The sequence below is a fragment of the Ptychodera flava genome, chromosome 14 (assembly GCF_041260155.1).
Source record: "Ptychodera flava strain L36383 chromosome 14, AS_Pfla_20210202, whole genome shotgun sequence".
Taxonomy (NCBI): Eukaryota; Metazoa; Hemichordata; class Enteropneusta; family Ptychoderidae; genus Ptychodera; species Ptychodera flava.
Window position 1 is genome coordinate 18,537,908 of NC_091941.1, and position 72,089 is coordinate 18,609,996.

Consider the following 72,089-nt stretch of genomic DNA (forward strand, 5'->3'; position numbering starts at 1 on the left):
TATGGCAATCATCAGTTGGCAGAAATTTTGAATCGTTAGTTTCCAAATAGTTAGGAGACAGCCTGTTCTTGCATAAATATCATCGCAAACAATTACAGGCAATCAGAAAAATAAATGCCTGTATGCTAATTCGTTTTCAAATAGCTTGAACATTTCCTCATTAGCATATTTGGATGACGCATCAGGTCAAAAGTAATCTATACACACACTAAAATAGACCGAATTACATAACTGCCTTTCAAATTTATTCATATCCAAACAGAAAGATGTGCTCGGGAGATTTTTTACCTCTCCATGTCGTGTGTTTTTAACAAAAATTGAAATGCCGCCAGAACATCTACCAACGTTAGCTAGGTTTTTTGCTAGCAATATAGATGGAAGTGACATGCAGAAATAATACACACTGAGCAAACAAACAAAGCAGGGAGATTGGTAGCGAAACAAACAAACAAACAAGAGAGAAACAACTGCAAAATAACGACAAAACAAATCAACAACAACAACAACCAAACATAGGCAGAACGCCCTCACTGAAATTTACGCAAATATCAAACACCACGTAAGGGCACTCATACTTGTACCAGAGGTATTGGCTCTGTACGCGATCATCCTGCCTTGAACCGGCGGCTTTCATCGTTGCATGTGACATATCTGTGGCGTTTTCATTGTAGATGCCTTGTTTGCCACGTGTTTGTTGATTATGTTATTAATGCGATTATGTTATTAATGCCGTCTATTTTTAAGCGTGTGTTTTCATCGTTCCGTTGTACCTTTGCTTATCAATCGGTTTGATTGTACATTTCCTTAGCTGTTTCCTCTTTTCCCACGAAAACGAAATCGACTAGCTAAATTGAGCCCACTGTGATTATTATCCCCGTTGATTTTCGAATACACTCGAAAGCTGACAATTCTTACTACTCAAGATTATGAAAGGCTAACAAAGAAACAAATATATCAACATGCGAATGTGTTTCCCTCGCGGTGAAAGCACCATCAACGGCAGTTATAGATAGATTTTCAAAACAACTATGCCCTGTCTCTGAAAAACGGAAAATGTTGTGTTCTTCTCCTAAATCATGTTAGAAATGCCTTGTGTCCGGCCTGTATGTGCGTGTAATGTCAGATATCATATCACCGTTGAAAAGTGAATATTAGTCCATACTTGGTATATCAACACACTATATAAAGACGACGAGGAAATGTGTGTATTTTAGAGAACAAATATACTGAAAAGATTAATTTTTTATGGTTGTTGTCCCATTAATGATAAATGCTATCCATAAAATCGGTGCCGACCCACGACAGACACGATATCGAGGACTGGGCTCTTCCGTCAGCGAATTCACTTCTCCAATTCGCAAGTTTTTAGTGAGCATTTTGTTTATTGTGGCCGGGTAATGCAATGTTTGAACTGAACCGTGTTCTGTGTGGTTTTCAAGTATTGAATTTTTACGGAGTCTTGCCTAAGGCAAGTCCTCATCTGGCAGTGCATTGATTGCCGCTGGGAACTTCGCACAGGATAGGCAAGCTTAGTGACCTGGGCAGCACAACCGCGATTTTAATCATTTGCAGGAAGTTGACCTTGGAATGAACTGGGTAATAAGATGGATTATTGCTGTCTTCGGGAAGCCGATGCTCAGTATACAGCGTTGCAGAGTAAACAGAGTTTTGCGTACAAGTTCTGCGAATGGCGTCATACCTTCAGCATTGCTCAAATTGTTTTGACATTTCTGTGTGCTCTCGTAAAGGTATCGGCCCTTCTGTTTATCTAATCGCTGTTTTTTTATAACTATTTTATTACTTCCCCTCAACTTCAAACTTTTCAATCTGTTTCATTTGGCATTTAACAAGTTCTTTCTTATATGTGCAATTTTGGAGAGAGAGAGAGAGAGAGAGAGAGAGAGAGAGAGAGAGAGAGAGAGAGAGAGAGAGAGAGAGAGAGAGAGAGAGAGAGAGAGAGAGACTGTACCACAGACCACATTTTAAATCTACAACGATTAACAGTTACCGCGTGATTGATATTGTTGTGGATTATTACCGGGAAGTGCTATTGGACAACTGCTTGTTCCTACTCGGTGTATTTGGCGTGATAAATAATGAACATATCCACCTACAGACTACAGTGTACTTGTACAAGTTGAATACACAGCAAAAGAAAAACTGTAGGGTCATTTACACATGAGCTGGCCGAGGGCTGTGAGCCGCTGGAAGATCCACTGACCAGATAGGATTCTAAAACAGCAAATCTACACTCCCGGGGTTAAATAGTGGCAGGTGTAGGAGAACGAGACTTTGAACTAGCTATTTTAATAAAGCACCAAAGGGACTTGAAGACATATAGGGTTGAGTTTCCTAAACTGTCCCTTTGTTTTGCCTTTTTTTTTGTATTTTCCTGGCTTTTGGTTATCGTTCTTCTGCAACGGTTTGTGAACGTCCGGTCCCTGCAACATTTCCCAGCTTCGGCAGATTAGATGATCAAACCTTGAATGCCTGCAGGTCGAATATGTCAACTAATAGGGTACGGTTAACAAAGTGTATAATTTGCCAATTTCTGCCTACATGAAAGGGCCTGTATATATTACCCGTTTACCCTGCGTTTGCGTTGGAATAACAAAAAATTAAAAGAGTCAAACCGGGGTACATTTAAAGAAGATTATATTTCTCAGGCCTTCGTGGTAAGGGGTGGACCATTTGATATTCGGGGGGTATGGAAGATTGATGAGGTGGCATTATTTTTTACTGATCAATAGTACATTATTTAACATTTGCTGGGAATTTTGGGATTTTTTTTTTCGGAAATCTTACGGACTCCCCCAGGATATCAAATGGTCCACTCCTAAACAAGCAGCTATTGTATCTTTAAACAAGAGCCTCGTACCACAGATGCTTGAAGTTAGGTGCACGGCGAAGGCCCCCGTAAGCATTAGAAAGAGTTTGATCGTCTGAAAACTTCAGAATGATCACAGGGGCCTTCGTGTTGTATCGAACCACAGGCGACTGTGCCTCCTCGTACAAGCAAGAGGTATAGAAGCTGCGTGATACAGGCAGATAAAAAAGCTGCCACCACCCGCAGTTGTTCGCAGCGGAGCATCCCTTGCAACTACTGTCTGCACGCTCATTAAATTCTCGAGTAGGGGAAAGTTGAGGAGCAAGCGCGCAACGCACGCACCCATCGGTTTGGCGCCACTTCATCTTTACAACACCTACCGCTGGGAATATAAAGTGAAGCTAACCACCAATTTACGTTCGCACCCGTAATGCTCTAGACGCTATCAAGATTTTCGCAGCATTCCATATCTAAAATGCCCGCGGTCAGAAAACAGCAGTCTTACTTCTCTCACCGTTTTATTACGAGCGATGACGTCAGATTCAAAATGCCATTATTTTTATGAGCCGGGTTGGATCGCCCCTGAAGGCCTGCGATATTATACAGTGATTATGGTCATAAAATCGTCAACATACTATGCTGACAAGAAGGGCACGACCAAGAAAAAAAGGGGAAATAAACTGATATTGTGACTGTTTGGTGTGCAGTAAAGTGGGAAAAGCTGAAAACTGTGCTGTTGTCACTTAGAGTGCGGACTTGCCAATTTAATTTCCACTGTCTCAAAAGAAAGTCACTGAATTAAGTTTAAAAGGCCTCGGGGACAGATATTCAGACTTTCAAACTTTTACAATTCTTTTCTGATCTACCACTTGTGGGAGCTCATTTTAAAGCTCGTGGTGTAAAAAGGCTTTTTCATCGTCTTAGTTTTTCGAAAATAGAAAAGTTTATTTTTCCCCATAGCGCTAACACAGGGATGGCGGCCATTTTGAATTTCAAATATCGGTAAATCTTGGGTAATTTGTTTCTCTAGAACCAAAATTTTAACGGCAACCCCCGACTTGTTTTTATTCTTGATTTTGAAATAGAATGGTTGAAATATTCCTTGAGGAAAGTTTGAAAAGTTTAAGTCTTTCACTTTCGAGGCGCATACTACCTTAACCATGTTTAACCTTCGTGACTTGTACAGTCTTTCACGTCATTTTGGTATTCTTTTGTAAGATATGTCCGAAGTGTAAACAACAATTTTTTCTCAGGCACCATCTTGAACGATAGAATGCGCGCGCATTACCGGTGCAGCAGATGTGACGAGTTCGTAGATCAAGCAGTCGACAAGGAAATAATAATTGGTAGAAAGCGTACATGTTTCAGAATCTGAGGAAACGATATTTTGTCGAAGCTGTGCGTATCTCAAGCATGGAAATAATGCACCTATCGTGGATGCCGGTCCGCCCATAGAAAGATCTAAGCCTAAGGGTCTGTCCATACCATCTATCATTGCCCGACCTTCGTCTTGGTACGTCGGGCGGGTTAATAAGTTCAGACATTCGTCGGCAGTGCCGACGAAAAAAACCTGACAGAATCCTATTTTTCGGTGCTATTGCTCTAGAAAGTGAATTTGATGGAGCGTGTTTAGCAGCAGCTTGGAGTGATTGGAAACTGTAAATCAACAAAATGCAATTAGATTTCGAGATATTGCGCACCGAGTCGGATCATTTTTCGCCGTCCTTCTTTGTAATAATACGGGGATATGGGTTCTCCTGTACAATACAATACACGTTAAGTCAGACATGATGAACGTTCGACATTTCGGGTTGCGTGTTGTAATGTAACGCTATGCCATTTATGAGAGTCCGCGAACAGAAAAAGCCGGATCTTTCTTTCATTTAAATGGTTATTTATCACTCAGGTGAATGCATATTAACCCGAGCGGATATCGAAAGACACAATCCCCGGCAGGCAAATTCTGTAGATGACTCACCGAGACGAGACATTTTTTCAGTGAAATTGCTTTGATTTCATTTATCATTTCACTTGATGTGGCTCTGAGTATAGAACCCGATGTGAGTCCGAGACATTTGCCGATTGTGTCCTGAGGACTGTTTCCTGGCCGTCAGTTCGAGCACATAGTAGGCAGGAAATTTTCTCTTCATTGAAGCGTAGACCCTAATCAAGGTCTATAATTGAAGTGTTGGAAAGAAATGCCAGAGTGGTTTAGCGTTCATATTCCACTGTTTGCTGGCTTTTACGTACTACGCGTTTGTCTTCGTGTTTATGTGGCACTGCATTGGTGCTCGCGTGTGGACACACGTATATAATACACAAGAACGCACACACATACAAAACGAAACAGGAAAAAATGCACATACGTACGAAACAGAGTTCATTTTACGGTCTTATTATCTTGTTTAATTTTCCCTCCAAAATTGATTCCGATGACTTCAAGCCTGATCCGTTTGCCTTCCATAAACTTTGACAATCCACGACTCACGGTTCCGCTGGAGGTTCTTCGTATATAGGTTCTTCGGCAGTCTGTGCCGCCGGCTCGCTGCTCACTTTACCTTGCCCGCTCACTTTATCTTGCCCGCTCTCGACGTCGGTTTTCTTCGACTCCGTGTCCTTGAGTCCCTTATCCCTGACGCTTTTTGGTATCCGTCCACAGTTCAGCGGGCAATCTCCCATGAGCCAACCCGGAGTCGACATCGTCGGGTCGCCTGACACGCTTGCGTTATAGATGGAAGTCTGCAAGTAGCGAACCCCAATCAGCACGATCAACTGTTGAAAAAACAACATACAACAACATATATCAGTAAGGGCTATTGTAGTACCCTACGCCGAAGGGTAAGAAAACATGGTGCAGTTATGGGCCAAACCTGGAATCATCAAAAGTAAATTAGGCAGGACACTGCTTTCTTTATGAGACTTGCATCTAACTTCCACTTTCGATATTGAAAGTCGACGTTCTCAACAAAATGCATGTGTCAACCACACACCATGTACGGATCTCAAACTTATTTTGTAGGTGAAACCGAGTCCGTTACTTGCACATTTAAGAAGGAAACAGTGAGTGGTATTACTGACAAGTTGTCCCACTCACTGAACATCTCTCTCCATATACATAGATACATACATAGATACCTACATACATTTATACATGCATAGAGATAGATAGAGGGACATACATACATACATACATACATACATACATACATACATACATACATACATACATACATACATACATACATACATACATACATACATACATACATACATACATACATACATACATACATACATGCATACATACATACATACATGCATAAATACGTACATGCATACTACGTACATACATACATACGTACATACATACATACGTACATACATACATACATACATACATACATACATACATACATACATACATACATACATACATACATACATACATACATACATACATACATACATACATACATACATACATACATGCATACATACATACATACATGCATACATACGTACATACATACATACATACATACATACATACATACATACATACATACATACATACATACATACATACATACATACATACATACATACATACATACATACATACATACATACATACATACATACATACATACATACATACATACATACATACATACATACATACATACATACATACATAGGTATAAGGTAATCGGGATTCAAATTTGCCATTACAAGAGCAACAAGCTTTCCCTTTCATTATATGGTCAAGTGGTAAATTATCCAGGCTATCGACGAACTGGAGACCCAGGCAGACTCTTGACGAGGGGTATAATTGTAACATCACTTTAAAGGATGTGTACGTAACCATGGAAATATGCTATTTCTGCGTACTGATACACCGTTCTTCATATCCTGTCTTAAGTGCGCCCTTGGCCGCGCCATTAAACCTATTCGCGGACGCCTGCACTTAAATCAAATAGGTGAAATTGTCTGGGAAGTTAACTACCCGGTGATTTAACGACTTAACAGCTTTCTCCAGAGCGATGAGAATGCGAAGCAGACAGACCATAAAACAATCACTATCTGAGTTTAAATTATGGCGTGCTGTACTCACGCAGCAGTTCCTATCCATCAGGACTACTCAGGGGACTTCCAAATATAAACACGTTCACCGGTGTTGTGACGCAACGACTGCACTTTAAGGTCACGTGACACGTATTCATCATCGATTTTACAGAGATTGATAGATATGTGTATGTATGTATGTATGTATTGTATGTATGTATGTATGTATGTATGTATGTATGTATGTATGTATGTATGTATGTATGTATGTATGTATGTTTGTTTGTTTGTAAGTATATATGTTGTTTGTTGGACTGGTGGTTTTGGATTGAGCATACTCCGAAAGTCAGGTTTGTTCAAATTGAAAATGACATTTCAAATATCATGATCCCTATCATGATTCGATTAGCCGAGATGAAGCCATCGCTGATCATGTGTGTACAAAATGCTACCAGCCTCGCGTGTAAATGTGTACGATACTCGTGATACCTGCAGTCGCCACGAAGCATTCCACACGAAAGCGTTCTACAGCTATTAAGACCGAGTCCGTGACGTACGGGTTCTGCATCGTGAAAAGCTTTGATGTCATTGATTGAAAATCCCAGTGGCACTATTAAACATTAGTGGTCAAGTGAGCACATCGCTGGAATGTTATGATGAAAATCCAATAGTGAGAGATGAATCAGCATTATTAGTACTCGAAACGTCGTTGTAAAAACCGAATGCAAAATTAAAAAATTATGTGAAGAATAAAACAAAAAGTTCTGTTAAAAGCTGTCAGAAATTTGTTAAAAGATCATGAAGTAAATAGGTCACAGGTAATAAGACGGGTGTAAACAGGTGAGTTTTCAACTTCTCGTTAAAAGTGTCAAGAGATGAACATGCAGTTGTTGATATCAATCGAAGTTCGTTCCACAGCGTTGATGCGGTCTATATAGAGGAGCATGTTGACTTCGCCAGAAGAGACATGGACTGAGTACTCTCCGACGCTCGATTCTCGTACCGTCGGCACTGGGCCATTTTAGAACCCCACTACGCATGACCAGTTATCAAATGTCTTGAATAATTGCTTCAAATTATCACATTCTACAATTGACGGGGTAGTTGTCGGTACCAGGTGTTATGTTTTGTACATTTTCGTGACAGGGTAAATATCAAGGTGTAATAAAATAGATCATTGTACTTCGCAAAACTCGATTGGTGAATTTGCAATCGCTCGCGGAGTTTTTATTCACCATCAGTTGCACATTTTCTTCCTGGCTGGTTGTCTCACGAATGGAAGTGATGATTTTTACCCGAAGGACGCACTAAATCAGAGCAATCTCCATGTGTGATCCATTTTCGGTGGTAAAATGCAGTAAAGCTGAAACGCGTTTGGCGCCTACACATCCAACAAAATTGATGTCCGCATTTGCATCTATCAGAATCAGGAAAACGCGTTTCCAAGTTCTACACTTTTTGGCGCGAAATGACCTTCTTTACTAGCTTTGGCGACGATCAAAATTATTTTGCAGTTTAAAAATTGTGAAGCAAAAGTAAGCAGCATCTAAATGTGAGCCTTAAAGGTATACTGTCACCTGTTCCAATTTTGGCACAGTTACCATGGAAAGAGAAAATCTAACCAATCACAGATTTTAAGCGGGTGGCCGTTTAAAAACAGTGCCTCACATTGGGATTTTGAATACCAAGGAACGCCCATTTGACCATAAATGGGCATATTTAGATTACAGGTGACTGTATACCTTTAATAGTAAAAGCAGTGGGAACCATAAGTGCGTTTGGTAATCATTACATACCATATTTGGCACTGTACGCGTTCGTGTAGTGTATGCAATTTAAAAGTTGCTTCTGGTATTCGTACTTTAAGCAGTTTGGGCTGTATTTCTAATTCCGATAGAGTCAGTTATGTTTACTTTATAATGAACATCAAAAGCCCTACACGGTTTAAATGGCGCACTATTTTCTTGGTGGCATCCCAATTGAAAATCGATGATTGGCCATGGTGACCGAATTCCTTTAATGAAGGTTAATAAAAAGGTCTAATAACGATGCTGGTTCGAATAGTTGTATATTTTGAGGACATCACTAGAATTTGTAGTGTTCAAAAATGCCAACAGAATAATTAAAGTTAAAAATAAAAGTATATAGAAATGAAAACATATGAAATATGACAGTGGAAAATCCCTAAGGCTATGGTAAGTGCAGAAAACCACGCAGCGTACAGACAACGTCGGCCAATCATTACCTGCGCCACAAATATCAGCATAATTATACCGCCCATATTTTCCAATCTCACGCTGAAGTAGTCTGTCAGTGCCGCTTTACATCCACGTTGATAGATCGTCATGGCGACGTTGAAATCATAGTTGTAGTGTTGGTTGTTGTCCGTGATGTGGTGGTGAATGCACGGTCTCTTAGCCCGAGGGTCGCAGCAGCTGAACGGAACATCGTCGTTTAGGTAATGGCCGTTCTTCATCTTCCTGCAGCGTAAAGATGGCGAAAAACACTGCTATTACGCGAAAATCTAATGACCTCAGAACATATTTGTCGTGTGTAATTTGTTCGTACTGGCTATTTACTTGAAAATTACAGCCCTGCTATATCATTCGCTTTAGTACTTTCTCTCAAATTCAATTTACAATTCCATCATCAGTATCCCTGCACCGTGACTGCGATGTCGCAACTCTGACGATTTTTCCACAATATTTATGTTCTGCGTCTCGACCACAATTTTCTATGTCTACTCCCCACAGTATAAGAGTATGTGCGAAAAACAAGTATTCAATTCGTCGTCACAAAACAGTATGTGTCATTTCCGTCATCCGATGTCATTGTTGACGACTTGAAATTCTGTGCGGACCTAAAGTCAACTGTCATCGACAATGATTCGTTTGAAACAGATATGTAGTGGTGACAAACAGTATACTGCAGGCGTTCTGACGTGACATTTTCTCGGGAGTAAAATAAAAAATTCTGTTGATACACGATCCAGAAAAAAATTAAATATCAAAAGTCACAGTTATCGGGCATTTAAATGGACCCAATAGAACTTTTGTTGGCATCAGACCGCAAAAAACACATCAATATTTTAACAATAAAATCCTACATTTTCGCCATGTGTGCTATCAATCCTCGGGTAAGCATAACGGTGCCAAACTAATTCCACTGACGATTTTTTACACGAGTGATAAATAACCTCTTCGAACTTTCAAATCAATAAATAATCTCGCGGACAGCTAAGCTCATAAGTAATCACCGCGAGATTTATTGGTGAGCAATGATTACTCGATCTCAGTTCAATAATTCACATTCGATCTCTGGGCGAATTTTTTGTGCCATTTACTCGGTATAGCAGGATTCACACACGACACCATATGGTACCACGAAGTCTGAATGCATTACACGATGTTACCTGACCGAACGCTTTAGTTACAAAACATATTGTGTGTTCTAGTGATTGAAGACCGGGTTGGGCGGAACAAAAGAGCTGACGTCATAGCCAGCCCACGCTTTTCATCATTTGCTCGAAATATGCGTTGTGATGTTTGTTTCTCTCTTTAATCCTGGCCGCTATACAATACATAAATCTCTATCTATTTGAACTTGAATCAGCTCAGGGCGTCTGGGTTAGACTTTCCTCTTTATTTTTGAAACACTTGAACTCGATAAATCGATGCACATGCGGTGCAATTATCTTCTTATTGTCCGTTCTTTTAACGTAAAAGGGTAAATCAGGGATTGTTTACTTTTCTGCGAATAGAAATGTTCCACTCCACATTTGGATCAAGTAACTGGAAAGTTCTAGCCGTCTGAACAAAAAGCTCTATTTACAGCTAAAGCAAAAAGGCAAACTGCAAAAGGCTGAACTGAATGTGTGTGTTGCGTAAATTTATCCCTAGGAACCGCTGGGATAATGCTACCCTAAATCATCTTCCCAAAATTGGAAATGTTATATTTCGCTAAGTAGTTGAGCAGCTTAAAGGCTCCTGTTTATAAACCGCCGTTTGTTCCGTATTTCTTCGAACGCCACCTTTCAAATTCACCAGAAACCAATTTTCAAGGCGTAAATTAAAGTTCCTGATTTAATGGCCCTGCTGTGGGCTCGTCAATCAGTGTGCAAACGTAAAAAAAACCCTGTGTACTATATTACTGAACTAGAGTGTAAAATTGCACGAATGATTCAACCGACATATAGTGACCAATTTAGGGGCCCGTGGTTTCCTTCAAACTTAAACAAGGTATTTACAAAGTAAAATTTCTCGCCTCAATTTTCCCGTCATTCTCCCGGGAATTTGCGAACGATGCCTTGATTAAGGTAGAATGTGTACGAGACGGGTATTCTGACTCTAAAGCTTTTACAGAACTGTTTCTGTCTACCACCTATGAGGGCTCATTTTGAAGCTCATGAAGTAACTAGTTTTTTATTCACATGCTTAATATTTTTTTGAAAATCGAAAATTTAATTTTTAGACTTAACTCAGGGATAGCGCCACTTTTAATTTCAATCGTCGGTAGTAGATATTGGAAACTCTGTTTCTCTAGTACCCAACTTTATTTCGAAAGAGAATGGTTTAAAGTTCCCTCACGGAAAGTTTGAGCGAGTTTAAGTCTGTTAATGTCGAGGCGCGTCCTGCCTTGGACATTTTTTTGTATGGCATGCATGATATCCCCACCTAAATATTGCACACTTTTTAGGAGGTTACGTCCACATTAATATTTTTCCAAATTTCAGATTTTTTTCAGCAATTTATGTTCAACTGATTCGCCCCCATCCCATTTTCTACCAACCCTCCAATGATCTAAGGGTCGACCCCCGAAGTTAGTAACTTTTTAACATAAAGATTAATTAAAACGAGTGTTTTGAAATGCCAGTTCTGATTTCAGGCAGAGGACTGTGGAGGTATTTTACTCAGCTTACTCCTTGACGTCTTGGTTTTGCAAGTTCAGGTACGCGTTGCTGATCCACTGAATATCAAACCAGTCGCGATAGTCGTTGTTTCCACAGCAACGAAAGTCCATCTGCAGCTCATCGATCTCCGTCTTGAAGGTGGTGTTGTCCTTGTACCGCTCCATGGCAGACCGGATTCCTCTGTGGAACGAGTGGTGCAGATGGCGCCGGTGGTCGAAACACATGCTGCCCCCGGCGAGAATCAAAATCGCCAGGACGAGGGTTACGCAGATGTAAGGCTGCAGGAAACCTTTAAATTTGTCCCTGGAGTGGGTCTGTCCGCTACTGTGGCAGATCTTGCCTCCTGCTAGAAAGAGAACGACGCTGAGGCAGCCGACGATGGCAAGCATCAGGGGCAGCACGTTGGAGTTGTAGTGCTCGATGAGGGCCATCTTCGACTCTACACTGATTTTGAAGTAAATGCCCATTGCGGCGATGAAAACGCCACATCCCGCCGATATCCAGTTGAAAATCCACAAAACGGTTCCGAGTTTCCCTCTGTTAACCTCGCTGATTTCAATCGCTAGAAACGGCATATTTTTCCAGCTTCGGAAGGGGAAAGTTCAGAAGCTCTTGCATCAAACTGCATGATTTGGGGAGGGACGGACGTTCGGCGCGATTGGTTTCTATTCGAACAACTTGATTCATGAGCGAAGTTCTCGAATTTAGAATTCCATTCTTCATCCACACTTCACTTTTACTACGCACTGTGCGCGTCAAAATATGACAAGTGGACGCTTGCCCACCACTTTCGCATTCAAAAATATTTCATCGACATTTTCATATTCTTTGCCTACATAACTAAACGCAAAACTTGCGAAACCAAGTTGATAAGCGCTTTGACTGGATATTTGCATCCACGGAAGTTGAAATCGAAGATCGCTTTTCAGTCGGATGCTATCACGAAGACTTACCACTGATTATAATGGGTCGATAAACAAAAGTTTGCGTTGAGAAAGATGAGGAAACCAAGTCGGAGAGAAGATTCCACTTGAACTCGAGGAAGAAAATGGGTAACGCTGCCTCGCTAAGCAAACAGGTTGTCAAGGTAACCGAGCCAGATGAAAGCGAGAGGAGACTACGGAGCGTCGGGAGGAATCAAGGCGAATGTGACAACAATAAGTTCGGTGGCACCATAGAGGTAATCGTTCGAGACAAATCGGACTCACCGCCTTCCACGGCAAGGAATAACCCCAATTCATCGAGACATGGAGAAACCATAGTAACCACAATACGCGGGACGCAGAATGACGAGGAGGAGCGCAAAAACATGATTAAAATAGACTAACTTTGCATCGGACCCAATAGTCTTCCAGATTGAGAAAACCTTGGTATACCAAACAACTTAGAAATGAATAGACACTCTAACGTTCGAAATTCTCAACTAATCAGACGTTTTAAATTTTTTGAGTAATTTTGATGTTCGAGTATTAACATAAGACGACTCGATATGAGATCTCGAATTGTCTCGTATTTCGTATCGTAATAATAAGTTGTACACCTAGCAACGTTTATGATTGTACTTAATCACTTCATTTACCCATGTTATTTTGCACTTGAAGTAACTTATGTTATTATTATGTATAATGCTCTGCTTTAGCATCGAGCAGTATAATTTCCCACAAGGACATCTGCATACTTCGATTATATATATACACACACACACACACATATATATATATATATATATATATATATATATATATATATATATATATATATATATATATATATACATATATATAATCATATATATAATATATATATATATATATATATATATATATATATATATATATATATATATATATATATATATAATATTGATCAGGTCAGATATTACATGTTCAGTGTTGTTTTTTCAAACTTTGTCTCTTCAAAATTTTGTGAGGATTGTTGAAGTGTCATTTCTAGGAACAATGGTCAAGATGATTCAATAATATCTTCAAGAACGTAAAACAGCGCGCAGGCGAACATAGTCTGTATTTACCTTTTAATGTGTCGCCTTTTAATGTTTCACAAGTCTTCGGAAACGTGGATTTTACAGCTATAGTCAGATAGAAAACGAAGAAACACCTTTGACTGATATCCTTCGAGACTATCAAAACTTTTACGTCATATATTATACAACTACCAGTACAGCGAGCTGGTGCGTTCAAATATTGCCTTTCTGGACACACTAAGTGATATATGCCTGCTCAAATGTCAGGAGGCAGTGCATGCATCACATAATTTATGGGTTTTCTCTGTTTCAAAGGTAATCTAAAGTACGACGACGTTCTCTACAGTGGTATTTTTATTTCGCCCACTCTAAACGTCGCGTTAAATGTGTTAAAGACACGGTTTTTATCATGACCCCCAGCCCAACGTTTTTATTAAAAAAGTTCTTTAATGTGCGAAATAAACTTTAAAACATCAGTTTTGTACAGGCCTCCCGCTTGTCGTCTTGATTTTGTTGTAAAATTCTCTTAAATTGAATGCGACTTTATCTAGTTCAAAGCGGGCACACGCGCTGCAATGGTTGCTCAGCACCAAGTGTAACCTGTTCCCTTACAGAAATTATTTGTGTTTGAACGTGTGTATGTTTAGTTTATCAGTTTTTAAATTATATTTATCCATATACTGACACGTTAAAAGGGGCCTATAAATGGGACTTGCCGTTTTGTTGTATGAACAGATAGTTAAATATATGACCTGTGAGGGCGCTCTCTATAATCAAGAATTCTCCCATGCATGGAAACCAGGACGTTATTCATGTTAGGCTGTGGTTCTTGCCAAAAATAGAGAGGTCAGTGAACACAGTGAGGGGCATGAAATTTCAACAACTGAATTAAATGTAATTTTAATATTGATGAAGATGGGGTTCAGACTGTTCACATATTTTTAGTTATGTTTAATAGCACGGACTTGTGCACAGTTACAAGGAAAATTTATGATTGGTGATTTACAAAAATCTTTTCATTGCGGCACTATCAGTACTTTGCGGGTCATGAAAGCTGTGAAAAGGAGGTAGAACACAAAAGCAATATACAGTTCACGATGACATTCAGAGCTGTGCACGAATAAAGGGCGAGTCAGTTCAAGGGGCGATGACCTCAGTTCCTCTTTATAGAATGGTAGGGACGTGGGACATGAATACAGCTATACAGTCAGCACAATAAAATACAGCTAAAGGTATTACATTCTCTGCCCTTGCATGCACCAATACAAACATATCAATGACGTCTGAATTCTTTCTCAAGACATATTTTCCTGTTTCATAAAAAATTAACAAAAAGTGGGAGGTAGGAGAGGAAAGTTTTTTTTTTAGCAATGACCCATATGTATACGTGGGAATTGCACCTTAATGATGAAAATGTGCATTTTTTTATGTGGATAAGTTAAAATTTACGACTGACCCAAACCTGGTTCCGCATGAGGGTAAACTAGCCTTTGTCGCAAAAATAAAAACAGACACAAAAATACACCAGTTGCAGGTATTCACAAAGGATAACCTTAGGAGCAAAAAGTGTCGATCTCTTTCACAAAACATTTTTGAGGAAATCATACTGTTCTGAGTGGACAACATCCAAATTTCTTGATACTATTTTCACCATTTTTGTTCCATAAAGGAGACACATTTTTCAGACTTCCTAAATTGCAATTAATGCTGCCAGTATTCAGTATTGGCCTTGCTAACACAATGGACTGTGTACAATATGCAATACTGTAGTTGATAATGAATTTCTAGTCCGGAGTAAACATCGGTTATCAACATCAACATCAGACACTACTAGGCATGTTCAGGCTGTACTGACAGGCTGCACACAGGGCATGTTGAAATTGACACGATGTGACATGCTGTACTGACAGGCTGCACACAGGGCATGTTGATATTGACACGATGTGAGGGTAGAAGAATATTTTGCGATCAGAACAAAAAATATAAGATATTTCATACAAAGTTACAGTAATGAAGCTGTGGACGATGTAAATTACACTCTTGTGAAGTGAAGCAGAGATGAAGAGCACGGTGATCTGTAGGTCAATGTGAGAAGAAAACTGACTTTCAAGTAGGGTGAAGAGTAGACCAGCTGAATCACATTGTCAAATGCCATTAACTTACAGGGCTCATCGCAGGATTTCCATTACAGCAGTAACCCTAACCCTGAACTTCATCTCAGCCCCTCAAATTAATCCTTATCTAGTCATGAAATGGACCAGATAAATTAGTAGCATTAGGCAACTGTTCAATCTTTCCCTCAAGGCCATGGGTTTTCTTTGACTCAGAAATACTTTACATATTATATGTTGCTACCTAGAGCTCAAAGTAATACTTAATTCTTGAAATGTCTCTATCAGTTGAGAATTCTCCAAAGTCAAGTACATTGGCTTGGAGAAACAAGTGCTTATTCTTTTTCAAAATGTTCTGCCGATTATGTAGTAAGTATTTCAGTTTCACTAAACACACCTGTCAACAATCATTCAAAAACTTCTTTATTCTGCAAGCACTTCTCCACATGGTGTCATGCACCGGAGAACAACATGCTCAATTTGCCAAAGGAAATCAAGTCCGAATTTAAAATGCATCTCACACTGTTTAATTAACACCGTTGCTGTCACGGAAGACAAAAGTACAAATAAGGTTTTCAGTACTGTAATTCTATATACCAGTTATTAATTTCATTCCTCCATTCATTCAAGATTCACAAAGCAAAAAGCAACATTTCCAGATCAAAGTTTCTTACATACACATAGAATTACATCAGGCATCTATGATAAAATATAATGTAAAATCATTAACGTTTTCATAATTATGATATTAAAGCATTGAAACTTGAAAATCTGTCACCTCTTGTCATGGTTTTAGAAATTGTGACAATGCCAACTGAGGAATAAAGAACAATTTCTCAATTGGATGTCTTCCTATACCTTAAGACCCCAAAAATCTTACCGTTTTAATAACTTAAAAATTACAGAAGTGTTTTTAAAAGGGCATGTACAAAGAATACAGCTTTGACTTAAAAGCTTTTAGGATAACACCATCCAAACACATCCACAAACAACAAAATGTACAACAAAGGTCAAGCAGAGAAAGGAGGGAGTCGTGTCCTGTTACAAGAAATACATGAAGATAATGTAACAATATCTCTGAGTGTACTTCAAAATGCATATGTACATTCTTTAACAAAAAACTCAGTTTTTAAGATGAATCACTTCAGCTTTGCATAATACGATATCAATGATATCATCCATAGGAATACACCATTAAATCTGGATGGGGAAGGTCAGATTCTGATATCCCAATTTTTTCCTGCATATCCCTATTATTTGCAAATATTTCTAAATTTTAAATGGTGGGCATCCTCCCCTCCCCCCCCCACCAGAATTCAACTATTTCTTTGGTTGAAAGTCTTGTGTATATATACATGTTTTTTAATTGGAAGCAAGGCTGTAAAACATTCACTTCAGATTTTGTCCAATTATGACGGCCCCCCCTCCCACGATCTAATGGTCCATCCCTTGATAAATAACAATTCTCTATACCTTTGATGCCACTGAAATTAAGTAGTAGCATTGATTCACAGTGATTGTAAGGCATCAGTAAATGATAAAAATCTTTCATATATATTAAATTTAAAAAAAAAAGAGAAAAATTTACTTTTGACTACAAACACACTCAAATGATACAAATTCTGAGATTTCATGAATTTTATACAAAATCAGATTCCAAGTCAAAAGGCATACTGCCGATAATTCTTCTGCAAATGTATAATGTACAATCACTTTAACAACTTTCAAAATTTTCAATTGGTGAGGTAACTGTAAAGGCATAATACTTCTACATATTCCACTTCAATGGGTTGAAAGTTTCACAGGATCTATCATCAACATTACATTGGTACAGCTTAGGTGCAAGGCATTACAGCAAAACGACAGGAGAGTGGGCCCACATTGAACACTTTTATGAGTCAACATAATCCTGAGGGGCCCGGTTACTTCACAACAACATAATCCTATGGGGCCACATTACTTCATAAAGCACCATGAGAGCTCATATGAAAACCAAAATATTTTTGCAAGTGAGTTGGGCTCACACTGTTACATCATTTTTGTTGAAACATAATAGAACGCTAATTGTTATTTTCCTAACATTGGTTTTCACTGTATGGGTCTTTGACAGTGATCACATACATGTATGCATGCTTGTACGCACAGGCGTGCACACACACACACACACACACTGGTACTTGTCATTTTGTCAAAAGCATAAAACTAGGACAGTAATATGGGATGTCCTGTGTATATATCCTACTGAGTATTTCTAATACAACAAAAACACTTATACACTTGCTCCTCATCCTTGATCTCTTGCAAGATGAGCAAAAATGGAAACAATAGGTCTAGTGTAGCTACCGGTAGTCTAGATGAGCAGAAATGGAAACAATAAGTCTAGTGTAGCTACCAGTAGTCTAGATAAACCTGAGCAAGGATGAGAAACAAATACTTGTCTAATTTTGGCCTAATTAGTGAAACTGGTTTATGAAACTGTGACTGCCTACTTATATAAAAACAAATAACCAGGCTGGGGAGGGAGAAGAAGGATGAAGTTACTCATCTGTGCAAATATGTTTGTGGATGCTGCTAAAATATTTCTGATTTCAGCATACATGTACGTTGTTGAGAATGGTAACATAAGGTTTCTACGTATGATAAAGAATCATTGAAAATTCATTACCAAGGACAGCCTAGCCATTCCTCTTACTAGTATGTTTCAACACCATTCTAATTAGGCCGTCGATAATAAAAGCTGACGCACAAGAAACGTAATTCCTTCGTTTTACTTGAAACCCCCTCCCTACCCCCTCAAAACGAAAGTTCTTATGCAAAATTTATTTTGTATTATGATGCCGTTTCTGACAAACTCACATGTGCCTCTCCGATCTGCACGCCCATGAAAAAATACCGGAAAAGCACATTACTTAATAAACCTCCTTTTTACGCGTTTCACTTTTTAAGACAGAACATTTAATGTATTTCGCATGTAGGAAATATTTCATGTACATGTTTCACTTTGAAAAAAAATACAAATTTTTATTTCACATTTATGTCTTTTCGTCGTCTTTTCTGTCTCCTTCTTTTGTGATCATTCTGTTCTCGATGAACGCGAAGGTAGTTTTGCGTTCTCGCTGCAAAGTCACACTTCGAAAACAAGAGATGAAAATCCTTATGCGATTTTGACACCCACAAAACGAAATGAGATTTAACCCCCTCCCCCCTAAACGAAAGAATTACGTTTGTCGTGCGTCAGCTTTTATTATCGACGGCCCCATAATGTATGGAAATTACTCACAATTGATGTACTGAAGAATGCATTCCTGGGTAATTGGGGAGGAGCTTCTCTGCTCTACTTTTTGACTGTCCATGTTGAGACAAAACAACTCTGGTAAAGCATTGTAAAACTATTGAAATCATGTAGCCTGTCAGATTATGTAGACATTTGATGATACAGAAGACCATATATCTACATGTATAATTAACAGAATAACATGAGCAGCCTTTCCCCTTAAAAAGTAATCGAAACAATACTCAATGTCAGCACCATTATCATCAACAAAATATTTTGATTCCAATATTTCTCCCTAATATCCGCTACAATTTCGTCAATAGAAAACTCAAATATTACTCATCAAATTCAGAAATTATGAAAAACCTTAAAGTTGTAAGTAGCCGATCATGCAAAAATTATATCAAGCATGTAAATCAATGAAACCTGAAGTTCTTTATCTTTATAGAATACAATTTTATGCAAAATTTACAAGTTAACCAATATATTGATGTTTTCATCATTTCTGAGTATCAATTCAATTGGAAGGTCCAGTACATTAGAACAATTATGGTAGGCTTATTGACTACTGTGCCTTTCTCACACTGGTGTGTGTAGAGGGACTGTGATTTGACTCATTAAACAACATGCAGGTGTGAGCAGCGTGGCATTTTGCTCCCGCTATCCACAAAACGTCACAGTGCTCATAACCTTTGGATATACAGAACCATATATACTTAATTCTGTGTATATGTTACAGGTTATGTGTTTGTTAAATCACAGAAATAGAAAATTCATTTTCAGTTTGAAAAAAAAATAAGCTTCCTAAATTTGTTTTAGTATCACCTTCAACAAGGTGCCACAGCTGTCAAACAACTGTATACCAACTGTATAAAGTGTGAAATACCTATCTATTGTAACTCCATCATGGCCTTGGAAATGGAGGTAGGAGAGCCTTCCTGCCTCTGTCGTAGACAAGGATGACCATAACATTTACCTGGACTTTGAGTATGCCATGAAGTTAAATTAACATGTCACTGACTTTCTGATGCAAGAACGTTATCCATACACATATTATGATTTACTTGTACCGTTGCAAGGCTAATGCACAGAAACTGCAAGACATTTTTAATTTGACTCAAACATTCAGAAATGTGTACAGTTATGGGAGGGAAACTGTTGGCATTATCAGATGTACATTCTTACATAAGACTGAGTAAAATAACATAATTGATTGGATGTGATTTGGTCATTATTTCTTGCAATCCTTACTCCTACTTTTGAAGACTCAATTTTCCCGAAAATGCCTAAAATCAGCTGCACCTGCTTCAGTATTGCAGATTTGCTTACACTAAGTTACAGTTTATGCTATTTGGTTATGAAACGAATACCATTGTTGGACACAATGTTCAGGCTCCTCTTATTTCATGTACTTTCACTGACTTAGCACCTAAAGATTTATCACAGAAATGTGTTTGCTGCTTATGTCGCTTTGCCGATAAAATTTGGGGAAGAGTACAGTTTACAGTCTCAGACCTACAGTAGTTCTACATGCGTAGCAACTTGCAGAATGCTACTATGTGGGTCACTAATGCAACTCAAAAGAGTTATCTCTTCATGTTTTGAAGATGGCAGGAGCACTATGGAAGAAGACTTCATGATACTTCCAAATATTACGAACACAACAACATTAGGTACCCAATAAATACACAATCCTCTTTGCACTGTCTAGTTTCATCACAACTCCCATAGGTACCAATTGACATCTGACATTTGAGAACATTACAACAAGCTTTCGCACATTACACATCCCACTGTTGCACACGTTTGTCCTCGGGAATCAGTGTCCAATTGGGTGAATGTTTGTCACTTGCTAACCAATTAAAATCATCAACGTCATCCCAGTTGTTTCTGTTCCTGTCTAAACCCGTCGTCTTGTAGTGTTCTTCGATGCCGTCGTAGCTCCAGTTGTAAGGTGCAAACTCAACCCCGGTGGTGTCTTCGATGATGGCCTTGCTGGTGACGTGGAGATAAAACTTCGTATTCTTTGTCGTGTGTACGCGGAGCTGCTGGCAGGACAGCACCAATGTAGAGTCCACGCAATTCGTTGCGAATACCGATCCAGGAACTGGTCCGCAGAAGACGCGACAGTCCTTCAGATCGCTGACGTGCACAGCGCTAGGGGCACCTGTTATTTTCACTACGCAGCCGGTCAAACGAAACAGACCTACGTCCTTGTTGTTCGTCGTGTTTGCGTCCAAAGACACGGTCTCGTTCGTCTTGTCGGACACACTGCACTCCATCTTAGCGGTGTCCGATATGACCTGTGCCATATCTGATACCTTCTTGCCGCCGTCGACTTCAGCAGCCTTTTTAGGCGCACCACTGTTCTTTTTCCGCGCTTTGAACGCGAACTTCTTCTTCGGTAGGAGTTCCTCTCTCTTTGTTGAAATCAAACTTTGCAGCTTTTCTACATTTTCTTGTGCTGTCTTGATATCATAGGACGGCAAAAACATTGTAGAGTCATTTACAAACTTCTGTAAATTCTGAACAGCATGCGATATCTCGTCAAAATGATGATTCACCTTCGATTTGTCAACATCACCGTCATTCTCCATGAGATCCAGTTTCAGCTCGATCTTTAATTTTTCTTGCGCGAACATACTAGTAAAGTAATCGACCTTTTCATGCTTCAAAGAGGCATTCTCACGCTCAGTTCGTTTCCTCTCGATTTCCGCAAGTCTTTCTTCTTCCCTCTTCTGCAGTCGCCCTGTCATTTTCTCCCTCTTTTCGTCCATATTAGTGATGCATTGATCTCCACCGGCAAGTGCTGTACCTTCCGTTGCTCCGTGGGCTGCCATTTTGATAAAATATGTGGTCACTGCGCGCGCGCATTGGCTTTTCACCTATAGGTCACAATGGGTCACAGTTCACCGACACATGTGATTCAGATATTCACAGCGCCAAGGCATGCTGCAGGGTCGTGTCGTCTCTATTGATTGGGATAATTTATGATATAGTTATTTGACATGTTCTTCATGCTTCACATCAACAGGAGGAAGGAGATCAAGGATATACAACAGAGTATGACAATAACATGATATAAGTGAGTTTTATGCGTTATATTTGTAATTTTCAGTAACAGACACTTCGTGTTCGTGTCGGCTACATGGACGATCTGCCAGCTAGTGGCTGTTTCCTTGATTCACAACTTTACTATTTACGTGGCACAAGACAAGGGCAGAATTTCTCCATGCACCAAATACCCATGATTCGGACACTTGTCGAGGGTTGACAAGGCCATCAAACGTTCGACTTTAAAATGACCCACCCACATTCGTTGATTCCGTTGTTTGGCTCATTCATGGAAGTACCTCCGCTCCGTGACCCCACATATACGTGGCCCATTCCGCGACTTTGATCCAAATGACCTCACCCTTGAACCGTCTCGAGGGACCGCGCCACGCCCCCTCCCGGGATACATCATCCCGGCTGGTCACCAAACGTACAGTGTACGCTGGTATAGTCTTGGTTCTGTAATTGTACATACCTAGAATAGAGGATTATTCATGCCGATGTAGTTTGATGAAAATCTCATGTGGTAGAATAAAGAAACTGTCAATTGATTTACCTATTCTATCAATCATTTGATTAATAAAGAAACTGTCAATTGATTTACCTATTCTATCAATCATTTGATTAATCACATATTATAACGATTATTCCTCGATCATCCATGTTCGGAAAAAAGTTAATTCACTCTTCCAAATTGTTTCTGCTTGTATGTTTTACAAAGACGCAAGAGCTTTGCTCATTAAATATAGTAGAGAGTTGTCATGTTGAAAAGTGTATATCTCGCCTATTTTTGTATGTCTGAACATAATCGAATTGCCTAAAACGATATTCATTTTTTTGAAAAATCCATAACGTTGCAGTGGCAACTATTTTATAGTAGTGTATTTCATTGTTAAAGTTTTGAAAAATGATGTAAGAAGTGGCTAACAAGTGTTTGCAATACCCTGTTAGCAATAGTCTACACATTGGGTACCAACTTCAAGAAGATGTCAGGTAGTTCGCTATGATGAATAGATGCATGGTTTTGGGCTGCAACAACACAAACCTGGATGGTTTTAGTCTATATATGTGCCGTCAATTTGGTGTGGATCTAGAAATATTTGCATGAGAGCATGGCAGAGTAGTAGTAAGGCCTGATAAAAGTAATATTCTGCTAAAATTTTGCTAAAATTTTCTAGATTTCTTGTGAAGCTGCGGATTGTTTGTGTTAACCTTCTCGACTATATAGTAGCCAGCTGGTCTAGGGTCCAGGGAGACATTTCACGCTGAGTGAACTCAGAGGCACAAAATCTACGCTCACAGTATTTCTGATGGTATCATTTTCAACAGTAAACTCTTCATCACTGGCTACCCTCTAAATCAATCATTCCAAACAACATTCTATTTCAGTAGTGATTGTCACTTTCCAAATTATAGACAGAACTTGAGATAGATGCCATTCTGCAATTGTGTATACCATAGCTTTTCTGTTCTACACTCTCAAAGGCCACTTATGACGTCACAGAAATGGCCGCGTTCCTCGCGGAAGTTTTTCTGTCAAGCCATGAACATTTTTCATTCTCACAATTATTTATGAAGGGAAAAAGGAAAAAAACCACCACCATTTAGCTTAGAAATAGTATTATTATTTATTGACAAAAAATAAACGTTTTCTAGGTAAGATATAACCTTTAAAGTATGTACAGCCTCCTCAGGGTGCATGGAGGCCCATCTGTTATTTCCATGCTTGGTGCATTCACAGGCTTTTGTAATTGTTCCACATCGGAATAAAAAGGGCATGATGTGTTTTACAGATTCAGCATGCCAAAGAGAACATGTGATGGCGGTACAAACAAACCCACATGTACAAACGCTTGTCTAGAAATACAACTATTTCTGTGTGCGTTTGTGCACATAGTTTTGTTTGTATTGTGGTCCATTCAAATTCCAGGTTTAACCAAATAGCTATTTTAGCCACTATTATTTTGAAACAAATTTTTCTGTGTCACAGGGGCTGTTGGCCGTGTACCTAACCACAAGCTAATGTGCCTCTCGGTCTGTTGTACTGAGGGCTTTGTTTGCGCATGTGCTATTGATTTATTGCTCTGTATATATAGGTCGCACATTCATCATACATGGGAGAGATGACTGTTCCTAATATAGTCTTACTTATCTTCAGGAAGTATTTCAGAGGAAATGTACTCCAGTCCCACCAAATCTGATGTATCCTTTCTCATTTTAAATGTATGACCCATGTTGACATTTTACTGTTTATCTATCTCCAGTCGATATCTCTTACTGCCTTAGCTCTAAATCTGATTTGACCTGTAGATAAGCATGAATGAAGAGCATTCTGTACCAATTCTGCGGTAAATATTTTGCCCAGGCTTCTGTAAACATTAAATTACACACAGTCAACAATATAAGCGCAGGCCATTTCAATATTTAAATGAGTATTCAAAAATGACAAACTAGTAGGATAGAACCACAGACAAAAACAATTTTTTCACTTGGTAAATTTTGGGAGTACATGTACTGTACCCTTGTTTTTTGTGGCAAAGTGGCACCTTTCACAATACAAGGAAAATTGTGAAATAAGTGAAGGGTATTAGACCACAATTTTTCAATCTTGATTGAGCATTTGATTGCCTGCTTCCCAAATGAGATATCCCTGCACCAAGTAGCAATATCTCCTTTGGATTCACATTCAAGTGTTTTTCAATTTTAATTGATCATACAGCCAATGCTGCATTCTCAGATTTTAGTAAATGGTATATTTGATTTTATACTATTGCCATTCCCTTTCAAACATCCAGTGAAATCTTGCAGTCCTCTTGGTATTCTCCTGATTAAAATTTTCATCAGGCTTAGTATTTGGGTCAAAAGTCAGAAAAAACATTTATTTATAGTTATACACGTTTGTGTCGTGTAACTTTTCTTTATCATATGTCATATTCCATTGAAAACATTTTTTGAATGTAAAGTTCACACTTGCATCAATGTAAAGTTCTTTCCTACCAAGAATCATAGAAGATTATAGATGCACTCTGTACAGTGAAAAATTTTGATGTTTTTAAATTGCTCCCATTACTTTCCTAATATTTGTCAATCCAACCTTTAGTCAGACCATCAAAGCTCAACCCCATTCATGACAGGATCATGGTATGTTCCCAGTGGTTAAAATAGGGTGCATGGATTGATACATGAGGAAATGGGGCGAATGCATTGGATAATATTATTCCTGTATCCAATTATTTCAAACCAAAAATAAATTGTACAGTTGATTCATAGCTATTGGCCACGTTGGCATGAATTTTTTTTCTTGATTTACCATATAGATCACTCCACTATATGATCAGGTGTAGATCTCTAAAGAGAAAAGACCAAATGTATTTGATCCTGTGGATCATCTGCTGTGTACACACAGCTTGGTCACTGAGGCCGCCGTTGGACAAACCCAACATAGTTGTGCTGTTTGCCGATGACTTTGGATACGGTGATCTTTCAAGTTATGGACACCCAAGCCAAGAATTTGGACCCATTGATCAGATGGCCAGGGAAGGAATACGCTTCACTAATTGGTACAGTGCTAGTTCTTTGTGTACACCAAGCAGGGCAGCTATCCTGACAGGTAAGTAGTATTTAAGTATTCAAAAGAAAAAGAAAAGCACAAACAAAATATAGGTGTCTGTGAATTTCTGATCCCGAGGTGTGGTTTGTTTGTTTTAATGAAAAGGAAACGATCTCTAAATGATAAAATTCCAACTCCATAGAGGTCAGGTGTAAAAAATAAAAATAACTTTTTCCCTATATACATTTGACAGATTATTTTGATTATTTCGTTGAACTTATAGTAAACACCTCAGAATTGAAAGACTCGCTCCCTGCCCAAATCAAAAAGAAATATCAGGGTCACTGTACAAAATTTGATACCAGGGAAACAAAATAACCCAATATTTACTGACTCTTGAAATTCAAAATGGCCGCCATCCCTGTGTTAAGTCTATGGGGAAAAGTTCCGGCAGATCGTCCATGTAGCCGACACGAACACGAATGTGTGGTGTTACCGGCTACCAAAAACTATGAAAAATAGTAAAGAATGAGCTACAAAATCACTATCAGTTTTAAGTTGCAGGTAGAATAAGTCTGTGCCTTTGTAAAAAATACTAAAAAAATAGTAGAAAGTGAAGAACCAGCTGAAAGTTAGTTGAGGAGACCTTGACCGCATATCATTTGCATCTCATTGTCGGCTACACGGACTGTGTGCCAAAGTTCCTCCTTGGCCCAAAGTCAGGCAGATCGTCCATGTAGCCGACACGAACACGAAGTGTTTGTTACCGGCTATCAAAAACTATGAAAAATAGTAAAGAATGAGCTACAAAATCACTATCAGTTTTAAGTTGCAGGTAGAATAAGTCTGTGCCTTTGTAAAAAATACTAAAAAAATAGTAGAAAGTGAAGAACCAGCTGAAAGTTAGTTGAGGAGACCTTGACCGCATATCATTTGCATCTCATTGTCGGCTACATGGACTGTGTGCCCAAAGTCAAGGAGTTGATTAACAAGTTTAATGTGAATTCAGCACTTTGAGCTTGATATCTCGGGAAAGATGCGAATGTACCGTGTACAAAATTACATTCAACAGACCAATGGAATTGTTCTGTTCTATGGTTTTCCCGGACATGTTAGAATGCGAGTTGCATGCACAGTACTGCATCTGCCATGGTGGAGAGATTTTATTTATAAACTGAATTTCACCGATATTACACATTTCCCATGGGACGACCCATGGGAGAGGGAGTTCCATATTGTTGTACATCACACCAAACAACCCATAACACCTTCTGATATTGCTGCTATGCTTCTAGCATCTGAAAGTGTAGCTTTACAAGCCATTCCTTTTAATCCCGAAGGAAGATCACCCATTCGGTCAGGTGTGTATGCCAGAGACATTCCAGATAGAGTGTTTGAGCCGTATTCAAGTGGTGGTTTGCCGAGAGAGGAAATCACTCTTGCTGAGGCGTTGAAAGAGCTTGGATACACCACTGGGATGGTTGGGAAATGGCATCTTGGTAAGCATGGCTGTAAATAGTGATGGCTTCTGCAGTAAATTTTACCTCTGTTTAGGTGCACAAATTGAGTTGCCTGTGAGATGGTGTGAATTGTATCAGAGATTAGAATAATCATGGTGCTGTTCTTACAAATGAAAGATTCTCATTCCCTCTGCTAAACTAGTATATGCCATAGGAAATACATTGGAATTTCTTGGAACCCATATTCAATATTTTTTCCAGAAGCTAATCACAGACCAGTAATCATGAATTTCCTGCTTGATAGTAGAAAGAGTTCTCCTGTGATTAAATTATGTGACAGGAACAATCTCATTTCAAACACTGTTTTCAACAATTTTAGTGCCCTAAAGTCAAGACAGCACAAGAAAGATTTCCTTCAAAGCAATGGACAATGTCCTATCCTAATTTGCAACCGCAGATTTATTATTGCACATGAAAATCTTTTACCTTGGAAATCAGTGAAATTTGAGATGCTAAAAGTTATCACGCTAATTTGGTATACTGCATACCATTTGTCCAAGAAAGTCATACCCTGGTAGAAGTCTGCTGTGTTGAAATTTCCAAGGTTTTACCCTCTTGATTTTCAGGCATAAATGCTCATAACTTCAGAGATGGCTACCATCTTCCTACCCACCATGGATTTGATTATGTCGGTGCAACCTTACCATTTACTAATCACTGGGACTGTGACACAGAAAAGGTAAAGTTAGGATAAAATAAATTGCAGACATCTAGCACCACCATCACCACCATAATCTTCTTAATTTTCTGTTTTCTTGTACAATTCATGAAATCCGAACTTTCTGATTAAGGAGAGTCAAGGACATATTGATATATATAAGTCGGTGGTGTCTGTATGCCTGTATGTATGTATGTATGTATGTATGTATGTATGTATGTATGTATGTATGTATGTTTGTTAGTATGTGCGGATGTATGTCCGTCCACATAAAAAACTCCTAAACCGCAGCACCTGCCATCTTAGTATTTGGTGTACAGGTGCACCTTGGGGTGGAGATGTGAATTTGTTCAAATGAACATGTTGGTGTCAAAAGTATGCAAATGAGGTAAAAAAGGGAAAATCATGCAAATTGCTAAAACTCTGTAACCACTGGCCAGATTTGGTTGAAACTTGGTATGCAGGTTCTTTATGGCAATTTTAGTTACATTTGTTCAAATTGTACTGAAATTTTCATATTTGTATTTTTGGGGCAATTTTTCCCATCTTTGACAAAAAATTATTTTCTCCCAAAGTATTTGTTGGATTGTTTTGCACCTTGATCCTCTTGATCCTAGGGTTGTCTTCTTTCAGATGTGTATAAATTGTGTTGAAATGTTTGTATTTGTGCTTTTGGGGCAATATTTTGCATTTTTAGTCAAAAAATCATTTTCTCAAAATTAACTATTCTGATTGCATTGAAACTTGGTAAACATGTACCTAGAGGCATATTTAGTTGATTGTCCTCAAATTGTGGTGAAATTTTCATATTTGTATTTTTGGGGCAATTTTCCCCATTTTTTGTCAAAAAATCGTTTTCTTTGAAATCGCTCGTCTGATTGCTTTGAAACTTGGTATGCATGTTCACAGGGGTAAACTTAGTTAACTTTACTCACTCTGGCCTGCCACATCAAAACAAATGTGAGCCAAGTGTCATTGACGGTATATTTAAAATTAACATATCGGCGGTGCCAGTTGTTTTACATCTGAGAGCAAAAAAACTATTGGATAATCTGTATCACTGCAGTTTTACTGAGGCACTGCCACTTATATTGCAGGTTCATCTGGATTCACCTCTGCAGAGTTACTGTTACTTGTACTACAACAAAACCATGGTACAGCAGCCTATCAACCACCATAACCTGACTGAGACATTCGTCTATGATGCCAAGGCCTTCATCTACAATAGCGTGGAGCAGCCGTTCTTCCTGTACCTTTCCTTCGCCCATACTCACACTAATCTGTTTGCGGGGCCAAAGTTCAGAGGATCGTCAAGGAGAGGTTGGTGCAGTATCAGTGCATCTCACATATGAGCCTGTCTCAGATACCAAAAGTTAACCAGGCAAATATTTTTAAAAATTGTAATAAAAAGTTTTTATGTGTAAATATGCCTTATGAAAGTACATGTATTTTCAACAAAAATGTAAAGTAAAAGCTTGTTGCATCCCCTTCAGCCTGCCAGAGTTTTGTATCCCCACTGCCTCCATAAGAACTTTCTGTTCTCCTTTCCCTGCCCCATGATTTGTCTACCCCCAACCCGCCCCCGGAATGACTGGCAGGAAATGACTTCATTTGCTTCGTGCTGTTTGCTTTATAAGTAATATTGCCAGTTCTCAACAAAAAATGAACACACTGGTACTGGCTTACAGTAATCATCGCATTGATGAAATTACAAAACAGCTGAAAACATGCATATCTTATCAACCTTGACATTCCCTGAATTTCCAAATGGTGCGCAGAGCATCAATTCTAGTCTCTATTGTGTTCTCCTTTGTACAGGTCGCTATGGTGACGATGTCAATGAGATGGCCTGGGCGGTTGGCGAAGTCTTAGAAGTGTTGAACTCAACTGGCTTGTCTGGCAATACTCTGGTCATATTTACTTCTGACAATGGACCACACCTAGAAAAATGCCAAGAAAGTGGATCTTCCGGAATACTGAAAGGTAAATTGTCAGTTTTTACGACGACAATGTAACTCCTTGTGGCAGCATATAAAATGCATAATGCAAGCAACAATCATCAAACTTTACATGTCAGTTGACATGCTAGATGTAAATTATTTTGACAATAAAACAGAACACCTGGCAAAAACAGTGATAAGGCTGTCAAGGTCATGATAAGCAAGTGTCACTTTGAATCCCAAAGTAGTCTGATCCGATACCAAGTTCTTATGTGAATTATTTTCTATGTCAGAAGTGTTCATCAGTACATCTTTTAGTACTGATAAATTCGTTCAAAGGCATCAAAGTTTGTTAGTTTATTTCCTCTCTTCTACAACGTCTACAGGAGCCACTGTTTACTTTCTATTAACCAGAACAGTAGCTCTACCAATTATACCCATTTACAGATATTATTACCACACATTCTTTGAATCACTTTATTCTGTCCCCACTTCCAACTCAAATACTGTTTCACACGACTCACATTACCATGGCAACTACTCCATAATCATTTATGGACTCACAGAGCATTGTCTGTTCTGCTACAGGGGGTAAAGGCACTACTTGGGAAGGGGGACTCAGAATGCCGGCAGTGGCCTGGTGGCCTGGAGTAATTGACAGTGGCCAAGTGAACCATGAGCTTGTCGCACAATGGATGTCTTTGCTACAGCAGTTGATATTGCTGGTGGCACTCTACCCTCAGACAGGATAATTGATGGTAAAAGTATCAAGTCTGTGCTCTTGAAAGGTGAACGATCTCCCCATGAGATCATGTTTTTTCACTGTAATGATCGACTCATGGCTGTAAGGTATGGAGCCTATAAACTACATTTCCACGTTCACGCGCTTCCCTCGGAAGAGCTATTGCAGACAGCTTCTTGTTTCTCAGGTGGTTTCCCGACAAGAAATTGGTATCACTGCATTGATTGTTACGGCAGCTGCATCACCTCCCATGACCCACCCCTCATCTACGATGTGGATGCTGATCCCGGCGAGAGTTATCCGCTACCAGCGGGGCAACACGAGGGCATGCTGGCCAAAGTGACGGCTCTTATCAAGGACTTTGAGGAAAACTTGACTCTGCCATACCCGCAAATCAACGATTCAATGGATTTGCGGTTAAACCCGTGCTGCAACCCACCGTATTGTTCTTGTCCCAGCAAGTGAACCGGAGCAAAATTTCTCCTTTTGAACTTTAATTAATATTTCAAAATTTCAAGTACACGGCAGAGGTTCTCTCATATTGGACTTACACCCACAGTACTAACTAGCCCAGTAAATGAATCATCATTCAAAAACCCTCGATTACTAATTTGCTCCTGGTTTCTGAACAGGAGGGTAATATCAATCTAGATTGTTTTGTAATTCTCAATACTTAAAATATTCAAATTCCCCTGTTTATCAGAGTCACACAAAGAGGATATCCTGTGTTATATGTATGGGTGTTCTGTAATTATAAAAATTTATGTACGAGAATACTGTAATAATAAAAATAATATGTCGACAAATCCTTTAGAAGTGCCTTCTTCTGAAGCGTTCACACTTTTTTATCATACATGTATGCTTGTGGATATGGTATTGTGACAAGGCACTAGTTTATAGCCATCCCATAGATAGAAGTACTTTTAGAAAGAAATGGTCCTGGCCTCCAAAATTTACACACATTCTTTTGAACAAATTTGAATAACAAATACATTTTAAAATATTCGGAACCAGTGCATGTGGAAAGGAATGTATTGACAACAAACAAGGTAATCAAGTTCACCCTAAAACATTCACCTATGCAGATTTCATTGCCATTTGAACAAACCTGAATAAGGTCATACAACAAGTTTGAATAAGGTTGACGTACTGTACAGACCTAAGAAAATTCAAAGTAGGAAGACATGATTTTTCTTTCAAGGAAAATTAGGAAAAAATATAAAACGTGTACACAAAGGTTATTCTAATATTAAGTTTCGTCTACATTCCCATTCAATCTATCTTCCAACAGAAAACACAATACACAATGCTAATCACTTTGTTCATGAGGAGTGTGGCTCACGTGCTTTATTCTGGACTAGGGCACTTGAAAAAGATTACCAGCGAAGTGTACCGTTAAAAGACTTACGGCAATCTGCACAGAAAAATTACCCCGCGCTAAAAACCAGAGTTAAAAACCCTTTGTTCTAAAATGTTTTCAAAGGGAAAAAAAAAAAAAAAAAAAAAAAAAAAAAAGTTCTCTGGAAAAGCGTAGGTAATTTACAATTGAAAAAAGTTGTCTGGAAAAGCGCAAGTGATTTACAAATTAAGTACGAAATTGAAAAGAGGATTCATAAAAGGGTGGGTGGGGGGGGGGGCGGGGCGGCGGACTCGGTGTCTCACAGTGCCCCGGCCCGTTGAAGCGTGAGTCTGGACTGGTGCTACCTCGTGTGGCACCCTCACTTCATCCACAGTCACAGCCAATCAACGGCCTCTAAATGTTTCCTTCGAAACTTCCCACCAATCACCGGTCAAGGCAATCCCGCCAAGATTACAACAGCATTGCAGCTGGTGTCATTTCCTTTGCTACACTTTCCATACTTTGTATCTATCAGCTGAGATCCACCCCAGCCTACATAGGTACATATCTCTGTGCCGACAAAACAATATTTTAACGCTTTACTTCGAATCGCTATAAGTTAGGATGACCAGGGTTTGTTGGAGATATTTTTTTACACTGCATATGTTTGCTACAAGAGTGAGAAAATACTGATAGACCTTTATGCTACTTTTTAGGTAAAAGCTGCAAGTGCATCTGGTTTTCAAGGCATTTCAATAGTCTGATAGACATGTACACATGCACACGCGGACTGATCCCAGTAGTTCATTCTGCATGCACTTGGTGCAAATGGTTGCTAAAATGATTCCCTCAAGATATCAAGCCATTTCAGAACAGAACTAACAAAACATCGCGCCACCGTCAGCTGCTTGTATTCATAAAATCGCAACATAACGATTGAAATTAAATATTCCAATATACATTAATTCAGATTTTTCAAAATGTAAAGAAAAGATACTGTGGAAAACAGCACTATCAATAGGCCAATGTTTGGAGACCATGTAAAGTAATCGACATCAGAACTACCGTCTCTTCTTTGTAATGCATGAATGCGTACAGAGAGAGCTGCATTTCGAGCGGCTATGATCGAACCTTCCATCTGACTCATGACGTCATTCATTACACCCAAGTTGTATAGGCCTGGCGACAATACCACATCTTGGTAAGTAGCGCCACCAGCGAGGTGGGGTTCAAAGACTGGATGTCCGAAAGCCCAGTGTTGTTCATAACGAACGGACGGGTTGATAAACATGTCTTTAATATCATCGGTGAAGTTGCGTGTCGCTCTCACAGTGTAATAGGTAAAATTCCGTACACTTTTGGATGTGATATAACGCAGACCATTGGCCCTACCGGGGACGCCGAGGACGAACCCAGGAACGTTTCTACTTGAATCTTTGGTGAAATATTCTCTCTTGTACCCCTCTGCGGCAACGACATAAATGTACGCAGCATGCCAGTCCCTCGCTGGTTGCCTCACAGGAGGATCAAACTTCTGAAAGTTGATATCTTGAAAAAAATGAATGCGAACACTTATTAAACACATAAACAAAATTGTTGAAAAAGACACCAAGTTTGTGTGATCTGAATTCACAGACCCCCGTGACAACTTCAGATTGCAGTGCACAAATTGTTCCATTCACAGAGACAGTATTTTGCCGTGGAGATATTTACTTGTGTGGAAATGCTTCATGTGTAATTTATTTCGTTAACCAAGAATAACGATACATTTTTTATTGCTGTAGGCAAAATTGTGGAGACGGGGCTATCAGAGAATTTGAAAGAAAATTGTGAAAAAGCCTGGTTCTAAAATTCAAAACCGGCTGGTGACGCTCCAGAGAACGCCTTTCATATCACTGGCCACTCTTGATTGCCGAATTTCTAGACTATATGTAGGCCTATTATGTTTTACCTACGTTCTGATTCCGTTCCATTACAGAAAGAAATCCAAGTCTGTTGTGTATGGACCACAGTGCCTATATCGCGATTTGCAAGCTCTGAAAAATGCTGACCTATTTACCTTCAAAAGACAAAGGCATGTCTTTCGATGGCAAGTCCTGCATAAGCTTACTGTTACGAGGAAACGTAACGAAAGCAAAGTATTTTACGTCCAACAAATGTCAGATTGTTCCACCACTAACTCTTAGAGGTCAGACAAACGACTTTAATACCTTTTAAAAATTTGAATCTTCACTATCACGTCCGACCTGGCGGATAAAGATAGTACAGTATCGCTTTCTAACGAAGGTGGTGCATGGAGCAAACTTATTTTTGAGAGAAAAACAATTACAATTGCTGTATTTGTGTTCAGAAACAAGTTTTGAAATTTTCCAGCAACAATATTTATTGTGTCCTACTTCGGTGCTAATTCAATGTTTGGTCAATAAACGGTAGCTGACACGTCTGCTATGGGATGTAGTGATCTGCGGAGAATGTTAAAATGTGACCGTCCAGTGTAGTTTTTTTCCGCTTTGTTCGAAAATAACATCCATAATTTCTGCGGTCTAGAGGAGAAAATTGGTAGACTAGTACCGAGACGTGAATGCTCTTAATTGAGGAGTTTGCTCATATTTTATTCTCGTCATTTCCGATTGCAAGATCATTGGCGATGATTATTATGCGGCTCGTTTATTGCAGGAATTATATCAGTAAAACTATTTGTTTACCCTGATTTTTTGTAGTTAAATGTGGTGTAAACTTGTTTAACGTATCGCTTTGCCTTTTCTCACTTTCATTCTAAATAGGATGTAAATCACCAGTATCATTTGATACTCAATTTTGTATACACGATTGAAATCACACCGCCATGCATCTTTTACCTCCAATTTATTTTGAAATGCTACACTGGGACAAGTGTTATTGCCGCCAACACATTTACAAGGATAACAGCTACAACGGGATCACATACAGCATTGTACAGTTTGAACACCGGCATTTCCTCTCTTGCAGTGAGCAAACTCCGAGGCTTCCCGAACGAAATCACCTATGATATTCGAAACCCTATACGTACACATAGCAGGAAATTATTTGTTTTAGCAATAGGCAATTAATGGCAGATTATTGCTGCGCACATGCTGACTTACAGGCCTGAAGCGAAAAACTTGATTTTGTGTCGCATGATGTTGCCCGCGCAAGGGATTTGGCGTACTCGACGGACGAGGCCCATCATATAACCGTAATCCTGACCATCGCATATACCTGTCCTAGATATTATGCCATAAAATAGCAAAGTGTTTAAAGGTCAGAAAGAGCGATGAAAAGTACGGTATTTAACAACACTCTAAGTTTTCTGACGGCTCGATATCGGACGAGCTAGTTTTTAGCCCTTTTAGAATTGCAACCCGGATATGGACCGAATCGGTTTTTGGCCGCAGTGTCATCACATCGGAAAATCAATGCTTTCAGTGCAAGCCGGTAGTTTGATGAAATTTACGCTCCGGCGTCATTTTGGAAGGAGAACACTCAAGGAAGTCAAAGTTGCATTATTATTATTAATATAAGTATTATATAAAATAAGTATTATATAGAAATAATAACGCGAATAATAATAGGTTCAATTTCCGTGAAAATTTCACCATAAGGGTATTTTGGGTCGAAAATACCAAATATGATATCGATTTTACTGCCCCATGTTTCCATGGTAACCATTTTAGGGGTTGAAAATTTCAGTTTTTCTAATATCCCATGAAAAGTTACTTTGATTGATGTGAAAATTATCTGGTGGGGGAGTTCGGGTCAGAGAACACAAAAACCAGACTTATTTTAATGTTTCGAGTTGCCATGGTAACTATTTTGGGATTGAAAATGTTACTTTTTCCCTACTTCCTATTAAAGAACTATTGATTGATGTAAAAAATTGATAATAAGGGTTTTTCTGGTTAGCACACCAAAAATATCACACTCATTTTAATGTGAGATGTTTCCATGGCAACCATTCAGGAGTAAAAATTACCAGTTTTTCAAAGATTCCACCTAAAATCCAGTAATCAACAGAATGTGTTATATCAAAGGGATATTTTGGGTTAGAAAGACCAAATATCCGGTGTAAAGATCCAGTAATCAACAGAAATATTATACCAAAGGGATATTTTGGGGTAGACAGACAAAATATGATATCCATTTTTACTGCCAAGTGTTTCCATAGTAACCTATTTGCATTTAAAAATTCATTTTTTTTCCAACCCAGTTACTATGCAAATGTTCTCCTAAGTGTATTTATCACAGCATGAACTCCATGTTCATTTTTGTTTTATGTTGCCATGGTAACCATTTTGGTAACCACAGTTTTTTTTTACTTAAAACCATAGACCCTTGAGAGGATCTATATTAAAACATAATTTACTGTTTTTTATTTATTTTATGGATTTCTAAGTAACAACTTTTAACATTTGTTCTATAATAATAATAATTGTAATTTCTTTGCCTTAATTCTAGGAAGAATAATAAAGATAATGTATATTGGGGCCATTCTGGTCAAAATTGTTTTCCATTAATTTTAGTATGTTCAATTAATTTTATATAGACCAGAAATAATTTTTCAAGCATTTTTAATTTTGTTTCATGCAGTCATCCCAAATACGTGTGATATAGTATAGTACTAACTTATTGTGCATTCATCGAATTAAGTTTATGCCTTCAAATTAATTTTATGTGCTAAAATTAATTCTACTAGTATCCTAACCCAATTCCCCTTATCACCCAATGTACCATTATTTATCACAAGCAGGAACAGTAGTGCACACTTTTTTTGTTTTATTTAAAACATAATTCACTGGTACTTATTTATTTTATGGATTTATAATTAACGACGTATTAATGTTCATTTTATAATGATTTATTTTGATTTCTTTGCCTCATTCCAGGAAGAATAATGAAGACAAATTATTTCTGATTGTTTAACTAAAGTAAAATTATGGCCATGTATGGTACATTACTTTTTGTGTGACCTGGCGTGACCCCATAAACTCTATGATTTGCTAGATCTCCCCTTTCCATGACAATGTCTAAATTTGAACATGGTCCCTGTTTACCTTTAAACATTTTTTTGAAACCCAGCAGGCCAAGACAAGGGGGAAATATTACAAGTTAAATGTTTCATGTTTAATACTGCCCAGGGCTCGAAATTAACTTTTTTTCCCTGGTAGTCCACTTGGGCTACCATTTTCTGAAGTTGGTAGCCCGGTGGCTGGTAGTCCATGCATATTTTAGATCAGGGGTATCTTTTTTCGTTAACCAGACAAGAGAGGGCTATTTTACAAGATTCTGCCCATGAAGTGAATTTTCTAGTCTTTTGATGTGTATACTTGCACACCTTTATACCCAAGGAAACAGGTATAATGGACGACAGTGGGAGTTTTGTGACCTATGAACACGTTTCACTCTCAGAGTTGTATGCAAATTTTAAAAGTCGCCATGACAACATGAAAACAATATGGCCTTTTCATAACTAAGACATACTGTAGCAGGGCTAAAATAGACCATGGCCCTTCTGTTGGGAGGAGGCATAATTTCCGTGTCATTGTGATTGATACATTATTATCAAAATGCAACGAGAATGCGTTTTATTGGCCATCGTTTCCTGTGCCTGTCATTCAAGTACGTCAGTTCAGATATTGAAACTTTGTTGCAAAGTTCCACGGCACGGCCGGTCGTCTCCAGAACAAAGTCATACAATGGCAAATTTCTATGCCCAGCTGGGTTTGACTGCATTTATCTAGCTAGTCCCAAAGTGACGGATGCATCTTTCAACCTTTCAGCTTGGTGAAAAACGCATTTATTGATTCGCCAAAGGCCTGTGGATTCGCTTATTTTTGCACAAGTGCTACATGGACATAGGAAAAAGTTGTTGAATACTCACTGTTTCAGTGAATCCGACATGATGAGAGTTCTCAAATCAAAAACTGTTGCCGTGCTTGAATACAAATGTCTTCTCATTAAATTACATCATTGTTATACAAGAGTTAGCATTCCAAAGTCTGTCACCCTAATTTTTCAAAGTTTGGAGAAGGGCGGCATTTCCATCTGAACGATTGAACGACGTACGTGAAATGCAAAATTCCGTCGCATACAGTCCGGCAATATGTACAGTATAAATACTGTATACGCTCCAGGTACGTATAAGCTTATACTCCACAAAATGGCCGCAGGCGGCGTGAACTTTCTGAAAGGATTTCCTAAACGTCCTACTTGTTACCTTAGAGACTCACATGTGATGTCCTGAAAGGTATTCTCTGCAGTAATTCCAGTTTCTGTCAACATGCAAAGCTCAACGACATGATTATAGCACGAGACGTAGTGTACAGACGACACATTCACGCGCAAATAGACTCAATTGCGCATGCGCATATTCGCAGACTACACTGGCAAACGAGTGCGCATGCGTGAAGTTATATTTGCAGCACAGATTTCGCGGAAAAACTCATGCTTTTGCTCTATTTCCATCCCAAAACTTCCTCGATTGCTTACAGTAAATGCACATGAACAAAATAAAACCCAACAACGTCAGCACAGGGAGAGGTTTATGGTTTTCGCCACAACTACAAATGCCACGCTGAAGATACGTTTAACGTTCAACTGGCATAGACTCTCCACAGTCGCTGTGCCTTGTTTGTGGGCGCCCAAGACTGCTACGATGGGCCTGCATCATACGCTGTGCAGCTAGCTCAGCAGCTGTGAGCACGCGCTGCCAGACAGCGACTGTCGGTTTTTGCAAGTATATGAATATTCATGAGGGTAGTGATGTCAAAAGAAACACCTATCTAACTGGGCGGAGGGAATATACGTACGAAAAATTAGAAGTCACCCCTATTGACAAAATTAAAATAAACAACACCCTTTTTTCAGATTCCCACAGCTTCAATGAATTGTTATTAGATTTCTATATAATACTTATAGCCCCTAAACTTGTAATAATAATAATAATAATAATAATAATAATAATAATAATAATAATAATAATTATTATTATTATTGTTGTTGTTGTTGTTGTTAGTATTATTGCCATTATTATTATTGACCATAATATCTCGTAATCATTGCCATGGAAACAACGCTGATGCCATCCTGACCTGTGGCTTCCAAGGGTGCTGCGATAACTACATAGTCGGCATACATTTCACGTTGCTCGTTCTCTCGTTGGTACACCACGCTGAAACCATTCGACAATCTCTCCACAGTTGTTACTGTCGAATTCAGGAAGACTTCGGTCGATGACGCCTCAACAAGTTTCTCCACCAACTTCATGTTACCGCCTACAACCTGACCTAAAAAAATGAAACAACGCGAGGAAATTCGACGGTCAGTAGAAGGACATCAGTGTGCAGAAAGCTGTCACTTATAGTGAAATTTGATAGGCTTGCCGAGCCTGATAAATTATATTATATTTGACGATGGCTGTTAAAGCTTGCTTAACAACTTTTAAGGAGCGCTCAGTCACCATGAGTCGGACGAACGATTTGTTGGAGGGTCAGTATTTCTGACATGCCGGTGGGGGAGGGTCTTATATTTCAAACTTGTCCGTGTAAGAGGCCAGGGGTTTCATTAAGAGCCGGCAGCCGGCGAAATTGACCGGTTACTCTCACGATTTCGCCGGCTACTTTTTCGGAAATTTGAACTCTTTCATAGCTAAAATATTGTTTACCTTCTGAAATGATACGCGCAGGTGTCACAAGCTGTGTAATCAAACTTTTCAACGTTAACGGCTTTTATGTGAAACAAAATTTAGAAGACGAGCGACTACTATGATCGCCTTGTACTATGATGGAGCACGGTCTTGCGTATACTGCCGCAATAAAAATCGGAATTGCAACGGACGATTCTATTGGCTACCTGAATTTGCTGATTCCTATGTGGTGATTTTATATACGCCGATGAAAACGGGCATACTACACCTGGCGGCCGTCCGTTAGCTCGACTCAAAATGGTCGATGAACAAATGAAGACGGAAGCGATCGCAAGGCCAGACTTCGCGGTACGATCCTTGTTTTGAAGTGGACCAAGAAACAAGAGAAGGATAATTACGTGGATTTAAACTGTTTTCGAAGGCAATGACCTGATCTTTTTCTCACGAAAAAACTTCCCGATCACAGTTCGAATTTTAATAAGCCGACGTGCGTTGCACTGCGGTGGTAACCGGAGAAGTCGGCCAGTTGCGAACTCGGCCAGCTCCGGTGCCGACCAACTCGGCCAGTGGGAGAAGTCGGCCAGGAGAAGTCGGCCACTCGCAACAAAGCAATATGATTGCATACGCATTCTCTTCACAGTTGAATATGCCAAACAATTTTAACTTTTTACTACCATAGTTTTTGTTATTTTGTCGGTTTAATACTACTACGAACATTCAGAAAACAACTCGAAGTCGAAGAGCTCCCACGTCCACCCTGCAAAACATGTACGGTCTGCCTCAGTGTTTCTGCAGATCGCGCGCGTACCGTATTAAAGTTCAGGCAAACATTATGCCATTTCTTCAGTAAAATTCATGGCTTGATGACTCTTAACTAATTTGCTTCACCATCTCCTATGACTTTTTAACGAACTTCAAGTGTAACTATGACGAAGGCTGCAAAACTCGCTACCACGATCGCGATACACCGCCATCTTTACCCAATGGCAATGTGTGTTCATACGTGCGTTGACTGTGATCTGTAAAGTTTGCAAACATTACGCTCATCTTAATATGAATGACTTTTAGATCGCTTTCGCATATAACTTTTGTGAGACTTCAAAAAAAAAGAAACACTATTATGGAGCATATATTCTAAGGGTGCATACCGTACTGGCCGAGTTCGCCCACTGGCCGACTCTCCAACTGGCCGACTTCTCCAACTGGCCGAGTTCGTAACTGGCCGAGTTCTCCAACTGGCCGAGCTCGCAACTGGCCGACTTCTCTTGAATTCGCCTCACATTTTGATTTAAGCTGACGACCGTTTTTGAAGTGAATTTAGAGGTTTGATCGTATTTTAACCACTCTGGGCGACATTCTTATTGGCTTCGATAGACCGAAAAGCAGTACATATCATACGTCCAGCTGGTTATATACCTTCACATTTAAGCCTACCGCAGTGCTTCAAAAACGGTCGTCAGCTTAAATCAAAATGTGAGTTTCTGAACGTACAAATTTTCATATCCTATATCAAGGTTCTTTGCATACCCATTTAGTCAAATAACCTTTAGGGTCTTTGATTCTATTTGCAAAATATGGCAATGATTGTCAGTTATTATCCTTTTTACCTCCCAGTGGTATAAAAGTTCTTCATCTGCAGATTTTCATACCAAACATCATGGTTCTTAATTTTAAGCATAACATTATACATTAATGAAAAGTTTCTCATTTACTGTGCTTAAAATGTGAGTGTTTCATCCAGGATGGCATCAACAAGAGGGATTTCCCCCTTTACCAGAAAATTTCGGGGGCATTTCACTAGTTCATGTGTTCTAGTTGTACCTCTAAGGTGTGACTGGCACCATTTCATCGGGGGGGGGGGGGAGTGGTCCCCCTTGACAAATAAATTGGGGGTGCCAACATGGGGAATCCCCTATCGCCATGTCTAGATGTAACACAGTATAATATCATCTACATAACAAATTTATATCATTTATAATAGTGAATTATTATAGTTTACCTCCTAAAAGTTTTCTTTGTTCAAAATATCGTCAACATTACCACATTTTATCATTTGTAATTATGAATTGTCATATTTAGGCCTAATCTCCCAGGTAAAATGGCTTTATGATATGAACACAAATTGCCCTGGAATACTGCTGACAATTCTCCTGAAAATACTAGAAATTCAAGTGACTGCGAGCTGTAAAACGTGAATTTTAGCTCATTTTTCAGGATTTCCGGCCTTCGGCCGGGAGGGGGAACACCCCCTCCCAGACCCTCCCCCAACGACGACCACTTTTTGGTCATGGCAGCTGCAAGCCGCCTACTTTTCCGTTCTTGCCCCCTACTTCAAAACTTAATGAAACCCGTGAAGAGGCCAGCGGATCATATTTTACATTTACGAATTTTAAGATAAGCACAAGTTCTCACTGTGTTGATTACAGTACTGAGAGACATTTTACAACAATCCAATGAGAAATTTTAACAGCTGAAGGGAAGTGATATACGTCACCGTAGAAAAGTTTATTTCACTGAATTCAACTTCACAGTAAACTTATCCCTGTCTCGCCCTACTATGGAAAGCCCTGTCTCTTGAAAAGTGGCTAAAGCAATTGAAAATAATTGAAATAAAAACTTGTGTTCTACTATACATACTTTCCGATCCGCCTTCCGACTTTCCCACTGCCGATCTCTTCGATATGTCAGATATTTTTGTTGAACAACGAATTTCTTACTTTTTAGCTAGTACGCCGGCTCATCACTGTTTGTTGTACAATGCCGTACGTTATCTTTGTGAGTTAATGATATTAATTTTACACTGGACACATTATAGTATGTCTGAAAATCCGAAAAAAGTTGTTATGGTGTGCAGTTGCGTGAATTCACGTACATAAAAGCATTAAAACAGTTGTGAATGTTACCAGCAAGATTGACTCCTGGTCGGCGATGTTAAAGGTAGAGAGATGATGCAAAAAGTGCTCACATTTATGTAAATTAGCTCCATGAAATGAACCGGACGAATCGTTTTGGAAACTTACAAAACAATATGTTGAAAATGTATGTAGGCCTACGACCAAAACAAAAAAATTGTACAAGTCTGTTGCACTCGGTATAAAATACTTCAAAATTTCAAATTTGGAGAAGGGGGACGTATTTTATAAGATAGACCCCCCTTGATATCCTCATAACAACTGAACGCTCCCTTGTCAAGTGGTATCAGCAAAAGTGTGGATGCTCCCCAATCATAGAGAGATTCTCCCTTCATTGTTGCAAGAAAAACTCACCATTCATTGGTTTAAATTGAATTGAAACTTTGACCTCCAGCACCGACTGCTGCTTGTTGCACAATCGAACATATGGCAAGCCTGAGTAACATCGGTATGGGTCGATTACTATAGCAATAACAATACTACTGAATAGAGCCTATACCTTTCCCGATTCCTATGGATTGTGCTATATACGTGGAAAACACGTGACTTTCCATTCCCTGAAAATCGACCATATTGTGCAAAGGTGACATGGCCATATCTTGTAGTTCCAAGTGTACACCTAGGTCCGTGTAATACTGTCTACTCTCAAGGTTGACCCATTTTTCCAAATCACCATACGACAAGAATCCCTCCATCTCGGAGAAGGAACTGTTGCCCGACAAATTATAGTTGTCCTCCATTCTAGCATAGAAATCGACTGTTCCGTTATTCAGAATGTCCATAGACTTCTCATGGGCTTCCGCGAGTTCACCGGTGTCTATTAGATGGGTGCCGTTCCAGGCAGTGAAGGTAAATGGAGACACGAACTTTGTTTCACCGTCAAAATCCCTGTCTGTTCTGTCCAGGCCCATTTCATCGACAAGCTCCTTTATATATCTAGGGGGAAAAAGTCTGACTTCATCATTTATTGCATTTCATCGTTGCCCACTGATATTTCTAGTATTTGGACACGAAACATAGCATTATCACTCATTTGCGTACGTAGTCATATTCCAAAAAGCTTTCAAATTGGGCGAACATTTTCTTCTACAAATATTAAATAACACAAACCGTATGCAGCATGTCAATCATGGAAATCTTTAATGGGAGGAGTCTCATTGAGAGATGTCGAGACAGTTTTCGAGGGAACACGGGAGGAGTGAAATTACGTAAATATCATTAAATATAGTAATATCTTTTAAATCGAGGGAAACGACGAAGTCAAGTACCTTCTTCAGATTTTCTTTGGTTTCATATGTCCGTTGTTAGTATATTGTATGATTTTGACAGACTGATATGATCCCAACGTGCGGTCAACGCATGAGCGGGCTGTCACTTCGGCAACGTTTGTGGGCAGATTTCAGCAGAGTGTTGCGAAGACACAAAGAGTTGCGACTACAGCGAAAAAAGTGAGAAGGGACCACTGGTAGAACAACATGCATATTTTTTTTTTTAATTGGAAAGGAAGAGTGTCTACAAGAGGTGAATGATACCGCAGGCGAAGAAAGGTTGAAAGCGAGATATGTTCCTATGCGTGAAGACTGTGAAGTAGGAGGCGAGTTTTATTCCTCATGATAAAAATAAAAATACCCAGGAGAACAACGTGGACAATTTCACATCTATTCACGACAATTTCTTCCTTGAAATACAACAGAAATATTGCATGGAGGAGCTAGGCAATCAGTGTTTTGCTGCAATATGTGATGTTCGAGATACTTTTGCGCTTTCAACGATGAAACAGATATCGTATTACTTTATAAATTTTTCAGTTCATGAAATAAAATAAAATTTAAAAGAATAATAATTATACTTAGGGACTTTCTTTCCGCAGCTAATATGAAATTTAGAAAATAGCCGCTTGTACAATGTCTAACACCTGTAGTGGATTTTTAGACAACCTATACAACTTGTTAAGTATTATACGTTCGCCATCTTGGCGTCCAAAGATCAACGTAGTGACCCTGAGAGACACAGTGCGAAGGCTATTACTTGGCCGATAACACTAAAATCAATCAAATATACAGGGACACCTCTCTTCAGAGATCCCAGGCCATGGCCGTAATGGCCTAACTAACATACAGCGCTAATCAAAAGAACTGGTCTATCGCATTTCAAGCTGTCAAAGACAAAGGGCTGATCACTGTTAAAAGAGCTGCCACTGTAATGATCAGCCAAGGTACTGCAAGACTGAGCCTGTCGTACTTCTCACAATCAAGGATACATGCCTGCGATTTACCTCTTCAAAGTTTGATTATCGTTGCACTGACCCAAAATTGCAAATTTTGATAGGCTTATATATAGGTGTGTGTATATAAACGGATTGGAATTAATTCGGGATAATTTGATCTTCATATTTTTCTAATTTCTCAAAAGTGTTAGGTGCCCTATAGCTGAACGTTGAAACATTACAAATTACTCATAAAAGCAAGTGTATAACTTAAAAAAAAGATGATTAGCTTACATTTGCAGATTAAACCGACATTACTTCACCATCCAATTATCCCGAATTAGTTCCAATCGTGTTATATATATATAGATATTTCTTGTGCTTGATCGGGCAAGCATACCGATTTTATTAGGAAATACTGAAAACATTACTCGTAATGGTAGTCAATATACCGGGTATACACACATATCAAATTGTACCAAGTTTTTATAAAATTGTACCATTTTATAATCTATTGTCTTTTTCATTCGTTTCTACTATTTTTGTATCATTTCATAACTGCATCAAATGCTTCAGTACATTTCCCAAAAATTGAGTAGCGCCCCCCGCATTCTTCCCATCCAGATTTTGAGCAACTCCCCTTGTAGCTTTCAATTTTTTGAGTGACCCCTCCGATTTCTATGACCCCCTTGGCCTTAAATAATGACGGCTCCCTAATGCTAACCTTTGAGCATTTTTACCGTCGAAATCACCTGTTATTTATTCCCATACTACATTCATTGTGGAATGTTGTTCAGTGGATAAATAATCCACATTTGACTTGCTATAACGACATAGTACGCTAAATATTGCCCGATCGAGTTGAAATGCCGCGAGGCTTTATTTACAAATTCAACACTGTGCATACTGAAAACGCTGATACTGATGACATCATCGAGCTCACTAGCTCTTCGTGACAGGGCCGTATGTTACCGGGTATAGGACTCCCACCTGTAGCCAGTAACACACAGCCCTGCCACGCAGAGGTACGAGCTCGTACAAAGATGTCTGGGACCGCACCTACGTGCCGAATGAATTTGCTTTGCACTTCTCTGTTCAAAATATAGTCGAGGCGGTCGAGCGAGACCGAAAACAACACCCTCCGTATTTTAGCAAACAACAGAATGTTAAACTCGTAAAAACTTCCGCAATGATGCGATGAAAATGACCATGTTTTCCGGCCTAATTCACACTGTCAGTTATCAGAAATCTGCCTGGTAATGGGTAGTACCGCTCATACTTAGAACGAAATCTTCTATTAGACTCATGCAGCCTAAGTGTTTAGCATTGAAACGAGCAATATTGACCAAACCAGAAGTAACTCATTGGTATGACAACTTTAGAGCCTTCTTGTCAGACCATGAGTTACTAAACAAACTTGCACAGATCTGGAATTGCGATGAATCTGGCTTTAGTATGCAAATGAAATCAGGAAAAATTCTGGGGCCGGCCAGCTACACTAAAACAAGACGTCGACCTAAAGTGCCAATTCACAAGAGCAGCTGACAATGTTATTGTGCATCATTGCATCGGGGCAGTCTATTGCACCATATCACATCTTTCCTGGTAGACAAATACCAACAACTTGGGATCCACTAGCCCTGGCAGTACCAGGAGCAGGTGTTTGTTTTACTGACAAGGGTTGGATGATAAGTGAATCATTTTACATCTGGTTACATGATCATTTTATCCCCATTTGCCTCCCACAAGGCCACAAGTACTCCTACTAGATTCCCATGATTCCACATTTATTACAATACATGCAAGGTTGCCAGAGAAAATCAGATTCTCCTCGATAGACTCCATCCAAATGCCACACATATTATGTAGCCATGTGATGTTAATCTGTTTGGGCCATTGAAAAGGGCATGGAGTAAAGCTGTTAGAAAGTACAGGAAAGACAACCCTGACGAAGAAGTCAAGATGCGAACCTTTGCAAGGGTATTTCAAGGATGCCTGGATGGCCACTGCAAATCATAAATTAATTGAGACAGCTTTCAGAAAAAGTGGAGTGTTTCCTGTTGACAGCACCGCCGCTGATACAAGCCTGCTGAATGTAAATGAGGAAGATTCAGAAATATCGTCAAAAGGTATTGAAAGGTCACCAAGTGATACCGAAATATGTGCGACCACATCAAATATCAGTCAAGTCACTGCAAGCTCACCAACATTACCCAGCGCACATTCAACAGCTTGTCAACTACTGGAGATGCTAGAGGTACAGCTTGGAAGTCCTATAAGATCTAAATATACCAGCAGATTAAATGAAGGATATGACCTTCCAGGTAGCCCATGTTACAGAGTTTGGAAGACCCTTCGTCAGATGTCAGATATAGAAAGTGGTAAAGGCTGTATTGATGAAAACTCTCATACCACATCACATGATACAACTGACAGACCTACAACAATACCGAATACAAATGACAGTCATACACAAACAACGTACACAACAACAACACAGAACACGGACAATACTACCGACAATAACATATCACATGGTACAGCTGATAATCCTACAACAATATCAAATACAAATGACAATCATATACAAACGGTGTACACAACTACAACAGAGAACACGAACAATAATACTGACAATATAACACCAGAACACAGGAATAACACCACTGACATAACATTAGATGAACATGACCATAGAAACACAACCTTACACAGGAACAATACTACATGACACTGACACTTACAAGACTCAATACAAGTGAGTGTATATTTAATACATTTACCGATGCAAGCAACATTATACCTGCAGCTGATACTGTTACTATCCACATGCAAGATAATGATAATGTTACAGTGAAGAAACACAACACAATAGAATTAGACAGACCTGAAAATAGTACATGCACAATACTGATTGGACATGACACAGGTACTATCATACAAAACAGACATGACAGTAATACAGAAGTAATAGGAGGTGACAGCAGCAGCAACAGCAGCAGCAGCAGCAGCAACAACAACAACAGTCATCATTCATCGGAAACCATGATCCCATCTCAACCTGTCTCGCAAGGTTTAGCAGGTAATCTGAATTTTCAAGAAGTAAAGAAGAGGATACAGAATAGAAATAAATTAGCTCAAACACTCCCAATTTACTTGAATGGAGAAACATCAATGAAACTCATGGTAGAAGAAACGAAAAAGAGACTAATTGAATTTCTACAGAAAAACAAGAAAATACAAGAGCGAGAGAGAAAGAAAGAAACACATCCTAAAGAGAAGTAGGGAAAAAAAGTTAGAAAAAGAGTAGAAAGGAAAGGAGGTAACTAAGAAGAAGCGAAAAGATCAAATCAAATGCAAGAAAATGCACATGTGACACAAATCTATACCCCTATGAATGTTTCCACCGACTGGGGTACCAGACAACTAAAGCAGAAAATATTGGAGTACCTATATGACGCTGACAAGGATACATGCATGGTTTGTCTTCACGGAGAAGTTGGGAAAGATGGTTTACAGTGGCTACAGTGTGATGAGGCAGCTGGCTGTAGTTGTTGGATTCATGTTGACTGTATTCCACTTACTCATCCATCTTGCGTAACCAGTACCCAAGACACCCCATTTGTATGCCATGAGTGTTGTTAGAATTCTGTTTTTAGCCTAGGTATGTTGTGACGTGACTACTGCAACTCTCAACATTAGATCAAAGTTTAATAATATGATAAAATATTTAAGCAAAGGTATTTTATGCATATTACTGTATAACATTGGTTTTTTTGGTCACTAACTATTTGTTTTCAATTTTTATTTTTTAGAAGAATACTTACTTACACCACGTTTACCAGTGTTGGCCTGCAAAGCCTTGTAGGTTACTTGTTTTTAATAAATATTTAGTTTAACACCTACAACCATTTTCACATTAGGGGTATTTACTTTTAAGAGTCGCTTTATACCTAGAATGTGAAAATGCTATATCCTTTAATATGAAATGTGCATGTTTGTCATTTTACAATACCAAGTATCAACAATGTTTATTAGTCAAACAACTCATTTTTTCATGTTTACTTATCCATGTAGATCATAAATACGTGACCTTGCTTTTTGATGTATACAAAACACTAGCCTAGAATCTCTCCTTCGTTCAGCTGTCACCAAGCCACACTCAGTCTAGTAAGCTGCACCATAGTTTGAAACCCTATACAAGTGAGAGCCCACCGGGTGATTTTGTAACTGGCTTACCCTGGAATCCAATCACAGTTTAAGAGCGTTTTTTCTTCTGAATGACATAAGGCTATATAGTCAAGGAGGTGTAGTATATAAACATGATAAGCTCTACCTTGACTATATAATCATACATCCAATCAACAGACAATCATATTCTGTGATTGACTTCCAAGGTAAGCTAGTTTCATAATCACCCAGTGGGCTCTCGCTGGTATAGGGTTCCAAACTGTGGTGCGGGGTACCTGACTGAGTGTGGCTTGGTGAGAGCTAAAAGAAGAAGAGGTTCTAGGCAAACATACATCAGAATAGTTAACCTTTCTATACTTCAATACAGCATGATGAAATTTTCAGTATTTAACTTATCAACAATGTGGGTGTGTGTTCAACTAGTACAGTTATTGTTGAAACTGAATCTAACTACAGACATAAATTCATTTGCTAGTCATGAAAATGATTGTTGTACGTGATAGGGTATTTGGAAAATGCAGAAACTGTAGCTTACACATAGAAAAATGTAAATTAATTTTATATCATTTTAATCACACTTACAGAGTTGTGTACTTTGTGTTAATGGTCTTCACCCAATACTGTTACCTAGACTTTGTTTATTGATGTCAATGGTCTTTACTGTTTGAACTGAATTTTTAAGGTGAGTATAACTTTCAATTTTATGATAAAGTATACATTCCATATGTGAAATATTCAACTGGTCTCAGAATTTTACAATTAACTATAGCAGTTTCATTTGAGCAACAGTGCTGACAACTGGTAACAGGAAATTATCTACTCATGTGCATCATGAAAAAACATAAGAGCAATGTATGAGTGTGATGGTTATTTATAACAAGTAAAAACCTGGGAGTTTAAGAGAAGTAGAGCAAGATATTGTAGTTGATACATGAAACAAAATCTTTCACAAATAGAATAAACTTACATCTAGTATTACTTTAATTTAATTTGGAGAATATAACAATTTTCTGTCACAATCATTATGTTTATAATTACAATCTTAAAGAAAATAAGTGTTACCATAAGGAATGCAGTTTTTAAAGGGTAATTTGTCTTTTCCCTGTCTGTTTTGATTATTCTTTTCGTAATTTTTATTTCGTGGTTAAAATTTTCATGTATCATTTACAATCAGTTACATATTAAGGGGCAACATCAAAAGTTCAACATAATAAATCTAACTTAATTGCTTAAGTTTGGCCTCAGACCCCCCCCCACCCCCCCCTTCTAACTTAACTGACCTAAAATTGAAAAACATTGCGGACTTATACCCTGTACTAATTCTTTCAAACGACGTACCAATGTACCATTGAATATATAAAAATTGAAAACCATTATAAAGTAACAAAAATACGGGTGACTAGATCGGTTTTAGCGTACCAAAAACAGCCTTGAAATCGTAAAATTTGCCAAAAAGACATTAAATCGTTTTTGACTGCACAGAAATTAATTTGGCCAAACCCCCCACCCCTAAACTTAAGCAATTAAGTTTTTTTTTCAAACATCGATCTTTTGACGTCGCCCCTAAATTGATTGTATTTCAACTGTGCGTTTTTATTCAGTTACTATATTTATCAAATTCTGCCACCTTTGGAATGGTTTTGCCTGTGAAAAAAAGAATACCTCAATGATCATGATGAACATGCCCTGATGGTTTGGATGCCTGACGTGATGCCGCCTAACATGTCATTAGAACTGGTCTGTATTGAAGTGGGTCTAACTGCAAGTGAAATAAGAGATGTTCCAATAGGTCACGTTCCATATATACTGAGCAAAGCACTCTCCATCCCAATACAACAAGAATGGGCAACACACATAACATGGTAACAATATCTTTACAATGTAGTGTTAACTTCAGCATGTTCAGTGACTACTATGTTCTTTATATTGAAAGAAACTCTCAATGATAGTTGTATAGTTGCACAGATAAAAATATAAAGATTACAATATCATAAACACAGTAAAGCATTGGATCAAAGTATCAACAAAACCCAAAGTTATCAATAGTTTTTCACGATCAAGTAGACAATTAAAACTGATATCTAGCTATGATAATGATCATCAATTTATTCATCCGTGTCTTGCTTTTCTTGCTTTTCTTTCTTTTTGTAGTGAAATCACGCGAACAGCACGGGGAGGTTTTTATCAATGGCATGCAGTTCATGACCAAGGAGGCGGCATTGTAATCCCATGCAATTACACTCTGCATTGCAGTAATAAAGAAGAAGCAAAAATGACCTCATCCTACGTGGAACGAATTATTAGTACCATGAATGAAAAGAATGTTTTAGATATATTTATACATATTTAGTGTCCATCTGTTAAGATTGTATAATTTTTATGGTTGTTGTCTTTTGAAACTGACCTGAGTTGCCCAATTTGATGCAAAATGACAAATGCACACAAAAACTTTCCTGATACTGTCTGACAGTCTCTAAACATGTAAAAACTTGTTTAATATTATCTTAAATGAAATTTACCTCTGCTAAAATTGAAAATAAAAATGTGGAATAATTGCTTTGTATTTATCAGATAGACAAATATATTACTGGTCATAAAACTACAAATGTTTGAATGTGTTATCAGTGTCTCAATACAAGTGCAGCCAACGAAGCTGTTCGTGCAAAAAGCTACTCGTGTGCGAGTTTTTCAGTGGGCGGGTAAATTTCAAAATAATCAGTGGGCGGGGAGAATAATCTGTTTTCGCAGTGGGCAACATTGACTACATGGCTACAGGAAAATGAAGAAGCGGGGGAGGGGGACACTTCAGACACCACCACTGGCGGGAGGGGAACTACCACGGTGGGTGCCATGGGGGAGGGCGTTGATATGATTGAAATAATAAATGTTGTTTGTCAATTTTATATTGGTCTCAGTTGCTGCATGCCATACCCTGGGGAGCTCAGCTACTGCGGGAAGAGAGGAGACTGTCGGAGGTGCTTGCGGGCAGCGAGTATACCAGCATTTCAGTGGGAGGACATGTTTCTGGAGATACCAGTGAGGGAGAGATACGAACGCTTTGACCATCCCCTCCAAAATTGTAAAAGTTCAAAAATACTTTAGAATAAGTTATTTTTATGAAGGACATGCTAAATCGAGATGTGAAATTTTGAAAATTTTTCCGTTGGCTTTGCCTGTCAATAGAAATACAAAACATTACCTCTATCATCAAATTAGAAAGTGAAGACCTTGACAATCTGAATTGTATGTCCCTCAGTAACATGCCATGTTGTTCATTCCAATTTTTTATTTTCATTAATTTATGTAATGTCTATATAAAAATTATCTCAAACTTTATTTTGGGAAACCTACGATAAAGGAAACCATTTAAGAATCTTAAACCACTGTCAAAGTATCCTCAACAAGTAAACTCAGTTAGTAATTACTATGGAGCTCTTTCCTACCCCCATGCTAATTGCTATGACATACACACAAAGAGTGACCATTTTCCTGGCCAAGTTTTTTCACAAATTTGGTTATTGTTACAAATATGGTTAAGTTTGGTTACAAATTGGGTTAGTGTTACAAATAGGGTTAACTTTTGTTACAAATCGGGTTAGAATGACTTGAGTCAGAAAACAAGATTTGTCACATCAAATTGGTGAACATTGTGCAAAAAATACAATTTTGCATATATCTGCACAACTTGATTATATCTTACGAGTATTATCCCTAGGAACCTGCACGCCGAAATTCAGAATAATCTGACAAGCAGTTTCCGAAAAAATGAGTTTCGACATGCAAAAAACAGGAAAATTGGCCCTAAAAATACAAATATGCAAATTTCATCAAAATCTAGAGAAAAACGGTCATTTTTTCAAAACTTAGGTTGTTGTTACAAATAGGGTTGATTGTTACAAATAGGGGTGATACAACTTCCCTGGCCAGTATACTTTTCTTTTTCAGACCCAAAAATCGGCGACCTGTACCGCGAAGAGCAAAATTGCCCATGAATGAATGTGACGAAGGAAGTGGGGAAACTGCACTGTGAACGATAATTTTACCGTATTTGAAATTCGATCGAGTTTGACACCGATTTTAAATCCAAGAAGGATAGTTATGTCTTTTGAGGCGACCTTGGGAGAAATATCACTCGACTTATCGTACAGATACTTGAGTCTTCCTATTGTGATTTCATTCATTTTAGTGATACTGCCATTGCATAGGTTTCGGACATGTTTTACGTGATTTTCGGGAAGAATGTGGGGATTTTTTCAGCGGTTTCTGTTGCATGGTTGTGCTGGCGTATAATTGTATTCTTGAATTCAAAGATAATCGATTATCATTTCCTTGTGACGATTTTAAGTGAATGGAGAGTACTCTTGTTCAATTTAAACCAAGGCTAAGTCCAACAAAACCCACTAAACAGATGTAATCTGCAAGGGATGAAAGTGGAATTACTAATTTTGTGACAGTTTACTTCAGTTGAGGTATTGTAATACTGATGCAGGCAAAACTGGTGTTTCTAGTTTTGGTTGAAATCTGTAATCTGTATCCTTTATTGAGTATTTGTCGTCATTGGCGTGGTAATACGTGAGTCAGAGTGTGATGGACACGATTGGTTTGGGAGGCTGAGTTACAGGTATACGTAAGACGCCCGATCTGCGCAAACTTATTTCATCCGGGCGCATTTAAGTTTGTGCCGCCACTCGAGCCTCCAACAAACTGCGCTATCGTTCCGCTTTACCCCTTTATGAATTATTGGAAGAATGCACCAGTGAAATAAGATGATGTCGGCAGAAAGTGACATCGGCGTACCTATTCTGGATGAATTTTACCATAACCAATAAGTAAATTCCTTGAAGACTTGTAAACGCAGCTGCAGCGCCTGGTTTAACCGCCCGATTTCAGGGGTTACTTTGACACCGATTATCATTATTTATAAATACTTTATGTCACAGTGATCATCGTAACACATGTATGGCTGAAACTTTCGATTTTGTTCTTCTGTAAATGAAGACAATATTTCTCCGTTTTCACTTACAATTCGGATGTTTAGTCATCTTATTTATTATTTCTGTAAGCGTATTTACATCGATTAATGTCCTTGTTGGTTCATTGATGACGCAATACGTTCCGTGTGTCTCAGGTCGGGCGATAAAGTTTGAGTTAAATGACGCAAATGGTGCGATGAATCATGGCAAGGTGCTTTAGGAAGTAGAGTAAGTGGGCAACCGAAGTGAAGATAGAAAGATCTCAGGCAGTAAGTAGTGATAACTTTGGAATTGACGTTCATGTTCAGGGCAGAATGACAACGTGAATGTGCTGCCTAATTACCCTAATCAGTCCGGTTTAAAGCCGCCATAATTGTATCTGACCGCTCGACTCATTGTGTTGTCAGTTCATATAAAAAATATCAAGTTTGTATGACAAAGAAGAAAATACGTCTTGCTTTTGAAAATTTTGTTAATTTAAATTCAATTCAAACAAAAGATCCGTCGACGTATGTTATTACGTCCCAACTATTTCGCATTACGTAGCAACTAACGTCGTAGTCAATCTGTTTAACACTACCCTCGGAACACTCCTCATCTCAACTACTATTTGCCTTATGTCCCCTAGACCTTTCTGTTGACGTACAAAGAGAAATGGGAAATTTGGTTTACGGGGGTAGTAAATATCAGTGACGATAACTAACATTTCAAGTGACAGAAAGATCCAGAGAAAATGCATAATCTACACAATCCGTTGTGTTTCCGAGACTAAAACGTATTTTTATGTAAAGGAAGCAGATTCTTGTTTTCTAGAACTCTGGAACAAACACGGTTACCTCTTTTACCCCTTAATGACCGATAAAATTTTCATCATGAGTTTCTAACACTCGCTAATTCAGAAGGTGATTACATTGATTTCAATATTCTATGTCAATAATGAATTTCCACATACTTGTAAAGATAATGATTATTTTCGCTGGTAATGTTTGAATAAAACTAATAGCGCAACTGGCACTAAGGCTTTCCTGTCTTATCAAGAGAGCAGCATTTCGAGCGGCTATGACTGAACCTTCCATCTGAGTGAGAATGTCATTCATTGCACCAATGTTGTACAGACCAGGCGACAATATCACATCTTGGTAAGAGGCGCCGCCAGCGGGATGGGGTTCTAAAATTGGATGTCCGAAATTCCAGTGGTACTCAAAACGAACAGACGGGTTAATAAACATGTCTTCAATATCAGCCGTCAAGTTGCTTGTCGTCGTCACTGAGTAATAGATAAGATCTGTCATGTTTTTTGATGTAATGGAGATAAGGCCACTGGCTTTGCCAGGAGTGCCGACGACGAAGCTGGGAACATCGCGATCGGGGTCTTTGGTGAAATATTCCTTGTTATAGCCCTCGGCAGCAACGACGTAAACATACGAAGCGTACCAATCTCTCGCTGGTTGGCTTACAGGAGGATCAAAGCTCTGGAAATCTATGTCTGGAGAAAAGTAACCGACAGAAGGTGGATATAAGAACGAGAATGAACCCAGCCTAAGGCTTTGCGTAAAGCTATTAATTGAAAATTTTCCAGCAAAGTATATTGCAGTTGTCTGTAATTGAGTCTTTTGCCACAAGTTTTCAACGCCATCGATACTGTTATGATCAACATCATGAACAATTTTCACCACAGATTAATTCCAAAGGTTATTAAGTATACAAATATGTAAGTAAATTCACTTTATTGCTGTCATTGTATCACTATTTTATACAGCAAGTGCAATTGCGTTTTGTCAAGTCCTTCAAGTTTATATGGAAAATTGTGAAAGCTTATTTAGTGTGTTAATTATAAATTAGCTTACATAAATGCACAAAACCTTTCACTACTACGATGTAATTGTCTCATCAATATACATTTTAAGTTTCATGAAGTTTTGTAGAGTCCTTCCAGTATTATGTCCCTTATTTTGAAAGTTAGTTAAATATGCAATGTAGTAATTAGCTGGTGTAAAAATCCTAGCACAACTTTCATGAGTGTTATATCATAACATTTCAAATAAACATAGTAAGTTTCATCATTTTTCTCTATTTAGATATATATCCCTAATTGAGAAAGTTCGTTAATATGAATATTAGTAATGACTGAAGTAAAAACACTTAATGACTTTCAGTAGTGTTATATCATAGTATCTCTTATCATAGACCCTCGTGTGTTTTTTTTCGAGGGTCTATGCTCTAATGTAGATAGCGAGTTTCGTAAAATCTGATACAGTCAATTGAGATATATATCCCTAATTAAGGAAATTTGTAAAATATGCAAATTGGTAATATCAGTAGTAAAAATGCCAAATGACTTTTAATAATGTTATATCATAGAATCTGCAATGTACATGGAAATTTTCATCAAATTTTATCAGGTCAATTTAGATATATATCCCAAATAAGGGAAGTTCGTTAAAGATATGCAAATCAGTGATTAAGTTGCATGATATTTCTTAGTATCTTTCACGGCTGATATATCCTGGAGTGATAAAATTTATAGCAATTCTCATCAAAATATTTGCAGCCGTTGTCAATGTATATCCGTTTTTTCCTTCAATCATTAATTATGCAAATAAGCAGAAATATGCACATTCTCCAAAAACTAATTACTTCTGGCCATTTATGAATCGAATCTGTGTACCAGATTTGTAAGTACACGCCGCTACGCAGGATGTGCAAGGATATTTAATATGTAATGAAGTAAATTAACAAATTACAAGGAAATAAACCAGTACTGGTGACCTACACGTAACTACCAATAATTAATAAGCGCAATGTCAAAAAACTAGGTAAAGGCTAAAAACTACATAAAATGCTACATCATTAACTAAGTAAACAACACAACTCAAAGATTGCGCAAGGGGTCTCCGCCACTCTGCTTCCGGGGCAAAGGTTTGGGTTCCAAACTTGGGTTTGCAGACATTTGAAGAACCGAAAGGGAAGTGCTTTCCAGGCCGGTGGTGGTGACCACCTTCTTTAATGGGGGTACATCTAATGGACGGCCCAGGAAGGGGAAGCAGACTGCTGAAACCAAAGGAGGAGATGGGGTGGGTAGAGGGATAGCGGGACAGACAGTCCGAATGGCGTAGAATGAATGAAGATGGTCAAGGGGCCTGAAACAAGGCATAGTGACGTCAAGCGTCGTCTGCAATAGAAAGATGGATAAATAGATAACGCATACCAAGATGTCAACGTCAGCATTGTGTAAGTGGCTTAAAGGACAGCTGCATCCTGGAAGGGGCAAGCTCTATGGACTTACAAACGTGATATGTGTCATCACACAAATCTTTATTTTGATTCTTATCCAACAAGCCGTTCTTGATACAGTGTGCCAACAGACTGACAGCATGATGGACAATCCGAATGGCATATAGAGTGAATGAACCTGGAGCAAGGGCCTGGAATAAGGCTTAGTGATGACAAGTGTCGTGTGCAATAGAAAATGGGTAAATAGATAATGCATACCAAGATGAAAACGTCAGCATTGTGTAAGTGGCTTAAGGCTGTCTTCACAAAGAAACGGTAGGGGTAGGGCTGGAGGAATTCAGGGGGATTTGAAAATTTTTGGGGTAGTAGAGAGGAGACTGAAAAGTTTTGCTCTGCCTATAGGGGGTCTGAAAATACTTTGGCTCCCTTTTACTTTTTACATTTTCCGATTCCAAGGTTAAGAAGGTAATTCAATTGCTGTGATGTCCGTAATAATTAAACAAAATCTAGAACTATTTTGTCATATTTGATGACTTTTATCTCGAAAAAATCTCAACATGTATTATTTGTCGTAAAAACACACTTGGACCTAGTAAGGGGGCAGAAGCTGCAACTCTTGATGATTTTTGCAATATTTCTTTGCAATATATCAACTACAGTTTCTTTCTGTCTCCCTGCAGCATGCTGAAACACAGAATATTCAGTTTGTCGACAAAGCCTGTATATGCAAATATGTATTAGGTGCAAATCTATTTAGAGTTCAGACTGACAGTCATTTATCAATGATACAAATGCATGGTACAGATACACAGGCTGTGTTGAAAAGCAGGATACTGGACAGTTCAACATGCTGTAGCGAGTAGAACAAGAATGCAGTTATATAAACTAAAAAAAAATTTTGTCAAAATTATCAATACAGCTACTGCCTACGGGCAGTGTCACTATCAGGTACTGCCCTGCTACTAAAGTGTCACTGTCACTGTCACTGCATACCTGAGCAGTGACAGAGATAGCTCTGATGTACATGGCAGTGGAAGAAGAGTTTGGGTAAAATGACGCTCATGACAGTGAAACATACTTGTACACAAGATCAGGCTAGAGAGCAACACATGGAAGACAAGGAGACTTGAAAAGTTATCAGGGAATTTTGAATTCTGGCATACGAGAATAATCAAATGTTAAAGAAAAAAGATGGGGTCACCATGCTTGATTTTCTAAATTTCCCCATTCTCACCGTAAACTAATACAAAAGTTAAACTTTGAACAGTAAAGACTAATTTGAATGAAAAAATGTGTGACTACATGGAATTACTTTTTAACCACATTTGCCATTATTACACCCAAAATTTCAGAGATTACAATGTTTATTTTACGGAATATTTAATCTTCAATTATTGCAAATTTTGAGTATTATCTACGTCATATATCACGTTTTTGGTAGGTCACTGTGCTCAGTTTTTTAAAATTTGGCAATTAGTCAGGAATTCACAATTTGCATACTCTCTCATGATCGTCATCTTGTGTGCTCTTCAGCAGGCGCCATTGACCTGGCCAGAGTTGGATTAACTCAAGTCGGCTTAGACTGATAAATCCATACAGTTCACTGATGCGTTTAAAAATGAATCAATTTAAGAACTTGCCTTAGGAATATGACTCTACAAACTGCTAATAACAGGTAGTGTTGAACATCTGCGAGCAGAACTGCGCAATATATGTTTATTTTTATCAGCGCGCACATCCTTCACAAATATGCAGACTTCAAATAGTTTTGGGGAACCTGAAAACTTTTGATCACATAGAGGGGGATTTGAAATTGTATGAGGGTATGGAGGAGGGATCTGAAAATTAAGATTTCAATCGCGATTCCTCCAGCCCCGCCCCCAATCGTTATTTTTGAACGCAGCCTAAGAACAGATGCATCCTGAAAGGGGGGCTAGCTCTGTGGACTTACAAAGTAGATATATGTTATCACAAAAATCTTTATTTTGATTTAGATCCAATAAGCTGTTCTTGAGACAGTGTGCCTACAGACTGAGAGACAGATAGACAGACACATAGACATCGCTGCCACATTAGCTCAAGTGTGTTAACACGTGAATTAAAAATGCACAATAAGATCAGATTCTTTTACAATGTCCTTTGAATTTGGAAACAGGCTTAGTCACACTTTGCGCCAAACTGTCAGTCTGTATTGGTCTTATTTGCTCCATAAAATTGTTGTACATCGCCATTTTGGCAAATTGTGAAAGTGATATTAAACCTTTCTTACCAACAGTGTGTGGCGTGAGTGGCTGCACAGTGCCCTTTTTTGGGATGAGAAGGTGTTTTTTTATATAATGGAGGAATGGGGTTTTAAAAATTGCCTAATTCGTTGTCGTAAATTGACTGATAGTGACATTCGGATAGTGCATAATATCAATCAGTACTCTGTTCACATACATTTCAAGCTATTGATATTCTGTGTGATAGTTTTCCTCCGTGTTACGCTGAAGAGTTATACTCAGTTCCCTGCATACCACGTTATAATTTTATGATCGTTTTCATATTTGAACACCTGCTCATGTATTCTGGGTTTCGCTCATCTAGTATTTGCTTAGTGATCACAGTCACATTTAGATTATAAGAGGAAAAGAATAAAAGTACATTGCAGGCAGCTCAGGTACACCTACCAATAAGTAAAGCAAGTATATCAAACATATATTTAATTTATTTTTCTTTTTTAATCAAACTTTAACGTTTAATGACTGAGCAAAAACTGAATGAGCGAAACACAAAATACATGAGCGGGTGTTTTTGTTACTTCGTGCACAGAAAAGACTAGAAACGGGTATTTTTTCAAGATGTGAAGTGGTTGCGTAATCCCCTCCATGTACGCCTCGCGTAAGCACCTCTCGACTCTGCTTTACAAAGAGTGCCGAACATGCATCCTTCGGTAGTTTCCGGATTTTCGTCAATTTTTAAGCGAAAGAATGTTCGGCAAAGTTCGTGTTGTTGCTGTCGTGTCTGCTGGCGAAAACGGTAAAAGGCCTAGGTTTGAGCTTCGGGGAGGTGAGTTTTTACCATTTCAAAAATTCCCTTTACATTTTTATGAATATATAATAAGTGTGTTTCAACCAAATTAGAAAGTCTTTTTATCGATACTGTCAGATTTTACTCAATTGTTTACGATCAGTTATATCGTCTTCAACAAGTTCGTTATGCGAGGAAGTGTTTATGAAATTGCTGGTGGTTATGATTTAATTGGCGTGAAGTAATCATGGTTCTTACATAAAGTAATCATGGTTGCTACGCGACAGGCAGCACGATGCCATCTCGTCCTACTTTTCTCGTGCAATTATCAACCACTCACGAAGTCTCCTAAAGTCTGACACATCTGAACCTCAATTTAATATGAATAGGCCATAGTTTATCGAGATGACAATGACATCGAACGGCTTGCCGCGTTTCTAGTCTGTTTTTCTCTTTGTCTGTGCTTCGTGGTTTCGACGATAAAAGGTTCCGACAACGACTATTTACCCTTCTCGGTAACTCGATAGCAACCCACGGTCAAACTCTCAATTTAGCGCGTATTTATTCTCAAACCCACAAACCATACCAAACTACTGAAGTTTCGTCGACATTTCAGCAGTTAATATTTTTGGCACAGGCTTTCGTCACTTACATTCTGTCATGGCTCTGATTCACTTGTCATATAACTACACCTGATAAAACGTCATCGACAGGATTTCATTTCTTGCATTTTGACGTATATTCAGAGGAATTTAATGAACTTCCCTAATTAATGGTATATACATGAATGAACTTGACCACAATTGATGAAACCTGCCATGTAAATTGAAGATATCGATACTATGATACAACATTATTGTAAGTCATTAAGCATCATAACTTCAGCCAATTTCTAATTTGCATATTTATTAAACTTTGCTAATCAGGGATATATATCTGAATTGACTCGACCAAAGTCGACAAAACTTGCCGCATATATTAAAGATACTATGATACAACATTATTAAAGTATTTAGCATTTTCTCTGCAGCAAATTCCTAATTTGCATATTGAATGAACTTTGATAATTAGGGATATATATCTGAATTGACAGGACCAAAGGTCATGAAACTTGCTGCATATATTGAAGGTTCTATAATGCAACATTATTGAAAATCATTAAGCATTTTTCCTTCAGCCAATTCCTAATTAGCATATTTAATGAACTTTGTTAATTAGGGATATTTATCTGAATTGACTAGACCAAAGTTGACGCAACTTGCTGTATACATTAACGATACTATGATACAACATTATTGAAAGTCATTAAACATTTTTTCTTCAGCCAATTCCTAATTTGCATTTCAATGATCTTTTCTAATTACGGATATATACTGGGATTTACTTGATCAAAGTTGGCAAAACATGCTATGTACATTGATGATTATACCAGGTTAAAACAATATTGAAAGTCATTTCACATTTCATTTTCACGTCAGCTAATTTACACTTCGAATATGTAATGAGCTTTCACAATATGGTATAAATGGCTTGAAGGACTTGGCCAAAGGCAATTACACTTGCTATAGAAAGTGGTGATTCAATGACAGCAGTCAAAGAAATTTAGTATTTTTATTCCAGCAAATTACATATACTTCATGACCTTCTAGAATTAATCTGTGGTGAATGTTGTTCATTATATTGATCAAAATGCTTTCAATGAAGTTGCAAACATGTGGCAAAGGTTCAAATTCACACATAACTGCAATATATAATGAAACACGTGAGCATTTTCAGTTTATATCTGGTTACAACTGTAGCTTGATCATTGCTCACGAGGCTAGACGGAGTGTGGTTGGAGGCACGGAGGTCAAAGCCACGGTCCCTCTGTGGAGGGACAATGTCAAAGTGAAGTAATAGGGTCTAGGCTAATACAGAGAACAAGAACGCTGATTTATCTTAAAATTACAGCCACTGATACCCATTGTCATTCAATAATTGAAAGAGCGATAGTACTGTTTCCATCCTGACCTGTAGCTTCCAAGGGTGCTGCGATAACTACATAGTCGGCATACATTTTACGTTGCTCGTTGTCTCGTTGGTACACCACACTGAAACCATTCGACAATCTCTCCACTGTTGTTACTGTCGAATTCAGGAAAACCTCAGCTGATGCTGCCTCAACAAGTGCGTCAACCAACTTCAAGTTACCGCCAACAACTCGACCTAAGACGTACATAAAAGCATTAAAACTTTACAGAAGTACATTGACATAGTAAAAAAGCTAGGGCGGTAACCTTCGCAATCTACCTGAAGACATTATAGTCGATCAACAGAATTCAGAATCATTTGATGTCTCATTGAAACGATCTGTCTTGTTACTTAACTGTGGAAACTATCCCCACAATAAAAATCGTGAAAGAAAAAAGGCAGATTTTCAAGGTGTGTCGGCCAGCCAAATTACCTTCGATGACGACATACATACATAGCATTACCTACTTGCTTTAAGGAAGAATGCACCTCGGGGACAGAAATTCGCACTCTAAAAATTTTCCAATTCTTTTCTGATCTACTAATCTACTGATCATTTTAAAACTATTGGAGTAGGACTACATTTTCGCCGTTCTTAGGTTTTCGAAAATCGAACATTTTATTTCCCCCCATAGAGTTAACACAGGGACGGAGACCATTTCAAATTTCGGTAAATGTCAAATAGTTTTTGTATCTAGTACCAAACTTTGCACAGTTGCCCCAGAGTTTTATTTTGTGATTTGGTAAGAGAATGGTTGATAGTTTCATTAAGGAAGGACTGACCAAAATGTTAAACCTTCACTTTCGAGACAGACTACCTTAAGTCATTGTATATGTTGATTGACCTCGTGTTTCCTCATTACAAACGTGTGACGTTAAAACATTAGATTGTTGTCACTCGCACTATCGTACCTCTTCCCATACTAGTTGACAGTGACGCGTACATGGAAAATACATGACCTTCCATTCCTTGAGAATTAATCAACTTCTGCAGGGGTGCCATCGCCAAATCTTGCAGTTCCAGATGTACACCCTTGTCCGTGTAATACTGTCGACTTTCAAGAGTCGGCCATTGTCCGAATGCACCGTAGGACAAGAACTCCTCTGTCTTTGAGAAGGTCTCTTGGTCCAATATAGCGTAGTTGTCTTCCATCCTAATATAGAAGTCGACTGTTCCTTTTTCCAGAATGTCCATAGACTCCTCGTGGGCTGTAGCGATCTCCCCGGTGTCGATCAGATGCGTGCCGTTCCATGCAGTGAACGTAAACGGTGACACAAAGTTTGGTTCACCGTCAAAATCTCTGTCTGTTCTATCGAGACCCATTTCATCGACCAGTTCCTTGATGTATCTACAAGGAAACTTGACTTTGTAAGTTATTGCATTTACATCGATAGCCTTAAAAGAACCATGCTTAATACAAGTGATACGACAGGAGGGCAGGGAAATATAAACTTTTCAGAATTCCATTACAAATTTGAGAACGCAGACAAACTCTCAGCTACTTTTCACACAGCATAATTCCAAAACGATGGCAATTATCACTTAAAGTTGTGGCTAAACGTTTTGTTGCCCTCTTCAGTGAATTTTATTCAAACAGGAAACGCTCTAAAAGACCTTGACATTAATGCAAGGAGGACGCATACAGAATTGGTGTCAAACTTGGTTTTTATGAAAGAGTTTAGTATATTTGATAGAAAAGTATTTCTTGTCTGTCAAAACATGATACTAACTTACAAAGAAAATTGGATTTTGAGCCAGCATTTTTATATTAAGTATTTAGACGTACATGTATGGTATGAGTTGCACGGGATCAAGTATAGACACAAGTTCGTACATACCCATGGTATCCAGCCCAAGAATACGCGCCGATGGTGAAGACTTCACCGTCAATTTTCACATCATAAATACGGCCACCTGATGTGGTTAAGGTCATGTTCAGGGAGACGAAGGGAAATGAAAAACATAGCATCAATGGCACTTAGCTCACATTTGGTTAGTTATGGCACGTCGGAGTGAGTGTACATACAACATTTAATAGCTTCTGTGGGCCTTTAACTTGTAATAATCGTAATGTCAAGTACATTTGAACACATTTTGATGCATCATTCATCAAATACCAAGGCGAAGTATGTAATGGTGTGCAACTGTTGATTGGCCACACAGTATGCAGCCTGGTACATCAAACTTAGTGATGCAATTTACCATACCAAGGTAAAGATGTCCTCTTGTGATATTGTTTCGTAGTACATGGAATAATGTAAACGATATTTGGTTATTCATCAAGCAGTAATATTCAAGAAAACAACTTATTGGCTTAGAGTTCTTTGGTTGTGTTTCTGTAAAAATTATGTACTGATATTTTCAGAAAGTTTACACTTTTGCTGCTCACCATTATTTATTTAGCATACTTTTTGTCAATGATAACTTCATGCGAACAAAATTCCCATTTACAGTTTATCATGCTCCTAGATACCAAATATTGAGGTGTAATGTGCAGCGGTTCTCATTTTTTTGCAGTATGACGAGAGAATTCAAGAATGAGATATTTGGCATTTTTTGACCATAAACAGTAAAATTGTCACAAAAATACTCAACTGCATATTTTGTCACAATTTAATCGTACACAACTAAGTTTAACCCTGGGAATACTCATACCAAGTTTCAAAGCAATCGGACAAGCGATTTCAGATAAAACGATTTTTGGCTATTAAAAAATCGGAAAAATTACCCCAAAAATACAAATATGAAAATTTCATCAAATTTGAAGACATTAAACTCATTCAACTAAGGTTGCCACTGGGTACATGCGTACCAAGTTTCAAAGCAATCGGACGAGCGATTTCAGATAAAACAATTTTTGGCCTTAAATGCGAAAAATTGCCCCCAAATACAAATATGAAAATTTCACCACAATCTTAACAACATTTGACGCGTTCAGCGCGTCCGCGAGGCGCACAGAACGAAATTTCAAACCCGCGCAGCGCAGTGCACGTGATAGAAATTGTAGGTCAGCAGCATAATTTCACTCAAATTCACAGGTTTTTGATTCCCCACTACAAATGTTGTGAAGTAGTGAATGTTTAGAAGTATATTTTGTGTTAAAAATTAAAAATTATCTCTCCTTTTCCCCCGCGCTGACGTAAAGGTGTTTTGAGGTAAAAGGTCAAATAGCGTCCAATAACACCAAAAGTTATTGTACTCCGCGTCAAAGTTATTGGACTCCGCGTCCACTGGAACTAGAAATTACTGTACGACGATACTCCATAGGTTACAGACGCATATGTATAATAATGTAAATTATTTTCATTCGGACTTTATTTTCACTATTGTTCGATGTTCGATGGACTCAGAATAAAATATTCTTATTTCCCATTCTTTACACATACACTGATGAGAAAGTGTGAAAATAGAATCTCACAGCCCAAGGACCTGGGATCAGATTTCACACACGAGTTGGGGATATTTTGTCTCACACGAGTCGCAGGCGAGTGTGAGACAAATATCCCCAACGAGTGTGAGAAATCTGACAACCAGGTCGTTGCTGTGTGAGATTCTTTTTCTCACATGTCCACGAAATGCGTTAAATTCATATTGGACGCGTACAATATTAACAAAAATCGTGACAACTCTGTCGTTTGCCACTTTACTTTGACCTGCTTATTTTGTAGTTCTGGTCCGTGTGTTACTCGTCGTGTCATTGCATAACATTTTGCGCGTGGAACAAAACAGATTGTTTTATCATCTAATCAGAGCTCGTGTAATATTTACTGCAGAGTGTGGGACGGTTTCTGAGAGTGCGGGGTCGATTTTTCCTACACTGTCGATCCCGCACTCTTAGCGGCCACGAATGTGAGAAAATAAAATCACAGTAATGTCCAGAACTTTTGTTTTCAGCGAAAATAAATTCCAGTGAAAATAAAGTATTCTTCAGTACATGTCAATCACCAACAATTGTTGAGCTAATAAACCACTCAGTTTATGAATTTGAAGTGTTTTAGGGAAACCCACCATGGTAGCCATGACACGTGACTTAAACTGTTAAGATCTCAAGGCTGCATTTTCAAGAACTCAAAACTCACATATTATTATTGTATTAAAAAGTTATGATGAAATTAATCTGCAACCATTCTTCAATGTTTCACAGAGCGAAATTCGGAATAGTATACCATAACGGAGGGTCAAAACTAGATCAACTGAAACACACACGTTGTGATATGATTGTCACCATAGGCGGCAGCTCAAAAAACTAAGATCGGTCCTAAACACTCATTTTTGGTATTTCCAGCACCTCACATAACATTTTTTTACCTTCATCTCTGGGGAGTGGTAACTTTTTTCGCACTTTGAGGTTGTGTAGCAAATTATTTCTTATTCTCCATACATGGGAGGCCGACAATATTTTCCCCAAACTCCTCCAGCCCCTCCCTAAGAAATCAAATGGTTATCCTCTTAGCATGCTCGGTTAAAAACATTGGGCTGAAATCAATCTATCGATTGGCCAATCAACGAGGTCAAGGACATACATACATACATACATACATACATACATACATACATACATACATACATACATACATACATACATACATACATACATACATACATACATACATACATACATACATACATACACAGTCGATCAGCGCGGGAACTTGAAAGTACGGTCATTTTGCAATTGCAGCCATTCTTTTGTGATAAGTTTATGAAGGCAGGCTGTGTTTACACCCCTAATTTCGTTGTACGCCCTAAATATGCAATCTTTGTTTGAAAACTAAGTTGAGCTATTGCGATCGTACAAAACAGAGTGCATATTAATTACATGTTGGCCATAGACACGCCCTCTTTTGGACTGACCGCCCCTTCACACTATGGTAGTGTCTAGTTAGAACCGATAACATGGTAACTAACCGATAACGTATCAAACCCGATAAAGTAGTAAAAATTTACCGATACGGGGGGGGGGGGGGGACGTCGTAAATAACCAAAAACGGAGTAACGAAGCGATAACGTTGAAACTTTTTCTAACCGATCACGTAGTAAAAATTAACCGATAACGTAGTAATTTTGATAAATCGATATATGTTTATATATATATATATATATATATATATATATATATATATATATATATATATATATATATATATATATTTCGATGGATAGATCGATCGATCGACGGATAGATATATAGAGAAATAGTGTATCTCATCAACCCAAAATGATGCCAAGTGAACAATAACATATCAAATCAACCGATGACGTATTAAATCAACCCATTATGTATCAAGTCAACCAATAACCTAGCCAAGTCAAAGAGTAAAGATTCCAATCAACTGATAATGCATCAAGTCAACAAATAAATTATCAATCGACCGATAAACTATTAATAAATGGTAACTAACTGAATATAAATGATTGTTGTATCTTTCATTTTTTTTCAAAATCAATCAGTTACACCTTCAGAGTTACATATACTTGGAGTATACTGTTTTCGTGATATTACTCAGACATAACGAATAGAATTTCATCAATTTGGAAAATGCAAACACACTTTCTAAGTTGGGAGGACTTGGAAAAAAGTTTTCAACATGACCGATTATAAAATTTCGTTACTTACAACGTCAGTATATCAAAATGACAATAAGTCTTTACAAAATAATCACAATCATACCAATCTGTAATCCGATAACACTAGGTCAAAATTCCTAATACACTAATTATAAACATAGACACAAAACAGCACAGAACAGACAATAAAGCACCGGTACGCACTCGTGTAACTAATTCTGGGACTGAATTACAAGTAAATCTGGACTCATTGCTCAATTGAATTCCTTATAATCAAAATTCATTAATTTTGCAAGTTACTCCTGTACGTAAGCCAGGTCAACAGATTTTGTAGAGAAGGTATTGCTTTTTCTCTCCTTTTTATCCTTTCTGTCGTGATTCACGTCGTCACATCCTATTAGAAGTAGGATTACGAAGACATCGCAAAATTATTGAGTAGTCGTACATGGCATAGTGCTGACAGAAAAAAAGGCTTAGGCCAAAAAAAATCAAAAGTTTGTTTATCATCCTCGCGCTTCCATTGAGACCCGCCGCGTCAACCTTTTTTTTCTGCTCATGGGAAAATAAATGGGAAAAAAAAACAGAAAAATACGCGACGATAGTGCATAACACAGTGCTGTATGAAACAGAACTGTAAACAAAATAACTGACATTAACATTCCATTCAGAACTGTACACATATGTCACTGTTATATTAAGCTAACAAAACTTTGCATTGCTGCATTGCTGCATTAAAAGTCAAACCACAGAACTGTTGCTATGCAAAAAACCTAAAGCGACACTGCTGTGCATTTATCTTTGCATGCATTCCTATGCCGTTTTCATGTTTTGGCGCATTCTTGCTGGTTGAAGAGTAAAAAAAATTAAGAAGAAAAAAAACCGCGTCACCGCAACATTTTTGCAATATGTCTAGGATGAGAAACAAACTTATATTTGTAACAATTTACGCTGAACGGAAAAAATACATAAAAGACAAGAAAATTGAGTACGGGTTAATGTGATAACAAATCGATCTATAGATCTATCTATCCATCAATCTATTGACCAATTCATCGATCGATCGATCGATCTTTCGATTGATCTATCTTTCTATCGAATTGATAGAGCCTTCGTTCTATCGATCGATCTGCCCATCAATTTATCTATCGATCGATTGATCGATCGATCGACCGACCATCTATCAAACATCGACGGATAGATCGATCTATCTATCGATTGAGTGACCGATACAGTGATTGATACATCGATCGATACATTGGTAGATACATTGATCGTCCTTTTTATCTATCTATCTATCTATCTATCTATCTATCTATCTATCTATCTATCTATCTATCTATCTATCTATCTATCTAATATCTATCTATCTATAAATCGATTGATGTATCGCTTCCTATGAATCGCTTATTCAGATATTATCAGTTAATTGATACGGTATTGGTTGTTTTGAGGCAGTATTAGTTGACTTTTCTACGTTATCAGTTGATTTAATCCTTTATTGGTTCATTGATACGTTATCGGTCAATTTGTTGATACGTTATCGGTTAGGAAAAATTACTACGTTATCGGTTAGAAAAATTTACAACGTTATCGGTTCGTTTCTACATTATCGGTTGATTTACTACGTTATCGGTAATTTTTTACGACGCTATAGGATTCGATACGTTATCGGTTGTAGCATGCCATCTATTAGGCGCGATTCTCGGGGTAAGATTTAAAATTAGATGTAGCTTCAAATTGACGTTAGCTTCGTTTCCTGTGGTATTTGACACAATCTTTATCTTGAAAACTTCAAAAATCAAGGTGCCTTACTTGTAGATTTGAAGAAATGATGATATTTTATTGAAATCTGTTTTAGATCCAAAATTCCATTCAGTTCTGCTCCGAAATCCAGTGAGCGAAAAAAATGGACTCTAATGAAGAGAAACTATTTTTTTATTTGGTGTGGCTATTCTGTTCCGTTCCGTTCCGCTCATTCCGTTCCGCAAATTAGTGTAAGCCTGATGAGATCAACATATCTGTATAGTGGCAAGCTTGGAAATTAGACGACGAAACATCGAACGTTGAAGTTAATTGCACGGCTTCGCTTTTAAGTCTCCGACGTTATACTTCTATGGTGGCATTTAGTGGTGAAATGACGATTATCGTCTGTGGTTTTTTCTCAGGCGTGACTGACTATCCCTCCTTTCGCATCTACGGCAATGACTCAAAAATTAGTGATTTTTTTTATTTTTCATGCAATGTCGATAAAGGATGTTTGGTTCAGGAAAATAAAGAGGTAAAATTAACCCATGGGCAAACAAAATCTAAATTCGAAGGCAACTCCAAATTGGAAATAAATTCAATGCCAGCGCTCGTACTATTTACCAATGACAGCCATGCTAATAATAGCCCATGACCTATTTTCGTTAGCAGCCAGCGGTAACCAGATATGAACTGAAAATGCTCACGTGTTTCATTATATATTGCATTTATGTGTAAATTTGAACCTTTGCCACATGTTTATAACTTCATTGAAAGTTTTAGGATCCACATACTGAACAATATTCATCACAGATTAATTCTAAAAGGTCATGAAGTGTACAAATTTGTAATTAGCTTAAATAAAAATACTAAGTTTTTTTGACTGCTGTCATTGTATCACCACTTTATATAGCAGTTTAATTGCCTTTGGCCAAGTCGTTCAGGCTATATATGCCAAACTGTGAAACCTCATCAGATATGCAAATTATAAATTGGCTGACATGAAAATGAAATGTGAAATGGCTTTCAATATTGTTTTAACCTGGTATAATCATCAATGTACATAGCATGTTTTGCCAACTTTGATCAAGTAAATCCCAGTATAGGCCTATATCCCTAATTAGAAAAGATCATTAAATATGCAAATTAGAAATTGACAGAATAATCTCATATAATATGCAAATTAGAAATTCCCTGAAGAAAAAATGCGTAATGACTTTCAATAATGTTGTATCATGTTATCTTTAATGTATATAGCAAGTTTCTTCAACTTTGGTCCAGTCAATTCAGATAAATATCTCTAATTAGGAAAGTTCATTAAATATGCAAATAAGGAATTGGCTGAAGTTAAAATGCTTAATGGCTTTCAATACTGTTGTATCATAATATCTTCAATGTACACAAGTTTCATCAACTTTGGTCGAGTTAATTCAGGTACATACACTAATTATCAAAGTTCATTAAATATGCAAATTACGAATTGGCTGTAGAGAAAATGCTTAATGACTTTCAATAATATTGTGTTATAGTGTCTTTAATGTGCATAGCAAATTTCATCAACTTTGATCAAGTCAATTCAGATATATATTCGTAATTAGGAAAATTCATTGAATATGCAAATTCGGAATTGACTGAAGTAAAAATGTCTTTTGACTTTCAATGATGTTATATCAGAGTATCTTTGATATACATAGCAAGTTTCAACAACTTCTCAATGTATGTCCGTTTTTTCTAAAATCATTAATTATGCAAATGAGCATATTATTGCTATATATAGCAAGTTTCTTCAACTTTGCAAATGAGCAAAAAGTAAGCAAGCCACACCCACCAAACACTACTCAGTTCTTGCCATTTGCAAACTGAATCTATGTACTAGATTTGATTCTGATCTGATGAGCCGTTTTTGAGATATCGGGCACACAGACTGACGAACAGACAGACATTGCTGCGACATTAGCTCACGTGTGTGAACACGTGAGCTAAAAATGGGTCAGGGGACCTGACTAACAGTGTAGCTTACATTGACACAAAGTTAAAACTAGGTCACTCCACAAACAAACCATACAAGCTGTGGAGAGTGTACGGTGACTATGTCGAATTTGATTACAATAACATCGACTGCGATTTCGTTCAAAAGAGGCAGATGATATCGAATGCCCTCCCCAGTCATTTCTCTACTGCCCATGTGTATCACTGTATCACTGCCTATTTGCTAGAAGTCGTACAAGACTACAAGGAGATTCGACCACGTAAAAATACGCTCAGCATTTTGCTACTATCGACGGCCTCTTTCTTATACTTGTCCTGCGTCACTCACCACATAGCAGCACTCGCGGCTGGCTCGCATGTGGTTCGTTTTCTACTGCGCGCATTCAGCGGCCCTCGCCGTGTATCGAACTACAAGGGACCGTGACCGCTAGACCGCAAAAACGTAAACAAACCATAGAGACATAAGTCGCTATCAGTCATGGCAAAGTGTAAAAAACTAATAAATTTATGATTATAAATACTGTTGATGAAATGACATATTTCTGTTATTATTATATACCTCCAAATACACCCTTAGCTACTGCAGTAGAATCCTGAATGACGATTAGTTTTCATGCCAAAGT

General features: G+C 38.2%; 6 protein-coding genes across 6 annotated transcripts in view; 2 read left to right on the forward strand and 4 right to left on the reverse strand.

The window, feature by feature from the left end:
• Positions 1–5,206: 5,206 nt before the first annotated feature.
• Positions 5,207–12,446, reverse strand: LOC139149619 (photoreceptor outer segment membrane glycoprotein 2-like). The gene is made up of 3 exons (XM_070721456.1): positions 11,811–12,446; positions 9,138–9,372; positions 5,207–5,599 (listed from the first exon to the last, which is right to left on the reverse strand). Exons 1-3 carry the CDS (start codon positions 12,374–12,376, stop codon positions 5,312–5,314), a joined length of 1,089 nt encoding a protein of 362 aa, XP_070577557.1. The 5' UTR covers positions 12,377–12,446; the 3' UTR covers positions 5,207–5,311.
• Positions 12,447–16,299: 3,853 nt separating this feature from the next.
• Positions 16,300–22,034, reverse strand: LOC139149620 (tubulin-specific chaperone C-like). The gene has a single exon (XM_070721457.1). The coding sequence runs from the start codon at positions 22,005–22,007 to the stop codon at positions 20,949–20,951; it is 1,059 nt and encodes a 352-aa protein (XP_070577558.1). The 5' UTR covers positions 22,008–22,034; the 3' UTR covers positions 16,300–20,948.
• A 77-nt stretch (positions 22,035–22,111) lies between these two features.
• Positions 22,112–31,272, forward strand: LOC139149621 (arylsulfatase-like). The gene is given in 8 exon segments (XM_070721458.1): positions 22,112–22,252; positions 25,539–25,831; positions 27,067–27,270; positions 27,858–27,970; positions 29,047–29,269; positions 29,768–29,932; positions 30,478–30,593; positions 30,596–31,272. Coding segments are annotated over 7 exon segments (1,566 nt in total). The 5' UTR covers positions 22,112–22,252; positions 25,539–25,587; the 3' UTR covers positions 31,097–31,272.
• Positions 31,273–32,214: 942 nt separating this feature from the next.
• On the reverse strand, positions 32,215–43,474 carry LOC139149622 (prenylcysteine oxidase 1-like). The gene is made up of 3 exons (XM_070721459.1): positions 43,042–43,474; positions 39,077–39,271; positions 32,215–33,518 (listed from the first exon to the last, which is right to left on the reverse strand). Exons 1-3 carry the CDS (start codon positions 43,451–43,453, stop codon positions 32,932–32,934), a joined length of 1,194 nt encoding a protein of 397 aa, XP_070577560.1. The 5' UTR covers positions 43,454–43,474; the 3' UTR covers positions 32,215–32,931.
• Positions 43,475–46,747: 3,273 nt separating this feature from the next.
• On the forward strand, positions 46,748–47,479 carry LOC139150614 (uncharacterized). Its single transcript, XM_070723050.1, has one exon. It carries the CDS (start codon positions 46,748–46,750, stop codon positions 47,477–47,479), a length of 732 nt encoding a protein of 243 aa, XP_070579151.1.
• A 6,982-nt stretch (positions 47,480–54,461) lies between these two features.
• LOC139149625 (uncharacterized) overlaps positions 54,462–72,089 on the reverse strand; it is an 18,511-nt gene continuing 883 nt past the window's right edge. The window contains exons 2-5 of the mRNA XM_070721460.1: positions 64,005–64,080; positions 63,078–63,514; positions 62,166–62,360; positions 54,462–55,398 (exon numbers count right to left, since the gene is read on the reverse strand). Coding sequence (XP_070577561.1) covers positions 54,830–55,398; positions 62,166–62,360; positions 63,078–63,514; positions 64,005–64,080 — 1,277 coding nt within the window. The 3' untranslated portion in view covers positions 54,462–54,829. The remainder of the gene's footprint in view (positions 55,399–62,165; positions 62,361–63,077; positions 63,515–64,004; positions 64,081–72,089) is intronic.

Coding starts and splice junctions, on each gene's coding strand:
- LOC139149619 (XM_070721456.1), bottom strand. CDS start 12,376: ATGCCGTTTCTAGCGATTGAAATCAGCGAGGTTAACAGAGGGAAACTC. Junction 9,373..11,810: donor CAAAACCAAGACGTCAAGGA/GTAAGCTGAGTA, acceptor TTTACGCTGCAG/GAAGATGAAGAACGGCCATT. Junction 5,600..9,137: donor TGCTGATATTTGTGGCGCAG/GTAATGATTGGC, acceptor TTTTTTCAACAG/TTGATCGTGCTGATTGGGGT.
- LOC139149620 (XM_070721457.1), bottom strand. CDS start 22,007: ATGGCAGCCCACGGAGCAACGGAAGGTACAGCACTTGCCGGTGGAGAT.
- LOC139149622 (XM_070721459.1), bottom strand. CDS start 43,453: ATGGGCCTGGACAGAACAGACAGGGATTTTGACGGTGAAACAAAGTTC. Junction 39,272..43,041: donor ATCCATAGGAATCGGGAAAG/GTATAGGCTCTA, acceptor TCATTTTTTTAG/GTCAGGTTGTAGGCGGTAAC. Junction 33,519..39,076: donor AGCACCCTTGGAAGCCACAG/GTCAGGATGGCA, acceptor ATTTTTTTCAAG/ATATCAACTTTCAGAAGTTT.
- LOC139150614 (XM_070723050.1), top strand. CDS start 46,748: ATGGCCACTGCAAATCATAAATTAATTGAGACAGCTTTCAGAAAAAGT.